Consider the following 72089-nt stretch of genomic DNA (forward strand, 5'->3'; position numbering starts at 1 on the left):
GGAAACAAATCGCATCAAATGTGTTTGTAGCATGTTTTTAATTGAACATCTGGGAAAAACTCTCAGGGGTTATAGACAAATGGCATCTGGAATGGCTATTTTTAATCATTACTTCAGACTTGGAACAGTCAGGAGATGACATGCATCTTCATCAGTTGCTGTCATGCTTTTCTGAAAGTGTGACTTTGTGCTTAGCTGATGTTTTAATCAGGCAGTCACAAGCCATCTGGCAAAGAATCAACATTTTCTTAGTTTTAATTATGCAGAGCCTTAGGCCTGATGCTAATTAGCAGTTGGAGCAGAGGCAGCAATGCCAGAGAAGGAGCGATCAAAGACCATGTTGCTACTGAACATTAAGGCTTACGTAGCAATCGCTGAAGCTTTTGGCACAGATATGAAAACAGCTGTGAAAATCAATTAGCACCCACTGGCATATCTCACAGTAAAGGCAGATCAAAATAATCGAGTAGTATATATAAATTCCATAATTCTGCATGAGAAGTGTCATTTCAGTGTTCCAGAGGCTCTCTGGAGTGATTTGCAATTGGGCTTTAAAATCATCAAACATCGTCTCCATGGTCCTAACATATTGTGTGGTGTGCACATCTGTCTGTCTATAGTTTTATAAAAAATACAGGGCATGCTCTCCCACAATCACTGCTTGTTTTGTGTGAGGGTGTGCACCCTTGGGATCTATGGATTCCTCAGCAGATTCCTCTTTCCTACTTCCCCGTTCTTGCCTGACCTTCAAGCCCATGCTAGGACGTGTATAAAGAGCCAGCATTTACTATTTATTATGTGCACACTTCCCATGTACTGATAATTTACTTTAGACAGGGATAACTTCCAGGCAGTAGCTTTTGAAGGAGAGAGGTGGGTGGAGCAGTATACAGAATGGAGACATGTACTAGCCTCCCGCTGGAAATAATATCCTAATGCATGGCTGCATATAGGCCAGTTGGAAGTGGGGGAAAGAACTTTATTGGGATGGATTGAGACCCATGATTTGTGAGAAGCTGCTGAAGATAGTTTATGATGCCCTCACTCTTGCTTTTTAAAAAGAAAGATCCTGTGTAATAAAACGTATTTGAAATTCATGGCATAGAAACTCATTTACGCATTGAACAAAGTGGTAGAAAATGGTAGGACAAATGCACAGGTAAAAGACAAGCAAGACAAAGCCCCTTTTTAATACTGTTACCTTTTTTTAAAAAAGAAGAGTTGCTGGGCTGAATTTTTTTTCATTTTTAAGGCCAATAAGTCACACTATCAGTTTCCAGAGCTGTTTTAAGAGTGTTCCCAACACTTAATGAGCTTTTTAAACGCAAGTTTAAAATCTTCATTGAAACTAGTGTACAGCAGAGGATTTATCAAAGAATTCACATAACCAAGCCATGTCAAGAAGTGAGCCAGTTCTGCAGATACAGTAAAAAATCCAACACCCACTATGAGCTCCTTAATGAAAAATGGCAACCAAGACAAAATGAATGCACTTAAAATTAGGCCAAGAATGCGTGCAGCCTTTCGTTCTCGTACACTGGAGATCTGTTGGCGATCCTCCGCCAAATCGAGGTCATTGTCTGAGGTGGGAGTCCTCACTGAAGTGTGCATTCGGTCAAATTCTGTGGTGGGATCAGAGGTGGAGAAGTCTGACACACAGAACGTCTGCGTGAGCTTGCAGCTGGCAAAAGAGTTTTGGCTGTCTGTGCTCCTGCTGCTGAGGTGCCGGCTTGATCCACGTTTTTGGTAAAGGCTCTTTGCAGCATGATAAATTCTGTAGTAGAGAATCAGTATGAGCGTCAAAGGGATGTAAAATGCTCCAAATGTAGAGTAAATGGTATAGATAACATGGCTGTGTTGGATCTGGCAATCAGTGGAATTGCTGTAAGTGTGCTGGTTTCTCCAAAACAAAGGAGGCATGGAAATGAAAACTGAGATAGTCCACACAATGATGATCATGACGACAGCTCTCTTTGCAGTTCTTTTCCGGGCATATTTAATAGCATCAGTGATTGCCCAGTATCTATCAAGCGCAATGACACAAAGGTGAAGTATTGAGCATGTGCAGCAGGTCATGTCGATACTCAGCCAAATTTCACAGAGGAAATGGCCCAAAGTCCACTTTTCCATTATGATGTATGTAATACTCAAGGGCATGACCAAAATGGCAACAAGTAAGTCTGTAACAGCCAGGGAGCATATTAAATAGTTTGCCGGCTGGTGGAGCTTTTTCGTTGTGCAAATTGCTGAAATGACCGAAGAATTCAGCAGCATTGTTAAGATGGTGATTATGGACAGAGTCAGGGTGATTAGTATGTTTTCAGTCACTGTTTTGGATGCAAAAGTCATATTGGCTTCCGAGGTGAAATTTGTGTGATTCATCTCGTCCAGTGTACCACAAAGAAGCTGTTGTCTTCCTGGAGTTCAGAGTATCAAATTTAAAATTCCTCCATTCAAGAAGATCATTAGGGTATTTCAAGCCCAGAAATAGTTGCAACCCATCTTTTCCAGATGTAGTTTCTTTTTCTCTCTTGTCTGACGTTTTCCTGGATGGTTTAAAAAGAGTCAGTTAATAAGGTACCTTACATTTTGGTTCTTTACAAAGATTTGCTCCAAAGCACATGCAGCTTGCATTATTTGCCTAACTGCCACTAGAATCTCTATGTGACTCACTACATTATGTCCCTGGTATCTATTCTACTGGGCAGGCTCTACAAGCTTGGCAATATTGTCACTGCAGTCAATAAGTGATGCCACTTCACAGCTATACCATACAATGGGAAGTCTGTTAACACTTGCATACAATTTTCAGCTTTTGACCATCATGAGCAGGCATGAATGTACTGCAATTCACAGTTGTTTAGCTCACCTTCCAATGACCTTGTTATGATGCAGATTGAATTAACCTATGGCACAATACAAGATGATTAGCATTGGAGAAATATTTGCAGCATGGCAAACCTGTGCATCTGTTCCAAGGGCAGCAATGGCTGGTTCTGTATTGGCCAAAGTGTAACATGCTCATACAAGATATGCCATGTGTTAGGACTCAATCCAGGTCTATTTCATGATACCTGTCGTGGTCAGTAACCTGACAGTATTTGCCTGATGTGTCTCAACTTCTTTGAACATGTCTACATGTTCTAACAATTTACACTGTTCTTTTCCTGATCAACAGTATAGTATTCAAAAAGCAATTAAAAAGAACTTCCTACATCTAACCCAGACATTCTCAAACTGTGTGCTGGGCTGCGCACACAATTGGACTGTGAGAAAATCAGTACTGTTTCACAAGATATTAAAACCTAATGTCAGCCTAATGCGTACACCAGACAGGATGCCACCTATTGTGACCCTGAATGATTTACAGCTCTGGCTTTATTAATATTATTATTATTATTTGCAGTGCAATGTTCTGAGGGCATAGGAGCTGTGTGGGGGTTCCAAGATGTGAAGATTAATAAGGAAAGAGACATCTGAGTTAATGAAATGTCAGCGTTCTTTCTCAGAAGTTCACAGACTATCCCCCAATGTTTTACTTAACCAGCTTGATAAATGGATACGTAGTATGGATAGTAGCCATGCACTTCTAAAAAACTGAAACTCTAGGTCCTCTTATGGTGGCAGCCATACCACAGTGGGATACAAGTACTGTTAGTGGTCAGACACTATGATGATCCTTAGAGGCAGTTATGAGGACGACACTCCTCCATGTACATTTAGAGTAAGATTTGGTTCAAAATAGCTCCAGTAAGGACAAAATGGACTCCAGGCAGAAGACAGCTTGCATCCAGGAGGGCTGACTTAAACACTAACCTTGTAGAGCAATAGGTCTTCTACCAGAAGTGACTAATCTCATCAGACTGATGATATCTTCCCACCCTGGAAATTACTCCCTGAATGCAGCTATTACATATGCATGCACCCAGACAACACCCATCTCTCTACAGAGAAGACCATCAATATGTTGCCTCACCTGAAAACCTTCTCCTAAGGAATTGGTTTCACACCCAATGGCCTAATGCTTCTTTTTGTTAAGACCGGAGCCCAACATTCAGAGGTCTCTGGGCACACCGAAAATCTCATCAAAACTATTTTCCTCATGAGGGCCGCTCATCGTTGATGTCTCAGAACACATCTCACCCTATACAGATAGGTAGCAACTGCCCTATGTATGTGATGGGTTCTATCTTCGCACCTGACGTCACACTCCTTCTTGAGCTAATATGCACTGACCAAGCATTGCGCTCTGCTCCTTGATGTTCTAGATAGGTAACATATCACCAAACCGATCCCCTCTCTGTAGCCCTCACTCCACTTTTATTTCCTTAGGCTCTTTGTTTGAAACACTTTTGTTGGTTGTGAATCTTTTAATTTTAATTTAAAAAATCCCTTTTCAATATTCATAGTTCTTCTTGATTTTGCTAATCTCTTAAGAAGGATCCCAGTATATAGTGGGTCTAATCTCTCAAGAAGGATCCCAGTATATAGTGGGTTTAATCTCTCAAGAAGGATCCCAGTATATAGTGGGTCTAATCTCTTAAGAAGGATCCCAGTATATAGTGGGTCTAATCTCTTAAGAAGGATCCCAGTATATAGTGGGTCTAATCTCTTAAGAAGGATCCCAGAATATAGTGGGTCTAATCTCTTAAGAAGGATCCCAGAATATAGTGGTGAAGAATCCCATTGTTGTCCACCTCTAAGCTTCCTTCTATTCTCTAATCCCACAAATTAATTGTTAGAAGGCAGCCCACCACTTCAGATAACAGTACTTTGGTATTTGAAATAATTTTTTTTGAGATAGTAGCATCATGTTAAACTCTTGCAGAATACTGCATTGTAGGGCTGTTACAGTACAATTGTATTCTGAATGACTCCAATCTAAGACCACTGAAATCAGTGGGTTTAAACTGGAGTAACTGCATAGGACTGCATTATTAACTGACTGGACTCCCCCCCCGCCCCCGCTCGCATGCTGGAAGACTGCTTTGTTAAGACCGTAAGGTAGCAGCTGGGTTGTTACGGATAGTAATGGGTTGCAAAATGAACAGGTACTTGTACACTTGCAGTTCCTTTTCATTTTCTTTATGGCTTGAGCTTTGGCAGCCTATTGAGCTGTACAAAAAATGAACTTGAGATGTAGAGAGTGTTATTTATGGTTTATACTCTCACAGAGTACGCAGTGAGGATTCAAAAACAAAGAAAAAGAAAGGAAAGGCAGGGAGAGTAAAAAGTCTTTTAATCAGAGGTCAATAAAGTAGGAAATGGAATTTCATAAGTTTGTTTTTATTAGCCTTTTATTTTCATTTATTAGCTTTTTTAACAGCTGTTAATTATTGGTTGTAAGCAAAACGCCTTTACATCCTTTCCTCCATTTCAGCTCTTGCTTCAGAGATGGGGTATTGAGGCTAGGACAGAACTACTGGTTCATGACAAGCTATTGGAAGCCAACTCACAGGGTCCTTTTTCTGTGGTAAAATACATTGAATCATTTGCCATCTGACATATCACTTTGGGCGCAGGATGGTTGCATATATCTGTAGTGTGGCTTTATTATAACAGCTGGACATCTCATATGAAACTGGGCTTGAACAAATGAATATTTCATGTATAAACATTTTAAAGTATTTAAAATGTTATTTTATTTCTAGAATCACTCTAGTACTTCATTACTGTGTTCCAAACAGGTTCTGATGTGCTGTCCATGGTCCTGAAGAGAGATTGTCATGACAGCTGTTCACAATTTGAAGTAAATCAGAGGCAATTGAATAAGAACTAATGAAGCTTATTTTTAATTGAGGATGCCAATAAAAGGGAAGAAACAACTTTAGCCTTGTTATTTAAGAAGCTGTTGAGACCAGTGGCTGATCTATAGTTGCAATCCTCTGCAGACCCTGACCTGGATAGCCCATGCTATCTGATCTCACCAGCTTTTAGAAGCTAAACAGGGTCAGACCTGAGAAGTAGTTGGATGGTAGACCATCAAGTAATTCCAGGATGGCTAGGCAGAGGGAGGCAATGACAAACCACCTCTGTTAGTCTGACTAGCCTCCTATCTTCAGCGCTATCTTGCTGTTTTCACGGAAGTTTTATATTGGGGAAATATTTCAAAATATTAAAGCCCTCCTGCAGTCTGAAATGTAATTGCAGCTGCTCATGTGGCCCAGTCTCTCAGTTAGAAGAGATGATGATAAAGACAATGATAACAATACTTAACTGACTGCATCTATGCAGCAAATGGGACCAAAAGACAACTACATGAATAGCAGAAATTGCTTCACAAAACTGGGAGCTGGAATTTATAAAACCTGCCAACAATTTGATTATTTTGTGTGGTTTAACTGAATGGCTTTATTCTTTAGTAACCTTTAATAGGCATAAATAGATCAAGATTTACACAGACACATTCTTCAGTCTCAAGTATAGTTCAGCAGCAAGGAAACAGACCACATAACCTGACGGTTGACCCCAAGGGGCTCAAATCACTTCAGATTCCTTTTTTTTAAAGAAACAGCCAGAGCAAACGACAACAAATACCCCTACACATCAATGCAAAAATACAATCCAATATAAAATTGCAATAAAAATAGATCTGTTTAATAACTGAATGGCTATTGGATAAGCTAACCATTGCAAGAACCTAGAATAACCTCTAGAGTATGTGCCTTTGAGTCTTCTCTTCTTCACAGATAGCAGTGATAAAACTCATTTGTATGTTTGAACTGAATCATTGGGGACACTATTGGTGAAACATTAGCCACTTAACATTTATTTAATACCTGCAGTGTAATAGGTACTATATACACAACAGAGATGAGATACTGTCCCTGACCAGAAAGCTTACACTGTAAGTATTTGCTTCTGATTGTACTATATTTGACTTACATAAACATAGTTATATTTAATGTAATCCAGACATTGAAAAAATGTGGTGTCCATCTGTTCTAAAGGTCACAGGTACTTTTTATCTGTTCAGACATATTTTTAAATATGGAGACCACTAGATCAGGTAGCAGTAAAATTCACAACCTGAAAAAACAGCAACATCTGAATGCTGAACTTCACCTCTTCAGCCATTCTCCAAAACTATGGGGGGTGGGGGTGGGGGGGAGTGGGGGCGGGGTGAAGAGATACAAACAAAAACAACTAAAGGCACAACACCCTCAGTAATTCTCCATAGAGACCATGACCATGAGTTTTTCTATTTCATTTCTTATGTTGCTGCTTAAAGGCACAACAAGTACAAATATTTACCTCAGAACCAGGAAACCTGCTTTGGGAGAAATAGTGCTAGCTGAATTAACATGGAGATAATCATACTGAAATGTCACCAAGTACACTCTGTTTTCAAAGTCAATATTTACATCTTAGTTATTACTCTTCTGTTAAAAGGGGCCCTTTTCTTTTGGCACCTGCTTTTGTTTCCTGAGCTACCTGTTTATGAGCTGAAGGTATACTGCATGTGAAATGACAAGAAAGAAAGTGTGGCTGTGAGCTATCCAGCGGTTTCCTCAAAGTTAACAGCAGTACAATTCTAAGCAAAGTAACACCCTTCTAAGTCTGTTGAAGCCAATGGGTTTAGATGGGTGTAACTCTGCTGAGGATTGGATTGTAGTCCTCCCAGACATAGTGTGCTTGATAAACATCTACAAAGACTGCAGCCACATATTCTTGTCCATTGAACTAATATTGCAACCTAGCAATCATCTGCAACTGCAATGTCTTGTCCATACAGGATAATCCAGTTGAAAGTTTTTGCTGTAGCTCAACAATAGTGCAACATGTGTAGATATTAATGTACAGCCAGCATTCCTGTTACATGCCTCCCATCTTTTGTCCTTTAGGCATTTAACTTTTTAGGAGGAAGCTCTTTCAAGGCCAGTGTCTGCATTTGTTACTGCAGGTTCACAGTGTGCATTTGGTCACAAAAAGCAGTGTGAATGCATAGGTTCCTAAACTGGTTCAATATGGAAATCTTAAAGTTATGCCAAAAGAAAAAGAATGTTCTGGGTAGCTAATTACCTGAGGAGAGAAGAGATGCCTTCAAGCTATTAAAACAAAAAGAAAAAACAATATTTGTCAGGAGCCACCAAGCTCCTTGGATAATTTATTGTCACAAAATAGCAAGAAGCAATCAAACGTGAACAGGCAAAATGTGCTGTGAGCCATTAATGTAGTAAGATGAAGGAAGGCACACTTCCACTAGCCTGTTTATAGTGTGTTTCTTCCATTATATAACCTAGCCTGTCTCTTAGCATTGAAACTATTAGACTTTTAAAGCAAATAATAAAAATAAACGGCTACGATAGCTAAGAAAACATTACTTTTTAAAACTTCTGAAAAGCCACACATTCTGGGCATATAGACCTTTGCAAACAAGAATTTAATATTTTTGCTCATGCAACTTGGTAGCTGCAACCTAGTAATTTTTTCAGCACTATGAAATAACAGACCAACCACAGCTTTTTTCTCATATATTGAACAGCCATACATTACCATTTTGTTTTGATACTCATGAAGCTAAGGTTAAGTGGGAGTTCTGCCATTTATTTCACTGAGAAGGCCACATGCAGAAAGTGCAGAAGCAGCCCAGATTCACTCTTTGGATATTAAAGCTATTCTCAGCCAGCTTTGTGATATGGAGGGTGGCAGGGACTTACCGCGGCCACCCATTTGCTGCCAGGGGAAGGGCGGCGTGCTGCTCCTTCCCTTCCTGCTTGGCAAGGGGCGGGCCCGTCCCTGGGGAATCGAGTCAGCATAGCCTGCGCTGCTGACTGGCTGGTGGCTGACGTCAGGACGCAGCGTCATGGTGCCTGCTGCCTGGGCCGCCCCCTCGCTATTTAAGGCGGGGCCGTGTGCGTGCGGGCCCTCTTTTGCCCTGCCGCCGAGATCGTCCCACCCACCACTCCCTTACTGTTCGTTGGGGTAAAGGGGCTCAAAAAATTTGTTTTACTCTTGTCATAGCAATACTGGCGATTTGCGCATGGGGTAAACTGGGGTAAGCTGCTTGCTAACCCCTTTTGGAAACCTCCTTATGAGGTAGGGGTGGGGCAAGACTGGGGTCTGGCAGCCCAGGTTTGGGCTGAGACCTCTTGTGCCCCCCGCAGCAAATGGGGGATTCTTCAGAATGCGGCCCACCGCCCGTCTGGAATTCCCCCTTTCATTGCTGCCCTTTATCTCAAGGGTGAGATTATTTTCCTCAAACAGCGGGTTTGGAGAAAGCGGTTTTGGGACAGCCTGCTTGGCTGCCCAGCTCTTAGATCAGACCCCCATGCTGCGCCATACGCTCATCTGTTCTTTATTGCCAATAAATGCATACGGCTATGGCCAATTTTATTCCACAAATAAAGTGTTGCGTATTATTTTCACTAGTTGTGTGTTTCTCACCATGTTAGCCAATCCCTCCCTCTGGTGGCAATTAAAAATAACTGGTTCTTGAGTGACTGCAGGGAAGTCTCTTCTGCTCCCACTTCTCATACGCCCCAACAGTTTTCCACAGTGAGACAATATGGCCCCAGTCCAGTGAAAGTTAGTTACGACTAAGACTGCAATCCTGGGCATAATTATTTTAGATTAAGCCTTGTTGAATTTGTTTACTTACAAGTAACACGTATAAGATCTCTGCACATTCACTGGATCTAGTTGAGGCTACCCACCTCACAGGGTGTTTGTTGTGAGGGGGGAAGGGCAAGGAGATTGTAAGCCCCTTTGAGTCTCCAACAGGAGAGAAAGGGGGGATATAAATCCAAATTCTTCTTCTTCTTCTTCTTCTTCTTCTTCTTCTTCTTCTTCTTCTTCTTCTTCTTCTTCTTCTTCTTCTTCTTCTTCTTCTTCTTCTTCTTCTTCTTCTTCTTCTTCTTCTTCTTCTTCTTCTTCTTCTTCTTCTTCTTCTTCTTCTTCTTCTTCTTCTTCTTCTTCTTCTTCTTCTTCTAGTACTCCTGCTGTTTTGACAAGGCTTGGTCACATCTAAGTTTAGTTGGACTGTTGAATATATGTTAGATCTAATTTGTTTTGAGTTAAGTAATGAGAAGAAACCCTCTGAACAGGGTCTTTGCCTCACCCTAGAAAGTCCACAGCCTAGTTTCACTCATTTGGATTTGGACTCAAGCAATTCTCTTAGAAATTAATGACCCAATTCAGAGCAAAATTGTGAAAGAATAGAAAAGGACAAGATCAATCATAAATTGCAATATTAAATTTTGTCTAGACAGTTCTTCCACTGTGTGAAGCAAGATTCAGAGAAGGAGCCAACTGATAAAGGAGCCATCTCCTTAGTAAGATGATACAGTCTGTACATACTCTTTCCCTGGAAAAGAGTCACTTTCAAAAAGCATATTTCAAGCAGCCCTTAGTCTTTACCACTTTGAGTAAATTAAACATCATGAATAATCTGTATATGTAATTGAGCAGTTTGTTCCTGATGATGAACCAGAACAAGCAAAGGACTCTGGGAGATGTAGTCCAGAGGGTGCCCTTTCCCAAGCAAAGATGGACCAACTGGAATACAATTCCCTCAATTCTTTTACTTTACCAACAGAGTTGTCACCTCCCAAAAGGCTGCAGGTGAAGGTTTGAAAAGCAACCAGAAGTCAAGGAGGGGCAGAAAGAGACAACTAGGGTAAGTTGGCAGAATCTGTGTATATAATTGAGCAGCGTGTTCCTGATGATGAACCAGAAAAAGTGAAGTACTTTGGGAGATGTAGTCCAGAGGGTGCCCTTCTCTGAGCAAAAAGGGGCCTATTGGACAACCCTCACAATCTTTTGCTTTACCAACAGTGTCCTCACATCTCAGAAGGCTGTGGACAAAGGTCTGAAGAGCAACTAGCAGCCAAGGAGGGGCAGGGGGAGAGAGAGAGAGAGAGGGGATATGATCACAGAAAGATTGATAAGAGAGAGTTGGAGTAGGGAGAAAGAGAGCTGGAATAAGTAAACAGAAAGAGAGAGCTGGGGTAGGGGGAAAAAGAGAGAGGAAGAGAGAGCTGGGGTAGAAAAGCCTATGGAGTGCCTATGGAGATGAGGAGAACTTTCCCCATGTTCACAAGCTTCCTGCTGGCTTTCCCCCTGCAAAGCTTTGCAAAACAACAGCTTTGCAAACAACAGTTTTCTAGAGCCTGTTGTATTTTCTCATGCAACGGACTTTATTGTTTGTTCTTTATAAGCATCAAGCAAGGAAACAAATGGCCTGTGAGATTTTTATGATGAAAGGTACTTGCTGCAACCAAAAAGGTTTTCTAAAGCACTTAATTTTTCCAGCTGATGTGCATTTTGGCCTACCCTGCCAACTTTTCCTTCCTCAAATATGAATAGTCATAGAGCTTTGAGGCTGAGCAAAAAAATCAAGTGTATGTATGTGTGAGGACACAAGAACAACCGTTTCCAAAATGGCTTAAAAACACTGAGGGTCCCATTCTGTGAGGGGAGATGCCAGGCAAGTAAAGATGATTAGTAGATGATGTACTACAAAGTATTTTTATTAAGTGTGACCCAGCCAGAGCTAAGGGTGTTTAAATCTCATGGAACTGGAGAGTTATACACATTTAATAAGGACCTCCACAAATATCCCATTCAGGTTCATATTCTTTTCCTCCCTGCTTAACTTCTCTGCCTGCCTCTTGAAAGAGATTGCCACAACTATTTCCTTGGATCCCCGTGTCTTCCTTATCATTATTATTAGGGTTGCATTAAATCACTCCAACATCTCTTTAGCCCATTAAAGAACACTTGGTAAAATCTCCTAGAATGGAGGAGCTGAGCAAGTGCTCTCTCCTCCGACCATAAATGATGAATTATCTCATTATCCAAAAGACAAACAGCAGTGGATTGTGACCGGGGGGCTAGCGATTCACTGCCCCAAGGAAAGGGAAGTTTTATCATTAGTGCTGGATACATGCAGCACTTTGGGCTTGTGGGAGTTAGTGAATCACATTTCTCTAGGAATTGTGAAATGTCACAGGAACATCTTGTTTTGGAATACAACCAGAAAATTGGCCTTTTAATAAGACTGTGTTCTTCTGTCTGACCAGCTTCTTCAGGTCTTTGCTTTTTCTGGGTTTGACTGGCAAACATTCTATGCTCAGAATTCTAGGCGGTCTTTCCGCATTTTATTGCTAGAGGCATTCTGCTTTCTCTCAGCTTGGAAACCTGAAGATTTATTCTTCGACCATGGCCAGAAGTTCCAAGATGAGTGTCATGTCTAATGAATAGACATGTACCAAATCTCATTGGTAACTCTAGGGCATAACATGTAGAGAGATGTTATGAATGTATGGCAGTCTACCCTTTATACATTTAGCCAGTTTGGAAGGGAGGGAATTCTCAGGGTGTTTGGGGAACAGTGAGCAGAATGATTTCCATTTCTCAATAGAGTATCTCTCATCTGCTTATGGAATAATACATGACAATTCTTCCATGCATGGAGGAAGATATTTTATGAACATGTTCAAGCAGAAGATGGAAAGAAGCCTCAAGATTAATCTAACCTCATTTGCTACAGTGGGGCAAGATTTGCTATACACATAAATTCAGCTGCTTTCATCAGGGATATTTCCTCATTTTGTCTTAGATTCAAAGAACAAAATAACTCATTTTTCATATGTGGATGAAACATGAATTTTGAACTCATATTTCTTAAGAACATCTCTTCTGTCCCTTCCTCATTCTCTGCTACATTGCACCCCATCTTGAACTTAAGCAGTCATGAGGACCGCCCATCAAAGTAATAAACTAACAAACAGATCCCACTAGGTCTGCCCAAACCCTTAAAGTTTTTGTTTGAGGAAAAAGCTCACAAACTCTGCAAAAGAGAAAATGTATGGTTTACATATTGACTCATTTTATTGCAAACTTTATACAGCAATGTAGAGAATAACGTATACATAATTTGTTAGCATGCTGAGTTTCTTGATATGGAATTTGGTTCCTTATGTACAGTTCATTCAAAATAGAGAGAATACACATATGACCAAATCACACACCCCCTTCCCCAATATTCACTTGTTTGCATATTAATACACCCGGAACATGGCACTGTCTGACTAAAAATGGATTCTTTAGCAAGTAACTGCACTAGTTTTATAAGTGCTTTCCTGAATTGCTCACTCTGTCTATAGGCCACTATTATTAAATTATACCTGACTAGCAGTAAAGCTCCTTGTGCAAACAAATACAATGGGCTCTAGAAAACTGTTGGTGAGTTAACAGCACTCACCAATGGGATCAACACCTCCTGCCTTTTTTCTTTCTTAGGCTGTGTCACCAGCTCCCTCCATGAGACCCAGTATGGTGTAGTGGTTACAGGAATGGACTAGAATCTGGCAGATGTGGGTTCAATTACCCTTGAAGCTCACTGGAGAACTATTGGAGACCAATCACTCCCTCTCAATATAACATATCTTAAAAGGTTGTTGCGAGCAGATTATAGAGACAACATGGCACGACTATTCTGGCTGAAAATGGGGTGATGCCTCATACAGCACCATGTCATGCTAATATTAAAGATCTCCTGCAGACTGAACAGAGAAAGGAACAGGCTGCAGCAGAGACTCATCAATCAGAGAGCACATAGAATTCACCATATATGATTTACCAGCTTCTATACTTGTTTAAGGAAACCATTCATTTGAACAGGATTGATGTATTTGTGGGGACAATATCTAACTAGAATTATGAGAACATTCAACAGAGGCAGATATCTGTCAACAGGCCCTTGAGATTCAAGGTACCATGGGCCTGCATGTGCCATCTGAGGAACTATATTCAGCATGTTCCAGAATAGAGATTTATTTATTCATGCAGCGTGTTTCTATTCTGATCATCCTTTAAGAATCTCAAAGTGGCATATATGATTTCCTCCTCCATTTTATCTTCAGAACAACTTTGATGAGTAGATTAGGACAAGAGAACACTGGCTGGCCCAAGGTCACCTAGTAAGTGTCATGGCAAGTGGACATTGGAACCCAGCTGTCCCTGGTCCTAGTCCAATACTCTTGTCTAAACAGTAGACTACGTTGGTACAAACAATACAACTTGTCCACCATTACTTGATCTATCTGTTTTTAATGGCTTTACAAAGAGCAGTTGACTGCACTGAAAAAACCATTCATTCTGTAGTGATATGAAAGATTCACATTTGATGGCTCATTTATGCATGGAAGTAATGGCCTCTTTTTGTTTCCACAGATGACGAGCATGCTTATGAGAACTACATTTTTAATGGAAAAAAGAATGTATCACATATTATTTGAAATATATTGATTTACTTAGTATGCGTGCATGTGATTACACTGATTAGGCAAGCTAATTCCTGACCTGTGCCCTCGAGGCAAGAAAAAATATGCACGCCACAGTTCAAACATGCTGGCGAATAAGTGTATTCCTACAGAGCAATTATTTGAAGATGAGGGAAAAGTTATGTGTAATGGGAGCTTGGGCAATTAAAAAAATTATAGTTCATTTAGCTTTTGGTGACTAGAAAAAATGTATGTGGGAGGGGAGAGAGCAGTCTAATGTGTAATTTAAAGTATTTTTTATTTCATGCAATTTCCAGAACGAGGCAGCTAAAACTCCAACATTTGCTAATTAAGGAACAGGTCCTTTTCAAAACGAGTACAGCACATATTAATTAGATTCTTGGAGCTGAGTCATTTAAGATTTTCTATGGAGTTTTTTTTTTACACATTGCTTCTGTTTGCATTAAATGAAAGTAACGTGTTGTCTTCCTGATTGAAATGTATTTCTCCATTAAACCGACAAACATCTTTCAGGGCAGTGTGGACACCAGTATGTCTTTTGGTTTGTTTATGCCAAAGTTCCAAAAGAAGAATGTTCTTTGTGTCCATGGGTTTGTTTTGCCGTTGCAGTCTTTTTAGAAGCTTTTCGGGTTCCTTCTTCCTCAGAATTGATTCTCAGTGTCCATTGCCTCCAACACTCTGGGCTATTTGGTCCGCTTTCTTTTAATTGTCAGTGTTGCTCTGTGATTTCTTTAAGTTCCATATCCTCAAATGCCATGCATTAAATATATGGGGAGCAGCAGTGAGATGGGGGCAGATGGGCAGGAAAAGCATTCACTCACTCTATTCGGATATCCCCATGCTGCCTATGGTTTCCCCCATCTCCCTGCCCCTTGTGGTACGTCGTTATGGTGCAGAAGCACTCAGGTGTGATAACCATAGGCTTCCCTAATCTGTGCAACTCCCCTTTCCCCTTTCATAGTGGAGTTGTGATAATCCAGGGCTTAAAAAGAAGGAATGTGGAACTTGATTCTTCCCCTCTCCCTAAACTGGTTGAGGGCTCAGCATCCACATGGACATTCTGCACATAGACACCCCACCTTTAATCCTTTTTAAGGCAGCCGGGCATTCTTTTATCCATCTCAAGAGGGGGCAGTACAGGAGCCACACACCTTGAGCTTGAGCACCACATTGTGCGGATGCATTCCTCCTCCCCTCACAAAGAAAAACACAGAGAGATCCAACTGATCACATCAGGCAAAATCTCAGTGTGGAAGCATCCCAGGATGGTATAATAATTATACTGTTACTGTGCGTGTTAAATGCCATTAAGTCACTTCTGATTTATGGTAACTCTATGCATTAATGATATCCAAACTGTCCTATCATTAACATTAAGACCAGGGAAATGCCGGGTTACATCCCCAAGCAGTCACCAAATGTCACTATGACCTTGGATAGTTGCTGTCTGTAACCTACCCTACCTTACAAGGTTTCGATTAGGACAAAACGGGAACATTCTAAGCTGACTGTAAGAGTGCTAGGATTTTTTAAAAATCCATAAGCAGTTAAAACTGACCTATCCACACATTCAAAACTCAGTGGCTTAGAGCTTCATGTATCAGTCTTTCCATTATGTTTGAAATTCTTTAGCTTGCTACAATGCAGTGCAAATCAGGGGTCTTATAGAGGCAGAGCATTTGTTCATGATTAAACACCTACACTATGCAAATGTATTTCACCTTAGAGTAGGAGATGTTGAAACGGGAAATATTTGTAATACAATATCTTCCACCAACTCTTCCCCAGGGATCTAAGTTTCTGTCCTGAGCGATGCTGCTCAGTCATGTGACTTGAAAAAAGACCCAGCCCCTATGCCTGTCTTCTGCCCCCGCTCTCTTATCTCCTTCTCTGCATCAAGCTTATGTACCATCTCTCTACCTGGGTTCCTGATAAAATCTTGTCAGGAAAGCTGGAGGCCAGTGTTCAGGTAGACATCTACTGACCCACGCTGTCATCAGCTTCACTGCTGCTCCCCATCTGAAGTGAGAGTGGATTGGGTCAGAAAGTAAAAGGTGAGAGCGTGGCACCTAACCTAGACTGTCTCACAACATTTGAGACATGTGTCTTTACTGCCTGCAGGCTAATAAGGGAAGATTTTATAATGAGCAACTTAAGAGGCTAATATGGGAAGCCTTGAAGGGCAACAAGGATTCCCTAAGCCATATGGAATTTGTCTCTGTTCAATCACTGTTGTGACTGTATCAAAAATACTCAAAGAAGCCATCCCCTTACCCTTGCCTGTTTTGCTGCAAAACAGGGGAAGCCAAACAGCACTTCTTGGAGGAAGGCTGGGTTCAGGTCATGAGAACTGGGGAAGCTAGATTGAACATCTTCCGCTGCACTGTCTGTGGACTAATGACATAATGGGCCATCTGCCTCAAATATTTCAGTTTTCACCACCTATCCCTTGTTCTACAGATTCTGCTGATTTGTATTCTTCATTTAAGAGATCCTCCATAGTGAAAGGGGAAATCTTCTTGATTTTTCAAGAGACAGAATGGTCATGTTTTTAACAGAATCTGCAATTGCCTTTAACTGAAAGGTTGCTTCAACAGTTGTATAATTGCAAAAGATCCAAGGCTTTATGTGTCTCAGTTGTATTACTCTCAGCTGGCACATTCAGGTCACCATTCAAAGAGTTCCCACCATTGCTTCTTTCTAACAGCAGCTTAACAGAAGAGAAGGGACAGGAGTGAGGGCAAAGTTTCAGGTCTGCAAGATGTAGATCTTACCACTGAACCACAGTTTTAAAATCTGCATGAAATTAAGAAGACAGAAGCAAGTAAAGAATATTTTCAGCCCTGATTGAATTTTTGTTCCTCTGGGAACATTTTTTCCCCATACCCTCCCAGGCCACCCAAAGATACTGGCAGTCACCAAAAGCTAAAATTTTACAACACATGCAGCACCATCCTAAACAGAGTTTCACCCTTCCAAATCAGTTGAAGTCAATAAGCTTATGAGGGTATAACTCTCCTTAGGGTGGTACTGTGAATGTGTGGCTGTTTCATCGATATGACTACTGCCACAGACAATGAAGGTTAAAACAGCCTCTGAAGGAAAAAGCAGAATGAACACTAGAGATTTTTCTGCTTTCCTCCCACTAATTCCAGATCTCCTCTTGAACACCACTATTAAATGTAGTGATGTCAGGGACGTAGGTATAGATTTTTTATGGGGGGGGGGTTCGGGGGGGGGCTACACCCCCACCCGCCCCTAGCGCATGGCCACGGCTCCCCAAGCCCCGCCCATGGCCTAGCGCTTATAAAAGCAGCTCTCCGAGGTCGGGGATGGCAGACTCCCCTCCCCTGCCCTCCCCTGCCCCTCCCCTCTGGGCAGAGGCATAGAGGGAAAATGGAGCCTGGTGCAAAATCTGAGTTTTGCGCCCCCCCCCCCGGGGCAGCTGCTGTGAGGCTGGAATCCACCCCCAAACAGCATCACTTTCAATGGCATTTGAACTAGAGAGCCCAAATTCTCCTTTTAAATCCACCTTAAAGGGAGAATCTGGGGCCCCTCGTTAAACAACATTGAAAGTGATGCTGTTTTGGGGTGGATTATCCCCCACCCTGAAACAGCATCACTTTCAATGTGGCGTAGTGGTTAAGAGCAGGTGCATTCTAATCTGGAGGAACCGGGTTTCCCTGCTCTGCCACTTGAACTGTGAAGACTTATCTGGGGAATTCAGATTAGCCTGTGCACTCCCATACATGCCAGCTGGGTGACCTTGGGTTAGTCACAGCTTTTCGGAGCTCTCTCAGCCCCACCCACCTCACAGGATGTTTGTTGTGAGGGAACAAGGGCAAGGAGATTGTAAGCCCCTTTGAGTCTCCTACAGGAGAGAAAGGGAGGATATAAATCCAAACTCTTCTTCTTCTTCTAAACTGAGGACCTCAGATTCTCCCTTTAAATCCATGCTGAAGGGGGTGGATTTAAAACGAGAACCTGGAAAAATTTGGGGGAGTGCCTGCTGTCAGGGGTGCAATTGTTAAGCTAGAAGCACCAAACTTTCAGGGTATCTTTAGGAGTCTCTCCTAATGATACCACCCAGGTTTGGTGAAGTTTGGTTCAGGGGGTCCAAAGTTATGGACCCTCAAAGGTGTAACCCCCATCTTCTATTAGCTCCCATTGAAAACAATGGAGGATGGGGCACTCCCTTTGGGAGTCCATAGCTTTGGACCCCCTGGACCAAACTTCACCAAACCTGGGTGGTATCAGTAAGAGACTCTCCTGATAATACATCCCAGGTTTGGTGAAGTTTGGTTCAGGGGGCCCAAAGTTATGGACCCTCAAAGGTGTAGCCCCCATCTTCTATTAGCTCCCATTGGAAACAATGGAGGATGGGGCACCCCCTTTGGGAGTCCATAACTTTTGACCCCCTGAACCAAACCTCACCAAACCCGGGTAGTATCATCAGAAGAGTCCCCCAAACAATCCCTGAAAGTTTGGTGCTGCTAGCCCAAACAATGCGCCCCCTGCAGGCCAGAAACCTAAAAAGCACTAAAATGTTTTTAAAACACACAAACAGGTGGGCGGAGCTTCGGACATGAATGGGGGGGGTTCAAACCCAAGAACCCCCCCCCCCTTACCTACGTGCATGAGTGATGTTCCTTTGGTAATACTACTGCCTTGAAAAGGTTACAATAATGCCATCACTTCCGCCACAGTATTCTGACAAGAAAAGAAACTGTCTTGTTTCCTTGAGGCTTTTGGCATTTTAGGCTGTCAGATCCTGGATGATGTTTCACACAGATTTCAGCCACTGGAAATTCCCATTAGCAAGCTCAAGTTGCTGAATGTCAGGGCCCCTCTCTTCCTTTGTGATTTAGTAGCAAGGAAAATGCTAAAAAGATTTCTATAGGTCAAAAGCATCACTGACAGCTGAAACTCAAAATAATTTGTTTATACAAGCATGGTCGATGTGCCCAGGTGGTCGTGCAGAGTCAGATTTGAGCAATAAGATGTAGCCCAAGGATAACAAATAGAGCCTACTTGCTGCTTGGTTTTGTTTCTGGTCAAAACTGATTGAAATTACTGAGCTGGATTAATCAAAGTGGTTTCCACATGGATGCTGGAAAAGTAGCATCATATAAGTTTTCTAGATAAACAAACAACAAACAAATATCTGTGCTATTGACAGAAAGGCAACGGGTCTGCACAGAAAATACAGCTCTTTCCCAAATCTAACTAGTCAATTGATACAAAGATAATTAGAACTGGCAAACCTCTGGTGGGAATGGAGGATCTTTCACCCCAGCTCCTGTTGCCCGTTGCCTCTTGGAGCATCAGTGGGACAAAATTTTACTTATTACGTATGTCTGCAAAGGTATCTATGTCCATACCTGTAATTTTACTTATTTATTATTTACACTCCACCTTTTTACCTTGTTCAAGGCAGCTGCATAAAAAATAAGAAAGCAGTGTAGCATGTGATGCTATGTCACTTCTGGTGAAACACTAGACATAACATAGGCTAGCTCTATGAATCACCAGAAACTCTATGTTTTTATAGTTTGAAACACATCAGTAATGATTCTTTTTTTAAGATCATAAGGGAAAGAATACATTTTCCATAAATATAAAATGGCTTAGATTGGAAACAGTGAATAATTTTAAGGAACTCGGAGATATGTTGCTATTGTCCATTAAAAAACAACAACAACACTAGTTATCTCTGGTAATACCAGATTTTGGAATGTAACTACTACTAAAAACTGGGAAACATACTTGGTCAGAGCTGACTATGGGACAAAAAAGTGTTCATGATCATTTGATTATACTATATATCTTCCTAGTAGTAAAAAAAAAGGAGATACTTCAGAACAGACATGTTTAAGCTTTCTCCCATAATGATTATGTTAAACTGAAACAATCATTCATTGCTGTAAGAGAAATGTGTTTTCAGTATTTTCTTCATCACTTTTTTGAATATGGATACTATCTAATATTGGGGTAGAAATTTTATGAATTGTAAGACTGCCAAAGAACAAGGATCACAATACCATTCAATCTCACCTCTTTCTTCTTATCCCAAGCTTAAATTCTTTTCTTTATTTGAGAGCTTCAGTTTCCATTTCTTTTAGTAATTGTGCAGGCATTCTCATTTTATAATGTATGTAGGGAATAGAGAAGCTAATACAAGAAAGAGGAAGCCAAGGGAATAAAGAATTGGTGATAAATGGGTGAGCTACTTCCTAAAGAAAAATATATGAAAGCATTTACAATGAAAGACGTAATAAGAAAATTATGATAAACAATGAAATATCTAAAAGGACTGAGCAGAATTAAAGAATGAAGAAGGGACAGGATGGAATAGAGGATTATGGGGCAAAGCAAAAACAGGAAAGGGAAATGAAAGAAATATAACAGAATATAGTAGTATGATAGGAAACAATACAAGAGAAAGGACTTATTGTACAAACAGAAAAAGAACATTGGAGGAAAATGGTAATAGGTTGAAATCAAAGAAACATAACTTAACGATGCTTTATTTCAGATGAAGCTACAAGTGTTTGTTCAGTGACTGCAGAATACCAAGCTGCACAATGCTACCGTAGCAATAGAAGGCTGTCATCCATTAGCAGCCATGGATCATGAGAACACGACAAAAGCATTCACAAATTGAGACTATAATTGACCTGCTTTCCACAGTTCCATTTTCTCTGAGGCCCCAATTCCATTGTAGGAGCTTGTTATTTTGGCAAACAGCTTGAATACATTTTTAATTCCCTTTGCATATCAATATCTGTCACTAGACAGCTGAGGCTTCCAGTGTCTTCATCTCTTACATCCTGCCAGCTAATTGTTACCCCCATTGTTTTAACTACAAGGAATTGCTCCACAAGAAATTCCATTTTCTGTCACTGGATCACTGAGGTGATAATTAATATTCTTCCAGCACTATTGCAGTAATTTGCATGAGAAGCAAAGACCTCAAATTAATGAGCTTCCACAGTAAACTTTTCCTGAGTGATGCCCGTTATGGGCTTTGTGGGAATTTGCTAGCTATCCATTGGTTGACATCATCAACAAAGTGTGGTGAAACTCCATACCAGTTTTTATGTTTTTCTTGTTACTTGCAGAATAGATCTAACAGGAAGTTCAGTTCATTCACTTCTTAAAGAATTCATAGATGGATCTACTTCTGGCTAGGAGTAGCCTACAGGAATATGCTCAGTGGACATTACTCTACATCATAGGTGTCAAACTCCCGGCCCTCCAGATGTTATGGACTACAGTTCCCATCATCCCCTGCCAGCATCATGCTGGCAGGGGATTATGCGAATTCTAGTCCATAACATCTGGAGGGCCGGGAGTTTGACACCTGTGCTCTACATGGATATTGTGCCTTTGCCTATGCTCTTTGCAGGGCAGTCTTCTTTTAGCAGGATTAAAATTTTAAATGGCCATGTTGGTTCATTAGAAAATTTGAAGACAACCTCAGTTAATACCAGGGCCAGCTACAACATTACAAAGTATAAGATCTTTTGATTTCATCAGAGCTCTTCTTTGGGCTGGTTATCAAGCAGAAACACAAAAGGGGTGGGGAGAGAGAGAAAAGAGTTACTAATAAAGAACTCAGAATTTGTTCATTGTTTGCAAGAGTTGCTAACTGCCTGGAAAAAAAATCCCAATCCCAGTTTTCAATGAGCCTTTATTGGCATACAGAACATACAATATAAATACAGTTAAAACTACAAGATAAAACTTCGCACTGGATCATAAGTTCAGTTTGCAAACTTCAGCCAGAAACTTTGCCACTGCGAGACAACAGTCAAGATCATTACAGTTTAAGAACATATTTACTTTATCAAGCTCTGTAAGGGTTTTCATAGAGTCAATGACCTGTAATAACAAGCTGGATCTTAGATTCTGGTAAAGTGGGCAGTGGAGGAGAATGTGCGGAATAGAATCCAGCTGCCCTGGACTGAAAAGGCAAAGCCTCTTATCGTTTGGTAGACCCTTGAGTCTTCCTCTATGGAGCAGGGATGGCATAATGTTAAATCTATTGTGTAGGCTCTCCTTTATATAGGGTTGGTAAGCGCTGCAATATAGTAGGCTGGGTTTCCCTGCACAAATGGAACTGCCACGTTAGTTGGCGAGCAGGATTTGTTGGCCAACCTCTGCAGTTGTTGGTAATCCATTGCTAGTAGCCGCTCTCTGATGAGGGCAAATGTCTCAGTAAGGGTTAGCATGTTCAGAAAGTCACTATCACAACCCAATTCCCCAATCTTTGTTATAACTGTTGTGCACCATTTAGAGTGATGGAGCTCTCTCAAGGTGAGTTGGGTCAGTAAAATCCCCATCCCTTAAACAGGGATGTTGTAGCAGCCTTAACAGCCCATACTAGCATGATCTTATTATAGTTCACAAGCTTTGCAGTGTTAGTAACTGGATGGGAGACCACCAAGGAAGACGGGGTGCTCTATGGAGGAAGACAATGGCAAACCACTCATCTCTTGCCTTAAAAACCACATGAAGTTCCACTTCATGTCATGAGTCGCTTGTGACATGACAGCACACTTTAGCTTTCATGGGATGTTATTTACCTCCATGCGATGAACAGCTTTACCTGCCCCTTTCCACACATTAAGCTTCTATTAAAGGGAATGGGAATTCTTTCTTGCATCTCAGATTTGGTTCTCTGCTCTTATCAGTGCTTGATCACTTTACTATGTTTCAAAACACTGGGTGATCAGATATTCTCATGGTTTTATAAGAGAAGTTGAAGTTTCCAAATGGACTCAATCACACACTTAGCGGTGGCAAGCAGTAAATTCACATTTATGTGATGCAGCAAGAGGGTTTAAAATGCATCATACTTAGTAGGACTGGACTAATTACATCATTGCATGTGTATGCATACACAGCTACGAGATAATATTGTGGGGAAACAGGTCCCAGAATAAGCAAATAAACATTGGGGAATCATTTACATCTGACTCCAGTTGCAATCACTAATGAGGGTTCCACAAACCTTAGTGAAAGGAGCTTACCCAGCAATATACCTCATTCCCTAGCTGGGGAGGATGCCGTATGATAAAGGGAGCCAGAGAGAGAGGGAGAGGGAGAGGGCACTATTGACACCAGCATTCCTCCGGAAACAGCAGGCTGGAGGGTTTACTCATCCTGCTGGGTAATTCTTTCAGTTGTAGCTTGAAACTCTCATCTGGGCCACTTATTTAGGAACAGCTACAAACAATAAAGCATTTGACACACACTGTGTCAGGTTCCTTTTTCATCATTATCCCTGTAGTGTGTTTAAATGCATGCTGACAAAGAGCAGCCCACAGACGCCAAATAACAAGTAATGAAAAGAAACACAGATTGTTTGGCTATGCTTTTAGAAAAAACAGTGGAGGTGAAGAAATCCAGACAGCTAGTGTCTTAGGCAGAACTACACCATTCAAAATCCATTACCTTCACTGGACTTGGGAGGGTGTACCTTTGCTCATGATTGCAATAGTAGCATCTGAATTTATATGATAACATTAGATCCAGACTCTCTGCACTCCAAAACTCCCAATATTCCCATCCTCAACAAGGTAAATATGGCACAGGAACAAAGAATGTGGCGCTGTAAAAATACAGAAGCAATCCCTTTGAAACGGTGGCATATTTAATTGTTTGTTTATGTCTAATGTTCACAAAACAACTTTCCACCCATTCATCTCACATATGAATTAAGATGATGATGCTCATTGTTCTGTTACAAAAATGTCAAGCACAAATTAAGCCCATGAGCTTGTCTACTGGCAGTTCTGGTGATATTATTTGTGTCAAATGACTGGCAGTTCAGTTGAAGAGGGGGTGGGGGGTAGTTACTTACACTCTGGCTGGGGATAGCACAGCTGCACTGCCTCCAAAGAGGCTTGATGCGCTGTGGACGGCAAGCTGAAAGCGACACAGCCCCTTCCCCTGGGAAAGTGACCCATGCAGCTCAATGAGCTGTGCCACTGATTTTGCTGGCATAAGTCTGCACTAGCAAATGGGGATGTTCCCAGGCTGAAAGGTAAGAGGAAGCCAACAAAAGCTAGCCCCATTCCCAAGAATGCCTCATCCAGTGATGGCATGGACTCCTGCACCAGATGAGTACTGGAGCTGTGTCACGACTGCAACTCCCAGCATGCACTGGTTCCCGCCTTTTTGGAAAAAGAGCGGGAAAGCAAACTGAGAAGCTACATCCCACCGGAGCTTCAAAACCAATGGGAGACCAGGAGCTGGGAGGAGGGGAAAAGCTGATTAATTGCAATCTGTTTTTTGTAAATAGTTTAAATACTGGAACTGAGGATAAGAATCCTCAGTTCCATCACCCTGTACCTAAGGCGACATAAATCAATAAAGTTCTTCTTTTTTAAGCTGCTTTGTTTGAGTGTGTTCAGCCTTACAAGCTGCAGCTGTGCTGGTGGCCAGGCATTGTGCTGCTGTGCAGCTCCTCAGCACTGGCATAAGTGCCTCCGCACTGGCACAAATGCCCCTTCCAGTGGTGTAAGTAGCATTTATGCCAGTTCTGGGATCACACCAACTCCTGAGCAGTTTCATCCCACCCACCCACCACCTAACCCCTGGGACTGCACTGTAATTTTTAGCTATAAAAACAAATTTGAAGTGAATTATACCGTCTGGGATTCTATTGGGATATAACTGTAGTTACATTGATTTATAATCTCTTGAAGTCCTAATCTTGGGGTTGTCCACATGATAGCATCACAGCTTTCTCCTGAAGTACAGTATTCTCTTGCTGATGGTATGAGTGGGGTTGCCATTTGTGCAGCAAGAGCTTAGAATTCCCCATGATTTTCAATGAATGGATAGTCAATGTTTTCTGCAAGGTTCAGTTAATCTATCAGTCAATTTTGGGGAGTCTTTCCTACAGAATATTACCAGGTTTGGTTCCTCCACCTGAGAGGCTGACTTATCTGGTGAACTTCATTTGTCTCCCCGCTCCTCTACAGGAAGCCTGTTGGGGGACCCTGGGCTAGTCACAATTCTCTCTCAGAACTTTCTCAGCCCCACCTATCTCACTATGTGTTTGTTGTAGGGGGTGGGGGGAAGGGAAAAGAGTTTGTAAGCCCCTTTGAGTTTCCTCGCAGGAGAGAAAGGGAGGATATAAATCCAAACTCTTCTTCATCTAAATGGACTGTGGTCATGAATAGAGAGAATTTTCAACAATCGTCACCAGGGATGAAAGTGGCACATTTCTTACCAAAATTGATATTGTCTCTCTGATTTCCACTACAACTAGAAGCACAGAGTACTCTGCTTTTCATTGCATAGTACAGCATGGAAGAAAAATCCAAAGTCATACATACTCTTGTTAGTGAAACTTGTAGCTGAAAAGGCATTCATAAGATGGGCCAGACTGCACATTATATCCATCACTACTACTTCTTTGCAGATAGGAGTACAAGAATTTGGATCTTCTAATACATTGGTTTGATAGCATGTACTGTTCTAAAGTATTAGAATGCTTGAAAATATTGGAATATATCCAATATTAAGAGGCAAAGCACTTCTGATTTTTTTGGGTGCTGCCAGCCACAGATGCAGGCGGAACTTCAGGAGAGAATGCTGCTAGAACACGGCCATACAGCCCGGAAACCACACAGCACCCAAGTGATTCCGGCCGTGAAAGCCTTCGACAATACACTTCTGATTTTGATTGGTGTTGATCATCTCAGCAATGAGTCTATTAATCGCCACAGTGTGATTTTGGATCATTTTCTAGAGAAAAAATAGCTTGCCATTCCTCAAGTACAGCATTACAAAGGAAAGTCTTTTGGCAGGAAAAATTTTAGGTACAAACCAGTTCTTGTCTGATAGGTGGGATTGTAGAATTAATATTCAGAAATTGCTGCATAAGCAGTTTTCTATTGGAGATTTTAAAAATGTTAGGATAATTTGTCCACTGTAGAGGAGTGCTATATACATACATATATACATTAGATAATGAGGGTATCATGCTTACCTAAAATGGATCAAATAATGAAACAGGCTCAGGAGGTGTGATTTACTTGATAAAAATAGTTCAGTTGTCAGGTAGGAAAAAAGTGACACATCTCAGGTTGTCTTTCAAGAGCAATGCTCAATTTTTTCCTGAGATTTTCAGTAAACGTAGAAGGAAGGTATCAAAGAGCCTGGCATAATGGCTCGCAAGGGACTCACCTCCATTATTTTAGAAACACTGCATGAAATGAGCATTTAATGTTTGTTCCTAATCCATAACCCTGAAGGTTGTGGCACTGCACCACATTCTGGCTAGTTCAGACACAGTAATGGTAAAGGTGCAGGCGCTGGTCATTACTGACCCATTGGGTGATATCACAACCCAATATTTACTAGACAGACTATGGCTTTTCCCACACAACCAAAATAAGACGTTCTGCAGATCTTTAAAAAAACCCCCATCTCCTCATTTTTGTTCAGACAGCACAGATAAAAATCAAGTGTTTGAAACAGCAGGTTTCTCCTGTGCCAACCATGTATTTTACTGTCCCCATCTGACATATGAAATTCAACTTTCATTTTCCCGCCATTTTCTGCCACTTGACTCCTCCGTACTGCCGACCATTTGCTAAGATCCCCTGGGAGGTTTGCTCTGCAGGCATTGCCATTGCCCATCTTTTCCTGCTGATTTCAGCAATGTATAGTTTTCCTGTTTTTAAAATGTTTTGATGAACTGTCTTCCAAGTTATGACAACTAAAAATGAGAATTCATTCAGATTCTCATTTCGAGTCTCATAGCTTCAAAACACGTCACCAACATTTTTTAAAAAGGGAAAAATATACATTGCTGAAATTAGCAGGAAAAGCTGAGTTCAATCATGTCCTTTATTGACTAAAAAGGCAGGTGGCCACAATGCCTGCAAAGCAAGTGTCCCAGGGGATCTTCAGCAAATGATGGGTGGCATGGGGGAGTCAAGTGGCAGAAAATGGTGGGTGGGGGGAAATGAAAGTAGAAAGCTTATAAGTCAGGTGGAGCAATAAAATGCTTCCTTCTTCTGCACAGGCAAGGGAAAACATCTTGACCCCGTCTTGGGGGGAAAAAGATTGCTGGTTTAGCAGTTTTAAAAAAATGGTTTGAGCAGAAATAAAACATTCTTAAGATTCTTTGGGGGGAAAGCCCCCCCCCCCCCACACACAAACATTCTTTGGGGGGAAAGCTGTGAGAACTTCCTCCCCAAAACACATCTTTTAATGTCTTTAGAATGTTTTATTTGTGCTGTGCAGAAAGGATCTATGTTTACAGGATTATTTTACTCCCAACAAAATGGTTTCTCATTTTACCAAATGAGGGTAAGGAAGGTTGCAAGGCAGAGTCAACCTTGAGCTAGCTATGTGAAACTGACTTCCATTGGGATCGAACTCAGGTCGTGAGCAGAGCTTTGACTGCAGTACTGTAGCTTACCATACAACATCATGAGAATCCTACAGACACTGTGGATAGCAAGAAATGAAAGAATGACTTTGCTGGCTTACCTCTATGTAAACTATTCTTCAGAATGCAGTCCAGGTTAGGTACACCAGTCTTTCCAAATTTTTAGAAACAATTAGGAGTGCTCTTTAAAAATACCTAAAGGTTTTTCCCCAAAACAATTCAAATATCATATGTACTCTATAGGGAATTTAAAGACTGGCTGCACCAGCTTGACAGGCTAATAGGAAGAAGAAAAATGCTTCTGTCAGAATTGTTGCTAAGGACACCAGCAGGTTTTTCTTCCCTAAGAGTTACTGGAAACCGAATTGTCATTGATGGCTATTTGAAAACTGAAGCAGCTTGATAACAGCAACATTCCAGAAGCAGTTGCCTCAGCTTTCCTCACATAATTTAAGTGCTGTTGCTGAGACTGCCCTATAAAAGCAACATACCAAACAATGCCATCTTAAGCCTATTGAAGTGAATGGGTTTAGAAAGGTGTGATTCTGCTAAGGGCTTTACAGTCAGAGAGTAGAACAAGTGTACATTTAATGACCGAGTTTTTCTACTGCAAAGTAACTTATCTTTTCACAGTACAGAGTTTATATAGGCATGTATTTTGCAATGTTTCCCCCAAAAAACACATAAGCATATTGTCTGACAGAGATCCACCTTTCTCATATTTTCCATTGTTTTGATCTACCAGTGTAATCCTAAACAGAGTTACACCCTTCTAAATTTCTATTAAAGTCCGTGGGCTGAGATGGGTTTAACTCCTGTTTAGGATTGCACTGAGAGAGTATCTTCTTGCCATCCTGCCATGCAATTCATACGAAAAATCTGTATAGTAAAAATGTGGAGGTGGCCTTAGACAGTTGCTTTTCATGGGAAGATAAAGGCTGAGACAAGGTGTATGTTATAAACATAGAGAGGTTCTTGGTGGCTGGGATTAAGCAGGTATTGTGCTGGAATGGGAAAGGGCAGGATAGCTGGAGATTCTCATCCTCTTGAAAATTATTTAATGATGTTTTAAAAAACATATTTTTATGAAGGGTTTTTTTAAAAAAAACATATCTTTCTTTTAAATACTGTAATGCATCCTGTACAGAGAAGAGTCAGAAGTTCCCAATTGTCCAAGCAATTCAGTCGTTCCAAAACATTTTACACTCTTAAAATTATTCTCAAACTATTAGCATAACACAAGTATTTGTGTTTCTTACCAAATATAACCTCATGAAACTCTAACAGCAGCTTGGATCTTGCTGAAAATCTCTCCTAACTAAAGGATTTCTTTCCATAGGGCATGACTATTCTGCATCCCTTCTCCAGTGGTGGGATCCAAAAATTTTAGTAACATGTTCCCATGGTGGTGGGATTCAAACTGTGGCATAGCGCCAATGGGGCTGGGTGGGGCACAACGGGGGTGTGGCCGAGCATTCCGGGGGTGGGGCATTCCTGGGCAGGGCTGTGGCAAGGACGCAGCTGCTGCGCCAGTCCTTGGGCGGGAAACGAATGCACGCAGGCGCAGGCTGCCATGCACGCCAGTGCACCTCCTGCTAGACTGCTTCAAGTTCTGCGCACTACTGCTGAGAGGAGGGGCGTAACTAAGGCAAAAATCACGTGGCAAAATCACCAATTAGTAACCCCCTCTCGGCACACACAAATAATTAGTAACCTACTCTCGGGAACCTGTGAGAACCTGCTGGATCCCACCTCTGCCCTCCTCCTGCTTTAGTTCAAAATGTCCCACAAAATGCTGTTCCTGAGTGACAAGGTATTCCCTGTGGGGAGCATAAGGAAGGGTTGGAGGTCTACTACTGGGCGGGGCGGGGGCGGGAGAGAGACTGGTGAAAATTAAATCCATTAATGGAAGTGACTGGTTTGATAGAACCCAATTTTTCCAAAATGGCTGCATATCTGTCTGTCTGCCTGCCTGCAGGATTATATAAAAAAGAATGTGTTAGTGTTGGCCTTGCCTCACTCACAGGCTGTTCAAGCTTAAGCAGCAGCATGTAAGGCATGTGTATTGAGAACTGGCACAGAGTTCTGGTCAAGTGGCACTGAATGAATGTGGAAACTGATGGCCAGATCTTCTGTTCTGAACTGTTTTCTGTACATAAAGATGGAGACAGGCAACAAAAAAAGACATGGCTGATGTCTTTCACCAACAGTCATTTCACTTACAGTCCAGTAAACAAAAAAGACTTAAATTGCAAAAGTAATGGGAAAATGATCATGCAAAAGGAGCAGCAGTGGTATAGTGGTTAAGAGCAGGCATACTCTAATCTGGAAGAACTATGTTTGATTCCCCGCTCTGCCACCTGAGCTGTGGAAGTTTATCTGGGGAATTCAGATTAGCCTGTACACTCCAACACACACCAGCTGGGTGACCTTGGGCTAGTCATAGTTCTTCTGAGTTTTCTCAGCCCCACCTGCTTCACAGGGTGTTTGTTGTGAGGGGGAAAGGGAAAGGAGTTTGTAAGCCCCTTTGAGTCTCCTGGCAGGAGAGAAAGGAGGGATATGGATCTAACTCCTCCTCCTCTTCTTCTTCTACTTCTTCAAAATGATGAGGTTAAAAGGTTCTGAAAGGCAAAACTTGCTAGGAAAATTTGAGAGACATTAAGTGAGGAAGTTAAGAACCTTACTAATTTATCTTGTTGACAGCAAAAACAAACATATTCAAAGAAGCAAGACAGAGACAAAATTAGAACGAACAATTTGAGTATAGGTGCTAGTCCTGCAGGTCGGAGGAACAAGATCATCAGTGAGTCTTCTGTATCAAATGTTTTGGGGAACTGGTGGGGTACTGGACAATGAGAAAAGGGACCCTGCCACTACTGAAGGGAGTCTCTTGATAGTAATGATAGAGTGTGGTGGAGTTGCCTGACAATATGCCTTTGAAGACCATGCTTTACGTTACCTCATTATGTGAGGTTAGACACAAGAAAGGGCTTTCTTGGTTAGGGCACAGAAACTTTGGAACTGTATCTCCCAGAAAATTCATCTGTCTCCTTCTATCATTGTTTTCTGCCTTCAACTTATGTTTGTTTGGCATTCCCTCACTAACTTTTTTCAGGCCTCCTCTCTGTATATTTTTACGTCTTTATATTATATTTTATTTAATTTTACATTCTATGTAATGCTTTTAAAGTTTGAAATGTTTTAATGTTTTGTTTAATGTTCACTGCCTTGAGGACCCTGAATTGGATGGAAAGGTAGCTTAGAAATCATTTAAATAAGTACATAAATAAAACTTGGCAAGGTTGGAAGTCATTAATGTAACTGGGCACTGTTGAGGCATTATCTATACATCCTTCAGTGTCTGGGCCTACACCAGACAGTTCTGGCTCACGGTCGGCCTCTGTCAAGCAGCGAACTCCAGTAACAGCAGACACTTCTCCTTACAGTGGCAACAACCAAGAAATGTATTCAGCTTCTCAGAACCTCCACTGCTTTTTTTTTTTTAGTAAAAATCACAGAATGTTCAGTTATGAAGAAGATTTAAAAGCAGACAATTCCAAAATTCTGTTCCAAGAGTCAACAAAAAAAGGCCCAGGAGAAGATGCATTTCTCATCCCTATCAAAAGACAAATTAGCTGGTTCAATGAGATCATCAGTAACTCAAGAGTACATATTTACATTCTACATAGGGACTCAACGTTGAGAAACCTCTGACAGTACACCTCCTCACTGCCAATATGCCCGTTCAAAAAAAGCATTATGCCCTTAACTTCTTACTGCAATAGCCACTGAAAGTGTCTTCAACTGAAGACTTAATGTGAATTATTTTAAATGTGAATTCTTTTAATTCTTTTAAAGACTTAATGGAAATTCTTTAAATTTTAAAGGTCCACTCAAAGGGTCCAATCCCAGTCACACTCACCCAGCAGTAAATCCCGTTGAACAAACTGGGCGACACGTCTATGTAAGCATGTTTAGATATACACAGCAACTCTGGAGGATCAGTCTTAAAGCAGCAGTACAGACACTTCCAACAATCTGGACAAAATAGAAGGTTAGAATGTATTTGTCACTCGCTGCCTTTTCAGGGCCTCTTTCTCTCTGCAGTAAAAATTTAACTGCTGGAAATGGGTACAGATTCCTTGTGGTGCTGGTGGGGAGTTTTGTCAGGCACATATGCACTACAGAGCTTCCCAGCCCTCATGAGAATCTTTCCTTTGGAGGGAACCCAAATGGTGGCCAAATGCTTGTCAAAAAAAGAAGAGTTTGGATTTATATCCCACCTTTCTCTCCCGTTAGGAGACTCAAGATGGCTGACAAGCTCCTTTCCCTTCCTCTCCCCACAACAGGGACCTTGTGAGGTAGGTGGGGCTGAGAGTTTCAATGACTAGCCCAAGGTCACCCAGCAGGAATGTAGGAGTGCAGAAACATATCTGGTTCACACCAGATAAGCCTCTACCACTCAGGTGGAGAAGTGGGGAATCAAACCTGGTTCTCCAGGTTAGAATCCACCTATTCGTAACCACTGCACCATGCTGGCTCCTAGGAGGATTCCAGGAAGGAATCTCACAAGAGGACACATGTGGCTTACTGCGCTGCATTTCAAGAAGGTTAAGGGAGTGAGAAGGCAAGATGGATCCTCTGCTCTGGATACCACATGCTGATGGGCAAGGACACACACATACTGTGAGAGGGACAGAGAAAAGAGGCATCTGTGAAAAAGATGACTGGATAGGGCAGAGGCAGGTAGATACTAATGATCATTCCCAAACTACAGCCTGAGGAGACCACCTCCAGTTAAACACACTGCAGAGTCATCCAGCTGAAGAAGAACACCAACTGCTAGACATCCCCTCATAGCATCTATCACCATAATTCAGCCACATGCAATGTCACTTAATGGATACCAAAACACTGTCCACATCATATTTTAAAAACACTCCAGCATGATTTTCGCAAGACTCTTCAAGAGAATCTGACTGCTTGCAATGGGGCTCAGTGCCTCAGGCCAGTCCAGTCTGGGAATTAAACTATTTACATCCACTAAACAGATGGTTAATTATAGCATTATTATCACATACTGTGTGCACAGAGTGAGGATTTCTAGGTAGCGACGGGCACGGTAAATTTAATAACCAGGCAGCATTTATACTGTGATTTAACAGCCCTTTTAAGCACACTACAGTTCACAAGGTTAGAAATCAACTAGTGTCAGGCATGTGTTTTGCTTTAGTAATCTGGAAGAAACCAGAAAGCTGTCTAGTTCCACTCTGTCACAGAGCCAGGAATATCTTTGCCCTGATCCAGCTTTTATTACATGCAACAATTAGTAACTCTATAAAAGAGAGCATGTTGTTATTTGCACTGAAAGATCCATCTGGACTCTGAACGTACATGGATGTATACCAAAATGTGCATTTGTACAGATGACAAGATAGACAAGGGGAAATATATCTTCCACTGATTCGTGCCTGTCTTAAAATTCTGCTAATATTTCACAGTATCATCATAGGTTTTACAATGCACAGATTACAATCTTTGTACACCTACACCTAATATACCACTTTCCCAGTCATGCAAATGTACTTCAGTATAAAACAAGATAAGGCAACAAAATAAACCAAAAAAGGCTAAATAAATAAGGCTATTTACTGTCTGTTAACAAATTCTTTTTATTGCTCTGGTTTTGAGGATCTGAAGGTGTCACATCCCTGACTAGTGATACTATTTAATGAGGACCCATTGCCCCTAAAGCAACGAATCATACAAAAATGCTTGCATTCTCTGATTTTGGAAAGGGTCCCCCTCTGCAGAGCAAAATGGCGAGCTGCTTGTTGGGGGCAAAACATACTCATAGGGTCCCAGACCCGTAACGTCTTCATGCACAGGTGTCAAACTCGGGGCCCTTCAGATGTTATGGACTACAGTTCCCATCATCCCCTGCCGGCAGGGGATAATGGGAACTGTAGTCCATAACATCTGGAGGGCCGCGAGTTTGACACCTTTGTTTAATGGAAGAAAGTCTCAACAGGTGAAATGTGCTTAGGACCGACTTCCAATGCATTGCAGCAGCCTTTTCCTGGCGCAAAACCCTCCCTTTCGAAACTGGGAAAACGGGCGGGCATTTATTAATGTGTGCCCCCCCGCATTTATTAATGTGTGCCCCGCCGCCTTCGGCCCCATGGTGTGGCCAGCCTTCTCCGAGAGGCAAATTCACCTGTGGCGTTTCCTTCGACCGCGAGGAATTTCCCACCTACCCATAAAAGTGCGCTGAGCCAGAGCCCTGCAGTGGGCCACTACCCACTTACCTCACTAAACTGCAACGCCGCTGCGACCCCGCAATGAAAAGCCTCCGTGGCTTCTGACCACGGAGACATTTGTTCCCCACACGTTTGCAATTCTTGAAATAACGCGGGCAGCAAAGAGCGGGAGTTCCGTTGCAATGAGGGGAATGGAGCGCTCCGATTGGCCGTTGAACGTGTGCGTCATGAGTTACGTGAAAGTGGCGGCCAGCCGAGGGCGGGTCTCCAGTGTGATTGGCTGGGAAGAGGTTGTTTATGATAGGTTCGCACGAGCGTGAGTGCGAACGTCATCAAAGAGGCGCTAACAGCCCTCTATTAAGATGTCGGCACATGCTGACGTCAGCAGTAAATCGTTGGCTGCGCTTTCTGTGGAGACACGTCATCAGCAGTGTTTGGAAGTGAAAGCAGAAGCCAGCTCGCACGCACGCCTCTTGTACTTCCTCATTCGCTCGGCGCCGACATTTTCCATTTGCTTGGCATGGGCTTTGAACAAGTTGAGACGTGAAGACGTGACTTCGACTGGGTGTCGACACGTGTCTACGTCATCACTACGCGCACTTTTAGACGGGGACACCCCCACTTAACAAGATGGCGCTCCCTGTTCCCTGATTGGCCGTGAGCTGCGCGTCACAGCGAATCAGCCGCGCGCAAACAGCCGAGGTTCCCCACAACCCCGCGGCACCCGCGGGGTTTTTAAAAAAGTTGCTCTTTTTAGCGGAGCTAATTTGCCGCGCAGCCAGGAGGCGGGAGAGAGGTAAATCCCTGGCAGCCGCGCAGTGAGCGCTGGAGATGTGGGGAGCGTCCAGGACCCCCGTGGCTTTTAAAGAGGTGACCCCGCGGCTTATGGTGAGTGGATAGTGACCCAGTGGTGCAAGAAGCGCGGCAGCAAATCTGCTCCCGCCCGTTTTCCAGGCAGGCCAGCTCGTGCTCGGGACAGAGCAGCAGGCAGGGAGGCTCGGCTACACTCGTCGTGGCTTCCGACCCGATCTGAAGAGACGCGGCGTCGACAGTCTGGTTTCAGCCGACCGGGCAGAACCATTTCTCTTCTCTTTTCGTGGACGGGGCTTCGATGAAAATGGACACCCCCCCCTCCCCCTCGACTCAACCACGCCGCGTGCAAAACCGCCTTCAGGCGAGGAGCGGCGACGGTGCTTGAGCTGCCCAGGCGACCCTTCCTTAACCCGCCCTCGTGTCTGCGCCTGCTGGTGCCGCTGACCCGAAGCCCAGCTGCCTGCCCCCCCCCCCTCCCCGCCCAGCCAGCGACTTCGCCCCGCCGCCACCTCCGCTTGCCGATCACAGCGGCTCCCCTGCACTTTCCGCCTGTGCGTACTTTGGACGGGTCTGGACCAGACAGTCCAGCCTTAGCCGAATGTGGCTTCCCCGGGCCAGCTGTTAGCAGCATCTCTCCCCCCCGCAGATGAGAGATGGTTTCCCACCTCGCCACGGATTCTTTCCCCCTTGCGCTGGCTTTGGAAAGTCATTTCTTTGACCCCTCCCCCCGTGGTTGCCTAAAGCTCTAAACTTGACAGCAGGCAAACAAACCAACAAACAAACACCTGGCTTGCTTTTTCCTCTGCACGCTCACCAGGTGGGCGGAGGAAGAAAAAGAAAGGCTCGGGTGTTTGGCAAGTCGGTCCCAGGAAAGACATTCGTGCCACCCCCCCCCAAAAAAAACCCTAAAACCCCCCACCAACCCCCAAAACCAGCTCGCAGCGTCCCACCCATACGGCCAGGGCAAGCAAGGTTAGCATTAGTCGGTCCCCCCCCCGCCCCCCACCAGTGGCGTGATAGGGGACTAAGGCAGCAGCCCGGTCCCAAGGTCTCCACGGGACTGACGCTCAGGCGAGCGCACCACCGAGGGCAGCCCGCGCCGCTTCTCCGACGGAGCGCTCTCCCCTTTCCACTTCCGAAGAGGTTTCCTGGCACACTTGGCGGCCCCTTACCTTGGCACGTCCGCCTCCCTTTCTCATGACAGGCTCCCGGCGCTTCTCAGGGGTCGCAGCGTTTCCAAAACCAGCCTCCAGCGGCCACAGGCGACCCTCAGGCGACAGCCCCTCAGCAGGAGACCGTCAGCGGCTCAGCCGCCAGCCCCGCGGAAGGCAGCAGCGCTTCCCTCTGCAGCACCTGAGCCTTTTAAATCCACCCCGCGGAGGTGCCAGAGGCTCTCGAGGCACCGCGCAAGCTGACACCGGTCCTGCTTTAGGCAGATGGGGCGCCACCAACCAGAGAAGAGGAGGAGCCAAGCTCGGAGAGAAGCCGAGGGAGGCCAGGGGCAGGTATGGGAACGCCGGAGAGAGGAAAGCAGACGGAGTCGCTTCTTTTCCGCAAGCCGGATACCGCGATCTCTGCGCCTACATCTGGCAGGGACAGCTCTCCTTCTGAAAGTCCCGTGAGGGCAGCAGCCGGGCACTAGGGGGCGCTACTTCCCACTGAAAGCTACGGCAGAAAGGGAGACCAGAAGGACCCTGGATGAGGGTAGTTGAGCACCAGAGTATTCAGATGAAGAGGGTCTCTCACCTTTTCCTGAAATCTGAGACAACAATTGTTGATCAGCATCACCCCTCATTGGAGCCAACCTCCGAATGCAAGCCAAGTGGAGACGAGATTCCTAGCGCACCTTTCTCAGTGTCCTCCCAGGCTCTCCCTTATTTCACTTCAAAAGTCTTCTATTGCTTGAATATCCCTGTGCAATCAACAGATCGCAATCTGCAATTTTCCTGTGCAATCAAACAGACTGATTCTGACCCTGTCTCTTATTATGAAAAAGAAAGCAGAGGCTAGACACCCTATTATGAAAAATAATACTATTTTGTGCATTGTTGAAGGCTTTCACAGCCAAAACCACTGGGCTGTATGGCTGTGTTCCAATAGCATTTTCTCCTGACGTTTTGCCTGCCAGGAGAAAATGCTACTGGAACATGGCCATATAGCCCTGAAAACCGACAACACCACAGTGATACTATTTTGTTTGTATTCCTTATATCTGTGAGCTAAATGGAAAAGCAACATCGCCTATCAAATGCACTAGATTAAAAAAGGTCTATTTTCCTAAGAGCATTCCTAGGTAATGGAGTCCTGGTTAAACACTGACTATAGTGGTGTTCAGCAGCCCAAAGAGACCAGCTTAGCCTGAGGTTGTCAGAGCTGGGAAGCTAAGCAGGGCATGCCATGGACAGTACTTGAATGAAGGAAGACTGGGGTTGCTGTTCAGGGGGAGGCAATGGCAAACCACCTCTGAATGTCTCTCACCTGGCACAGCCTTCAGATGGGGTTGCTATGAGTTGGTTTCAACTTGATGGCGTATTATTAATTCACAGTAGGGGTACAAGTAAGAATGTAGGAGCTGGTACTGAATACTGGCCAGAGTGGTATCACTCCATCGAATGCTTGAGAGGTACCCCCTTATCTTCTGCTTCGAGGCTCCCCCCTGACAGAAAATGCCTTTAAAAAAACCCAAACCCAAAAGTGATTCTGTTTTAGATCTTAGATTTCTATAGTGATTTCTTTTTAAATTCTGGTAGCTGTGAGAAAGGTGAATTGTTTCTATTAATACTTTAAATACATGGTTTCAGGAAGGCAGGCGATTAAAGGAGCAACAGCATGATGAAGGAAGCATTCATTCTAGCATATTCTTCAGGGCATTTTGCTAATGATATTACTTTGCTTTGTTCTTCTACTCCACTACTATCCAGGATTTCCACCCTGTAGGATTCAACAAAATAAGAAAAGGGTTTTTAAAAAATAATTGCAACCCCCTAACCCCCACTCCCTGAACCAGATAGAAACCACAATAGTGGGGGAGTTTTTCTCCACACCCTTTTACTTCACATCATTTTCCTGATCACCATAAACCCTGTCCTGCAACTGCTATTTCTCCCACAGAGAAAGCATAAATCTATTGATCAAATAAATTCTCTTCATGCCCTCCTCCAGATAGTTGAAGGCTGTGGGCACAGTTTTCTCTTTCATCCACACAACAAGCATGTAAGACTGAAAAAGTGACTGGCCCAAGATCATCCAGAGAGCTTTGTGGCTGACGATCTGAACCTGGACCTCCCAAGTCCTTGCCCAACAGTGCAATCACTATACAACGCTCTCTAGATAAGATATAGGTGAACCATGATTGGATCTCATTAAAGTTTTCCAGATAGTTGGGTTTGCAGCTAACCCTTTCCCACATGGCCTTTCCCCAATGAAAATTAGTTCCCTGCCTGTGCTGTTTTCCCAATAGTACCTTCAAGGTGGATTTAGATCAAGGGAAGAGAGTGGAGGTGGGGGTGTTTAACCTCCTCCCTCACCCATTACCACAATCCCGATTCAGATGTGTACAGCTATTTAGATAAATGTAGTGAATCAAAAACCCTTAATTTTACAAAAATTAATAAAAACAACAAAAAAGGTCTAGTTAGACCTAATTAGACCTTTTTGTCTAAAAACAAAATCAGGATATAAAAGTAGACAAATGATAGGTACTCCAAATATTACATTGGCCAATTACACAGGGAACTCTTACCTCAGGACTCTCTGTGCAGTGAGCCTCCTCATGTTTCTCTGTTTACCCGTAAGGAAGTAGCCCAGTGCCTGCCATGCAGTTGCTTGCTGAAGTCTCAACTGAGCCAGCGTGGTGTAGTGAATAAGAGCAGGTGCACTCTAATCTGGAGAACCGGGTTTGATTCCCTGCTCTGCCACTTGAGCTGTGTAGGCTTATCTGGTGAACCAGATTAGCTCGTGCAGTCGAACACATGTCAGCTGGGTGACCTTGGGCTAGTCACAGTTCTTTGGTGCTCTCTCAGCCCCACACACCTCACAGGGTGTTTGTTGTGGGGGGGGGGATGAAGGGAAAGGAGATTCTTCTTCTTCAACTGGCATCTCCTTTTGTTGCTTCTCTTAACTGCCCATCAACAACCTTAAAGGCACAGATCTCACTGATATTCTCTTCCTCTCCCTTCTTTTACACACACTCCCACTTTCCCTCTCTGCTGCTGCAAGAGGCAGACTGGTTTTTAAAATAGAAGTTTTTCTGAAAGAAAATTTTAAAAAATTACATCCCAATCATTGGGGAGGGCAGTAGCAGAGTGGGGGAGGTGGGGGTGGAGCCAGAAAGAGACCCTGATTGTGCTGTTCCTTTGAAAAAGCCAGATCTCTGTTAGTATTATATCAAAGCATCAATAAAAGCATTTAGAGAAGTGGGAAGGAGTTGGCAATAGTGAGGGGGGTAAGGGGGAAGCATGCAAAGCAACATAAGAGTGTGTGTGTGTGTGTGGGGGGGGTGAGATTAGGAAGGCTAGCTGTGGGTGGAGTGAATAGGTTCAAGGAAAAGCTGTGCTCATTGGCAAATCTGCCCGCTCTGGCTGCAAAGCAAAATTTAAATCCATGCTAAAAGTGGTCTGGGTTGCCACGGGGTGAATAGAAAGTGAAAGCATGGCTTGAGGAAATATATATGTCATACAAGAAATCTTGAAACACATTTGCCTCCATCATGCAGCAGATTCCTTGTGCGTAATCGATCATTGTCTGTAAGGCATCATTTTACTGATCCTTATTTAAATCCATGATATTTTATGTGGGATCTTTCCATCAGAACTGTGGCCAAACAAAGTGCCACCGAGGCCATTGTCTCCTCATTCTTGTCTGCCAAAAAAGTTTGGATGAGAAATGTAGTGATTGAGCAGATATGATCAGGGATCTCCAATATCTTATCTAGTCTTATTGACTGTCAGACTCAGCCCTTAGTGTCCCTCTGTCTATATTCCTAACCTTGGTACCTGAGATCCTTTTGATTGGATAAGTCAGAAACTGAATCTGTTATTTTCTGGTACAAAGCATGTGTCTCTGAACTATCAACCTTCCTCTAGGACTGCCAGCTACTTCTGTTCCTCCAGTCTCTCTGTTCCTTTTCTGTTACTCTTTCTGTATGTATGTGTGAGGGAGACCACACTTCTGAAGTTGACCATGTTGATCACCTGTTCTATGGAGAAGATTTTTGCATACCAGTTACTGCAGAACACAAATATTTCTGAACTAGAGCCAATTGAAGGTCACATTTATGTAGCCGCTGACAATATGGCCTGAAGTTTCTGAATCATGTATCATGATATGTACGGTAAGTAAATACTCTTGGTATTCTGCTGTGGAGTCAGGCAAAGGAATGAAAACTGGATAAAGAATCAGAGTACTTTTGTCCTTTATCTACAGAATTGTTTTAAAATCTCATCCCTAGTTCAAACAGAAGATAACAAAGCTATATTATTTCATCCACTCTGAAATCTCTTGGAAGATTTTTAAAAAAAATCATACACACACTTGCACAAATCGTGGTCAAATATGGTCAAACAACTTAGAAAGGGGAGGAGGCCATAAAACTCACAATTCAGCACAGAGTTGAAAGCACTGTGTCCTTGATGTGAACTTTGTAATGCAGCAACTTCAGAACTGTCAAACATGTGATCGTGCAAACCCTTAAAAAATCCTCTCAGTTGTAATCCACTCAACACCCTTTTCCATGTATCTATGGAATATGGAATATCGATCGATCGCTTCTCTTACAGCTTGAAAATCTTAGCAGTTTGAAAAAAGGTAACTTAAAAAACTTTTATTTCCTGTGTTATTAAGGATGAGGAGCACAGTCTTTGCAGTTTCTTTCTACAAATGGGAAAATATTTGATATCAGAAGTGACTCTAAACCAGCTGGCAACAGGTTGTTCAGTATTTTCTCCTTCTAGCTTCAATCTGTACTAGAAGTCAAATCCGTTGAATTTGGCTGGACTTATTTCTAAGTCTGTTTAGAGTTGAGTTGATCCAGTTGATATATGTATAGCTTTAATGCTGCATGTTCATAAGAACAGCATAATAGATAACTATCAGATTGCTTGCATTAACACAAAAGGCATTGTTTCAGAGATTATGCATTAGGGGAGAAGACCTTCAGCAAGGTCTAAAGGTTTTCTCTTGCATATATTCAGTATTGAATTGCATATTAGATAGCAGCATTTACTGCAATAGTTTTATTTCTCATTTCTCAGTGTGACCAACACAAGTAGCAATACTTTTTAAAAAAGCAATGAGATTTGTTCTTTTGGCTTGTGACCTTAATAAACATGATCTAACATAGATGTAGCAAACTGGTCAGAAATATACAGGGCTTCCTGATTCACAAGCAGATGCGATCTGAAATTTGGCTATGGGGCATTTTTAAGCAGTGCCATAGGAAGGGAAAATGACACCCAGGGTGAAATGGTGGCCACGCCCGCCTGTGCCCCACCCCCAAATACCTCTCACCTACCTTTTTAAAGCGAAAAAAGCAGCCTGCTGCGGTTTGTGGGGGTTGCTGCAAGCTGTGAAGGCTGCTGCAGGCCATGAAGGCAGCCTGGGGTGGCCTGAAGGGTGGGGTGGGGTGGGGTGGGGTGGGGGGAGCGATTCTCTGCCCCTTTGCACCTACGTCTGGGGTGTTTGTCCCCACCAGTCCCATTGTAGCTCTGCCACTGTTTTGAAGGAGTGCTATTTTTAAGGAACAGTATTCAAGTGGAAATGGGCTATTTTCCTTAACTATGCATTGTATTAAGTACATTAACAAGGGTTTTTTAAAAAATGTGTTTGAAAGATGCACTGGAGCTAAAAGATGCTTTAAGCATCACTTGTGAAGGTGACCTTAACTATCAATACCATTCAGTTAATTTTTTAAAAGTAGCATTTCCTTATCCAACTTCCTTCTGCAAAAAGCAACTTCCCTTGTCAGGTGCACTCACTCCTGACTGTAGCCACATTGTATCTTTGCCTTAACTATCCTCTTTTGGGATAAAATTGACAAAACTGATACCATTGATATCGCTTGTGTCTTTGCCCTTACTTTATATTGCTAATGTGTTGAGAAATTTTCTTTTAAAAAATCATTTCAAAAACGGAGCATGAAGGAAAGAGAAAATGGCTGAGGGGAGGATTATTCTTCTGTTTCATGGATGACATCCCACCACCATTAGATAAAATATGTTTTCAGCGGTAGAATGTGGAAAGCAACAGTGGGAATGGAGGTGTGCAAAAGATTTCACAGAGTATGTTTCTAAGATACAAGGTTTGACCACTGGGAAAATCTGTGGTAAGCTGGGCATGTGAAAAAGGCCATTATGAGAGCTGTGTTAAATCCTTTCCCTTCTCCCATTTATTTGTGTGAGGATTTCAAAGCAGCATATCCACTCACAGGTCTGATTGCTTGTGATACGACTGGATTTTTATCTATTACATTTCTACCCTATAAGACAGAGCTAATGCTAACCACCATTTCATTTTTGGGAAGTAAGTTAGATTGAGGGAAGATGATTTGAATTGAGGTCGCTACAGCCCTGGTCCAACAATCTAACTGCGACTCCTAAGTGGCTCCCAGGAAAATCTTGTTCTTTTGAGGAAAAGTACATCTGGATGTGTGGAAACTCTTGGGCATTCTAACATTAGCTTTCTGGATTGTGATACTTCTTTGTTAATTGCTTTTTCTGTAAGAACTAAACCAGGCTATTTCGTGGTCCAAGAGCTAAAGTGGTTAATATCTAACTCATACTAGCATTCACCCAAAGAGTAATCAGTTGTGATTTAATAGTGTCCAAAGGGAGAATATTACTGCAGTATTTCATTAGCTGTTCAAAAGGATACTGTTCAAAAGAATATATATATATTCCCCATTTTTGCACTCAACACATGCAAAGTACACTTGCAAACTGCACCTTTAACACTTTTAACAATTGCAAATGATTCTTTCTCCATCCTGGGTTTTTCGCAGGTATATATACTCCACTTGCTTTACGTCCACCAGATCCTCTGAAGATGCCAGCCACAGATGAAGGTGAAACGTCAGGAGAAAATATTACTGGAACACAGCCATACAACCCAGAAAACCCACAACATCCTTATAATTTCAGAACGGATCAAAGAACTGAACAAAGAGATGGCTATACGCAAGCATTTGCAGCTATGCAAATTACATTTGTTGCAGACATTTTCTTTTTTGCCACCAAGTCACAGCTCGATTATGATGACCTCATGGGTTTTCAAGGCAAGAGACTTCAGGGGCGGTTTGCCACTTCCTGCCTTCACAGGTGACACTGGTATTCCTTGGAGGTCTTACATCCAAATACTTTTCAGGGTCATGAGAGCATGTGACTGACCTAAGGTCTCCCAGCAAGCTCCCATGGCATGAGTGGGGGTTTTAACCTGTGTTTCCCAGTCTAGTGGGGGTTTTAACCTGTGTTTCCCAGTCTAGTGGGGGTTTTAACCTGTGTTTAACCAAGTCTAGTCCAGTGCTTTAATGGCTATGCCACACTGTGCTTTAATGCTTTAATGGCTATGCCACACTGACTCTCTTAGTCCAGTGCTTTAATGGCTATGCCACACTGACTCTCTTGTAGACACAGACACCTTTTATTTTTCCACCTTCCCTTCCAATACCTTGAAAACTAAGTCCTTAGTTCCATATTGCATTTGGGACCAAGAGGCAAAGAAACATTGCAATCCTACAAAGACTGGGATTAAGCCAAGTAAGCCGAAGTAAGAGTCTGAGTAGACTCCAGGCGGATTGTTCTCATTTTTAGCTCAGTCCACAAAAACTGAATCACAATGAAATTCACAATGTACCTGCCAAGCAAAGCTTCTTATTTAACAGTGTTTTAAAAATAATTAGAAACTCCTAACAAAATAAGTTTGTCAAGCTCAGAATCTAACAACGCTTATTCTATGAGATTTTAAAAATCTGTTCCCCATTACAGACTGATGAAATTTTGCCTTCTGGGGGTATTCTTAAATGTACACGAACTCTTTCAGGATCTAACCCAGGGGTCCCCAAATTTTTTAAACAGGGGGCCAGTTCACTGTCCCTCAGACAGTTGGAGGGCCGGACTAAAAAAAACTATGAACAAATTCCTATGCACAAATGATTGTAAAATGTTTGATTTCACCTTTCAGCCTTTCTGTCATGGTCTATTTTTAGAACAGTGGCCAAAGTATGTCAAGTACAGGGTGGGCTCCAAATATTGTTGGGGAGGCTGTGGAATACCTTCCCCTGTAAAAAAAAGCAGAACTTTCCCAATGAAGCATTCCTTCTAACCCAGGATCAGGTATCTTCCTGGGTTCTTTCCTCCCTAGCAGCCAGCGAGCGATTCGGCAGCCTGGCTGATGCCAATGGGAGTAAAGCGCATGGAACCAAGAAAGCCTGAGAGCAAGCACAGGAGTAGCTGAGGAGGGAAGGGCGGAGTGCAGGGCGTTGCCACATGTAAGGTTTCCAACTCTGGGTCAGAAAATTCATGGAGATTTGGGGGTGCCATCATGTAATTGCAATCAACAGCCGTTGGGGCCGGTTCCTCCTCTCCCTCGAGCCCCCACTGCACATGAATGGAGCCATCGCCGCCATGCCTGGCGGGCCGGATAAATGCCTTCAGGGGGCCACATTTGGCCCCCGGGCCATAGTTTGGGGACCCCTGATCTAACCCAACAACCTTAGTGATACGTGGGATTAAGACTAAAAACCCAGTTTATTCTCAGTTTCATATAAAGACTTCATCTTGCCGGTTCTACTCCTGTGAAGTTTAAGGGGAGGTGAATTGTATGCCTCAGGATCAAGCAAGTTCCATAGTATGAGGTGGGAATTAGAAACATAGATGTGTTTGACAGGTGACACCTTTTGTTCTATGTGTCATTTTCTCTGCTCCAAAAATGAGCATTGGGACAAGAGGTGCAGGAAACATGGCCAGTCACAGGTGATGTCATGATGCTCCTCTCCTTTTTTCTCACACACATACAGGTCCTGGAGCAATTCTGTGCTATACAGGTGATTAGAAAAGTTCAATCCTGACTTGCCATTATAATGATTTATTTTTATCATCTATATCAGGGGATCTCCAACCTATGGCCCTCCAGATGTTCATGGGCTATGATTTCTAACAACTCTGCCAATTGGCCATGCTGGCAGGAGTTGATGGGAATTGTAGTCCATAAACATCTGGAGGGCCATAGATTGGAGACCCCTGATCTATATGCACAGCCCAGGCTAACCTGATCTAATCAGACCTCAGAAGCTAAACAGGGTTGACCCTGGCAAATAGGGAGACATCCAAGGAATAACAGGGTTGTGACATGGAGGCAGGCAATGGCACACTTCTGAAGGTCTCTGCCTTGAAAACCCCACTGGAGTTACCATAAGTCAAATGCAACCTAATGGCAAACAAAAGGTTATTATTGAAATATAATTTTCTCTTTCTCAATTGTGGTTTCTCAGGCTGTAATGTAAACTGTTGGTATTTGTCAAAGGCGTAGCAAGGGAGGGGAAGTGCCTGGTACACCGGGGTGTCCTCCACCCCCTTCTTGCCTGGAACGCCCCCGTCCTGCCCAGGAACCCCCGCCACGCCCTCACCACATACCCACAGGGCTGCGTGCCTGGTGCATCCCCACCTTGGTGCTACGCCTCTGGTATTTTTTTTAACTTTGCTAGAAATGGCAACCTGGATTACTATGAATGTACAACAGAAGACATAGACCAAAACAAGCCAATGAAATGAAGATTTTATATCATATTTTAAAGAAATTCCCCTGTAGTCAAGATGTCACATATGCTTCATTGTCTTTGACCCAGTTAGGGTGAAAACATGAGGAGAGTGGGATGGATATTGCAGGAATGGAACAGAACTGTGTTAGAAAGCACAAACAGCATTTCTCTGTTTTGGAAAAAAATTAACTCCCTCCTGCAAAGTTCATTTTTTTTTAAAGTTTGCAGATTTTTCTGCAAGTCTGTGGGATTCCCTAAATTGTAGAAAAATCTCCCTTCTCTCTACATGGCTCCAGTCCTTATATTTAAGTATCCACAGATGGACCATACTGAAAATCCAATATGTTGATATATGCAGGAGAACAAAGTTATAAAAGAGGGTGAATGGGCTGTACCATTTAAGACTACAGCTGAGCAGAGTCAGATGTTCAATTCTCTTCCATGTAAAATCTCTGTGAAAAATTTAAGAAAACATATTAGGGAGAAGAGTTTTAGACTAGTCCTTGTGTGCTTTGCTTATTTTCTGCACATAAAGGAACTTTGCAAAATTAATTTCTCCTTGGCAGCCTGAAGTGGCACAATCCATTCTGTCTCCTCAGCACTCTCAGGCTGCATTATCAACGCACTGGGCTGGGTGCACAGACCAGACTTTAGCATGTACTTTGGAGTTATTTGGGGTTGTGTGTCACAATAACCTCAAAAACTAGCTGGTTTAGTCCAGGAGCAGAAGAGTCAGTGAACTGAGGTTAGCAGCAGAGGGAGTCTGTGTGCTGAGGAGCTGGGTTAGATTTTCCTGGCTTTTATCACCTTGGAGAAGGTAAATGAAAACTTTGTATGTGAAAAACCATTGATAAAGGGGAGGGGTTAAATTTAATATGATGGGTATTATTGGAATCCTATTGTTATTAATGGGCTATATTTCTCAAATTGAAGACTGTAGCATGGTTTCTGTGATGTCCAGTTTGTTCATTTTTACCAGAGGAATGTATTGGAAGAGTCTGTCAGTAAATGGCCTGGCATTGTACTTGGTTGACAACAAAGTTGTTGCAAGCAAGAACTAATTGCTTAATTTAATTCATAGGCAAGTTTCTGTACTCTGTTACACTTACGAGTTTTGCTGTATCCATCTTGCATTGTTCTGTCTGTTGGATGGTTTTAACTTAAAGGAATTAATTTAACTTGCACTGTCCTGTAAGTTTGCTTCCAAGCTCCATGATAATTGAGTTCCCCTTTTTTATAACCTTTGCTTTGCAAGTTCTGATCTTAAGTTAACTCACAACAACAGAGCTAATATCAACAAAGACAAAAAAGAATGCTTATAAAAGGAAAGGATTAGCACTTCTTGCTCACCTGTCCACTGTGATTAATGATTTGCAGAAATTACCCTGGACTACTGCAATTTCTTTAATCAGGTTATGCTGAAGCAATCAGGTGGAAGTAATATCCAGGATGAACGCAGCAGGTATTTCTGGACTATACTGAAATTGATTAAGCAGGACTTACTGAACACATTGTCCATTGTCTGATCATTCTAAAATATAACTAGTTTTATGTAAAAATATAGGAAACCATCAAAAACCCTTTAAAACCCTTTAAAATAGATTATCAATAACAGCCCAATCTAGAGGGCTCCTGCAGTGCGGGGAGGCAACAAAGACCAGGAAACCCTTGCATGCCTGAAAGCCCTCTAGAAAAAATGAACTTATGCTGGGTATTCCCAGCTAGAAAACCCAGTAGAAGCCAACTGAAGTCAGCGCCACCCAAGGGAATGCCCCTACCCCCCCAGCTGTGCCAGTGACCAGGGGCAGCTCTGCAGGGTACAGGCTCTTGTGGATTGGGCAAGCAGAGCTCTGTCCTGCCTGCCTGCCTGCCTCCCTGTTTGCCCTCCCCACTGGCATAGGCGCCATTTATGCTCGCAGGGTGGACAAACCTGCCTACTCACCAGTAGTCCCCATCAGGACTGAACTGTAAGGCATCTAAAACAGTATAACAAAAAACTTCTGACTTATAATGCATTTTAAAATGTTATATTCCAGTGCATTTGCTTAACAATATACCTTTTTGTTTTTATAGGAATTTTCCACAGGAACATTTTGCAAAGTGTTTTAATGTATTAAAGTTCCTTTGGGAACTTTAATGTTGGTAATGGAAAGATAGAGGATTTGAAATTTCTGTATGCCAGAAACTATTCTCAAGTCATCCTCCTTTTCCCCCCAAATACCAAGAAAATCTACACTTGACATAGCCATTCCTTCCAATGCCCTGTCCTGTTTCAACATTGAGAAAAGAATGAGGGAAAAGGATATGAAAACTGTATTGTCATTGTCGGAGGCTTTCACGGCCGGATTCAACTGGTTGTGGTGGGTTTTCCGGGCTGTGTGGCAGTGATCTGGTGGATCTTGTTCCTAATGTTTCGTCTGCATCTGTGGCTGGCATCTTCAGAGGTGTATCACAGAGGGAAGTCTGTTACACACTGTGTCCAGTGAGAAGGGAATGTTTATTGGGGTATATATTGTCCATGTCCCAGGGTGGGGAACCAGTCAGTAAGTGTTTGGGTGGAACTTGTTATGCAAAGATGTGGTTGATATTGTGGGTGGGGTTTTTCAGTCCAGGGATTGATTCACATTTACATGCCCTGCAACAGCAGCAGTATTGGTGAATGAAAAACATGTGTTTGGGTGGAGTCCATTGTTCGAGTTTTGCTTTTGGTGTTTTAAAATACTGGTAGCCAAGCTTTGTTAATTTTCAGAGTCTCTTCTTTCCTGTTGTAGTTGTCTTGGTATTTGTGAATTTCAATGGCCTCCCTGTGCAATCTGACATAGTAACCTTCTGAATATGTACCTCACTAAATATTCCCTTCTCACTGGACACAGTGTGTAAAGACTTCCTTCTGTGATACACCTCTGAAGATGCCAGCCACAGATTCAGGCAAAACATTAGGAACAAGATTCACCAGACCACGGCCACACAGTCCGGAAAACCCACCACAACCAGATATGAAAACTGATTGCTACATTTTAATTGGGGTGAAAGTGTACTGCTTGAAGATTTTGCCGTCTGGACAGGAGGGTCGGACTGATACATGCCGAAGGAGTCATGCAGCCACTTAATTCCATGTTAGACCTGCATGGGTATATTCAGCTGGGATAGTTGTTCTTCTCTATCATGTTGGGTGAAAAGAAAGGATTGGATATTATCCCCTGCTCAGTGGTAATCCTTTCACCTGCCCCATAAACAGCTGCTTCCTAACTCCAGGTGTAATTATGTCATAAGGTTAGGGAAATAAATCAGCAAAAAAAGTAGGGTTAAAGGTACCAACCACTTTCTGAGTCTGTATAACCCCATTCTCCAAATTTCATTTATTTCCACATTTCCTCATAGGCAGGATAGTAGGAGATGTTGGGATTTGTCCCCACATAGCCCACTCTCCTTTGTCACATCCTGATTAATAACAACTAGATACCAAACTATTTAAGGATCTAAACTAGGCAAGAAATGCTGGAGATAGGTGAATGTCTGAAAATTTCTGTTCATGGAATTCAGCATTGGATGGGAATTTAACTTGTCCACGTTAGGAACAAGATCTACCAGACCACGGCCACACAGCCCGGAAAACCCACCACAACCAGTTGTCCACTAAAGCTTCTGTTTGACAAAGCAGCAGGGCAAATAATTGTGTGTGTTTTATTTACATTTGGGAAAACAGCAGAAAGGGAAGGGTTACATCATACTGAGCACTTTGCTCCTGGATCTACTTTGATCTCTTCAAAGATGCCATGAACTGAAAATTTAAAAAGCACAAGACGTCTAACATCCCATCTAGTTTGCTTCTAAAAGTGATTACTTTGGCTTAGGTTACGTATTGGATGGTGGGAGAGTCCACTAAATATTAACGAAACCATGCCTCATTATATAGCCAATCTATTGGCAGTTCTGCGGCATCATATGCTCTGTGGCAGCTGATGAACTGACATAAAACAAATGTAGTATTGATAGCTTCCAGATACATTTTTAAAGGTTTAATTTTAATGAATAGTTTTGAGAGCATCTCAGCTATAACATTAATGGCCTGTGGTGGCATTTTCTTTCGCTATTAACTGGGTGTCAGATTCTAAAATGATTCTTTAATAGAGAGGAAAGATGATATTAAAATGATATATTATGAACACTTCTAGCATCTTTCCATTTGCATGTAATTATTCTATTTATGTCCCGCAGGAAGAGTTTAATGGCTTCTTCCCTCCTTTACCAAGATCTTTTAAAAGTAACAAGAGATTATTTCATTAAGGTGCTTAGTAAAGAAGGAAGGTTATTTAAAGACCCCAACAGGTAATTCATTACTGTGTTTTCCTCCAATCCAAAAGGATGCATACTTCAAAGTGAATAACTGAGGTTGCATAAAGTACAAGTAACGAAAAATCAATAATTAAGAACCAAATTACCTGGGCAGAGAGGCAGGCAGAAGCAGGTCCATAGTTAGTGTAGAACCAGAAGGTGCACCTCTCCACCTGGAAGTCTGTTACACCTAAGTTTTTTTTTTAAAAAACCCTGATAAACACATTACACCTTGGTTCTAGTGGGTTTTCTGGGATGTGACCATGGTCTGGTGGATCTGTGTAACACACTGTGTAACAGACTTCCCTCTGTGATATACCTCTGAAGATGCCAGCCACAGATGCAGGTAAAACGTTAGGAACAAGATCCACCAGACCATGGTCACACAGCCTAGAAAACCCACCAGAACCAGTTGAATCTGGCCGTGAAAGCCTTCGAGATTACACCTTCTTAACCCATGTATAATGGGTTGCAGTTGGGATAAAGGAAGCCCTTTTCCTGTTTTTGCGTTCACATGCATCTGTGCAGGCAGCGATTGAATCCCACAGAAACAATCCAGGTTGCTGTTGCGCCTTTAAACAAAGGCGCATCTATTTTAAAAAATTATTTCCCACTCATGTAGCTATGCAGGCATGCACAAATGAACCCTCACAGCCATGCCAATGTCCCATAATATGACCATCTGTACCTGTGTATCTACGCAGATGCAAGCCACAAAAATTTTTTAAAAGGAAGAGAGAAGCAAATAACAAACCTCTTGTCCGGCCGTTTGCTCACAAGTAGCTGCAACCTGGGATTTTGAAAAGATTTGCTAGTTTAGTGATTTTCAAAAAACCTGGGTTGGGGAAAATAAAGTGGGGAAGAATCATTTTGGGATCTGTGTGAAGTCCACCCCACCCCCCTTGGGTTTTTTTAGCATCCTTTACCTGTGTGTATTGGCCTATGCAGAAGGGGCCATAGAGGGACTATTTACAATTTGAGAAGCTACAAGAGAATTTGGAAAGTAAACGAATGAAATAGCATAATTAATAAACTTTGTAAATAAGTGATTGATCAAAAAATTTCAAGGTAAATGAAAATATGTTATTCAAAAATGGTGGAAAATGAAGAATATTGTTGAAATTGTGTGTATAAATTTTCATTAGCCTGGATGATATATATCAGATTGAAAAGGAGTTAAAACATAAATAGACAAATGATCAATGATCAGTTATGAAAAATGAGAATAGTATCAGTATAATCTTTATTTGATGAGAAAACATTAGTAAGTTATAAGAGAATTTATTAATAAGCTTTTAAATATGTCTTGGACTATTAGAGTTCATATTAAGTATAGTCATTATTATTCATTGTGTTTTGATTGTTATAATATAATAAGTAAAATGTGATTTTGTCTTTTAGTCTCTAGATCTAATAGTAACTATGATTTGATTTTGGTTTCTTTTTTCTGTATTGTTCATTTTCACTAATAAAACTTTTAAATTAAAAAATACTCTGAGATGCATTCAATTTCCCTAGACCCTTTCCTGGATAGATCTTTGCATCACAACTAAAAGTACAGGGGTTGAAGGGGAAGATTAGAGTGTAATTTTTCTTCTTTTAAAGCAGCCTCTTGAATAAGTTATACTATGTTCCAGTGCAATTCAGGCAGAAATCTTCCAAGTCTCAGAGAGACATCTTTCTCACTCTTGATACCCATGACCATGCCATTTCTGTTTCAGTCACTGGCTGAATAGCTAAATTTCAGGAATTATGCATATTACAAAAAGGTTGTGTATATTGAAAGAGAGAATTTTGAATGAAATCCAATTCTTTAGTTTTAGGGTGATAATTTATTTAGGAAATGTATGTGCTGCATCTCCACTCCCACTCAAGGTCACTTGACAAGTAAAAATGATATCATAAGAACAATCGCTTGGATCCCATTGAAGATTTCTGTTTGTGTCCTAAGGCCTTGCCACCTTGGCACAAGTGGATGTGCAATTCCCCTGCCCTTCATACTATTCCCTTAAACTTAGCATATCCTGAACTATCTTCCCACTTACACCAGACATTCTGCGACCAGTTTCTGGGAACTATGTGACGCAGGTGTTATGCAGACCTTGTACAAGCAGAAAGCGCTAAGTCAATTGACTTGTTTCTTTGTGCATTGCTGGATCTATGCTAAACTTTATTGATTTAGAAAAGTTACAGGCTGTCTATTGCTCAGAGGGTAGTTTTGACTTCTGATCTTGGTAGATATTGAACATGGAGCCCCTCGGGGATGGGGCGGTATAAAAATTGAATAATAAATAAAAATAAATAAATAAATGGATTGACATAGGCAATACAAAGCTTTAAAGTTTTATCTTTGGTGACACAATTCAAATAAAGCCACATTTTATACACACAAGAAACAGTTTAGCAAGACATCTCATCACATTTTATTTCTTAGCGATGCTGCAAATGGAGTTGCATACAGTGGTGAAACCAATTATCTCCTTTCTGTTTCAGTAGGGTTTTGATTTGTGGTCTTTTAAAATCTTTTTTCAATTGTGCCTCTGAAAACCCAAGGTGTGGTTGTTTGATTTCTAGGAAAGGTGATGTCAAGCTCAAAACAGCTTGTGGTTCTGCTTTGTATGATCAAATGCCAATACGTTTGCTTATTAAAACAGACATAAGAACTTAAAGTTACTGAGACCGACCATCAGTTTAGATAATGTATTATCCTGCCAGCCAGTAAGGGTTCATGTACTTTTCTGTTTCGTTCTTGTATGTTTTCATTTCACACATTGTCACTGCTGGCATTCCTGAGTTGTTTGTGTCTTTTAGGCCACGTTAACACAATTTTATATTACTTTTATGACATTTATACTTCAATATGTCATTTAAACCCCATTGCTTCTAGATACAATTTATCTGCCAAAGTAATGTGTAACACAAAGTTAAAATGAACTAATGTGACGGAAATGTGATGGAAAATTTTGATGGGAAGAAAGAGAAAGCATAAACATAAAAATGGACCAAAATAACTCACAGGTTTGAGGTAGAATCAAAATCACAGAGGGTTTCTGGATTGAGAAAGAGGTGCAGCAAAATTTGGGTCATCTCTACTGCCTATTGGGAGTATTGAATGCTTATGAAGAAAGGTGCAGAGTCTGAATATAGTGACCCAATCATATTCATCATTTTCCAAGTAAAGTGCAACAACCTAATTCCTACTTATAGGATCCAAGGTCTTGAATTCTCAGCAGAGCTCAAGAAAGAGAAGTTAAACCTTGACTTACTACTTGGGACTCTGCAAGTTAATTCTAATGCTAGGGTAGTGTCTGGTATCCATGAAATTGTTGCATTTTTCTATTGAGAAGGGTCTGAGGTTAAATATTTTGCATTATATAAAGATGACAGCCCGTCCAGAGGGGTGGGACTAATCAGCAGCTGTCCTTCCCTAGCAGTGGGATGAATCTGCCGCTGTCCTTCCCTAGCTGTCCCTCCCTCCCTTCCCTAGCATGCCACCCTCCCTCCCCTTCCCTTGCATGTCACCTCTCTCCCTCCCCTTCCTCTCCCTCTGCTAGGTTGGGTGGGCCATGTCCAGATGCTGAGCCCCCTCCCTCCCCTCCCTTGCATGCCACCCCTCCCTCCCTCCCCCTCCCTCTGCTAGGGTGGGTGGGTCATGTACAGATGCCAGGCCCCCTCCCCCTCCCTCCCCTCCCTTGCATGCCACCCCTCCCGCCCTCCCCACACTGTGCCAGCATCCTTGCATCCTCACTGTTGGTGCAGCAGAAGCAGTCCGGGGGCATGCCTGGGGGCCATTCTGGCCATTGGTTCCATTATGCTGGTTGACGGGGCTGCAGACTTAACACCACCAAAATTGTAAAAAAATCTATTCAGGCCAATGGGAGCTTCCTGGAGGAGGGGGGGCTTTTCAGCATTTGAAGCCTCCCCATGCCACTGGAAAGCCTGGGCTGGGCTGCATCAGGCCTCAGTGGCTGTGGTGCCATGACTGGGTGCCTGGCCCCTTGGATGGGGCAGCCCAATAGCACCCCTAGAAATACCAGGTTAGTTTCAATCCAAGGGAAAAGAGTGCAACTGATTAGAAGAAGAAGAGAAGAAGAGTTTGGATTTATATCCCCCCCTTTCTCTCCTGCAGGAGACTCAAAGGGGCTTACAATCTCCTTGCCCTTCCCCCCTCACAACAAACACCCTGTGAGGTAGGTGGGGCTGAGAGAGCTTCGAAAAGCTGTGACTAGCCCAAGGTCACCCAGCTGGCGTGTGTGGGAGTGTACAGGCTAATCTGAATTCCCCAGATAAGCCTCCACAGCTCAGGTGGCAGAGCTGGGAATCAAACCCAGTTCCTCCAGATTAGATACACGAGCTCTTAACCTCCTACGCCACTGCTGCTCCTTTTTACTGCTTATTAATGTATTATTACTGCTTATTAATGTATTATTATTATCTAATCAATATAATAATAAAAAGCTCAAAACATGTTTGGGGTGTTTGTATTAAAATATCACTAAATAAAATGTTGGAAGAGAAGGAAACATATGTGAAGTTATGAAGGTATGATAAGGTCAAAAGGCTGAAACTCATAGAAGGTACCAAATGATGTGATGGTAAATGGTCTGAAATCCATAGAAGATGCTTAGTGGAGTGAGAATAAAGAGCAAGAGGGACAAACAAAGCACAGATATACTAAAAAATAATTTGCCAATTAATAAGGCAAAAGATGGTGGCTAAAAGCAGAAATGTTAGAAATGAAGACCAAGCAAGCCAGAAGGTTAAAAGCAGGAGCAGAGGTAAAAGGGCCAGAGGCCAACATGAGCTAATGAACAAAGTTAAGCAGGTTGAACTCAGTTGCAAAGGGTAAATTCTCTAACGGGGGAAAGGGCTTAGGATGCAGTGTGACCCTGATGTTAATGCCACTTAATGTGGCATAAGTGGCATCTACGCTGGTGCTGGGGCACTTACACCAGCGCAAGGGAGCCACATGACTACATGACAGCAAAGTGCTTCCAGTGCAACAGCCTACACTGGCACCAATGGGGGTATTTCCAGGGGCAAAGCCAACTTTAGTTGATGTCATGAGTCATTTCAGCCTGGGAAAGCCCCCTTTTGCTAGTATGGAGCTACATCATCAAAAAGGGTAGCACAGGGGCTTATAAGGTCTCCTGGGAAGCATAGTTCCCATCAGGCCGTTTTTTAAGCCTGAACTGTGAATAGGCCTTTTTTTCAGCCTGAAAAAGTTCTAGGAAAAGGAAAGGAACTAAGGTAAGTGTGGGAAGGGGGCAAAGGGAGGTGGGGTGGGGTAGGACATCATGGGGGCGGAAAATATAGACTGCGCACCTGGCGCAGTTTGGCCCAGCTACGCCTCTGCTCAGTGGTTATTTCTATTGGACTTTCTCTTTGCCATCATAAATCATAAGATTTTTTCCAAATTTCTTCAAATTACAAGACTTTCTTTGGACCAGTTTTTCCCCCCAGAGAAACTCACAAGGAAGTCTGGTCAGCTCCACCGTGAATAGGTGAGTATGATAGCTTGAGTGCATGGTGGTCCTTCTGTTCTTTTCATATATTGTTTATTATTCCATAATCAACATTATATGCATGGTGAAGTAAACTAAAAATTGTGTGATCCTCTCACTATTTTTTTTACCTAAAAGATCCCTAAATTTATGGCAGGGGCATTAAATATGAACCATGGGCTAAAACATAAAGCATATAATAAGCAAGGGGAAATTGCTCTACATTCCAAGCCATCTACTTGCAGGAGAAACAGTGTCAAAATGCAATGAACATCGAATGGACTTCAGGGTCTCAGAATGGTATAACTCTGTCTAGGACTGCCTTGCAAGGTTCAGAGATTTAGTAGAGAAATAACAAAGCAGCCTGCTTAAACAACATGAGTATACCATACACGAAGTATTACAAGTGTACGTTTTTACTAATAATGTATTATTGCACTAATTAATTTGTCTTTTATATATATGAGTTTGTATTATTCTGATTTTATGCCAATAAAGGTGTGATTGATTGATTGAATAATGTATCATCCTTTGCAAATGCAACAATTTCCCCTCCATTCAGGTTCGGCATATTTTGAAATGGAACTTATCCAGAATTTTAGATCCATATATTGGTCTTGTACTCTTTCCTTTTTAAAAACTTGATGGGTCCTGGAGCAAATATATATATTTGTATGTCCCAGAATCCTTAAAGTTGAAGAACCATTCCATATCTCCTTGCCATATTACATGTCAGGTTGATTGGCACTGAGTTTTTCAGATATTACATATTAATGTTTTCATTATAATGTACACTTGAACATTCAAGTCAAGCTAAGACTTAATTATCTAATTGGAGCTGTACAGGAATATATCACATTGATTTATTAAAGTTTTTAATTCTTTGATTTTTACAACTCACTTCCTTAAAAAAATCTGATAGACTTCCTGATAAAAAATGACTCATCATGCATTACCAGACAAAATGAAAATAAGCAACTTATAACCATAGCAACATATACATAACCAATTAAACCTTTAACCTAACATTTAAAAAATAAGTTCTTTATTTTATCTGTTTACAAATGAGAAATGAATTGTCACAGTGCAAGTTAGCTGGGTGGAGACTAGAGAATAGTAATTCAGCAATAAATCTCCAGATAGCTTGCGGGCAACTGCAAAGACTGAAAAGAGGTGACGAAGTGACCTCAGCATCCTGCAAAACGCTTTTACTGACTGGAAAAATTGTCCAGTTCCCATTTTTCAAGTTGGACATTATTATAATGAGGACTGTATGAACAGTACACACCTTGCAGTATACCTTGACTTGCTATTTTGGGGGGTTGTCATCACCACTGTCACTTAATTAGGATGCTATCATTTTAAGTCCTGATTCTCTGGGATATAGCATACCTTGTTACAGATTTATGCAGTTCTAGCCTGAGTTTCTTGATAGTGTGTTGGTGTATTTATTCACTTTAGCCTTGTCTGTGCTTGGTGCACTACATTAAAATTCATTGCATTTCCTTTGGGTTCCTGGTTTGATGTTCTTGTATGGCTATACAATTGAGATACTGCCATACATTTTGACCCTTAAACTATAGGAAGGATCTTTCAACACGCGTTCACACACTGGGAGAAACTATACAAGGCATTAGGGTTGCTCAAACTCTCACCGATTTGGCTCATGTTTTGTTTGTTGGCAGCGAACAGGGACCTATTTTTTTGATGGTTGATTCAGTAGTTCACTGATCCGTTCATTGGCTTTTGACAAACTGTGTCATCACAGTACTTCATTTTAGTCGTTGGTTACTTGTGCTGGACAATTGGCACTGGTGTATGCGCCTGATCACACAGCCTGATCAAGTTCTGCAACTTCCCCATCTTTGCCTCTCTCCCAGCAAGCGATTATTTAAATAGATAATTACATAACTCACAAATCATATAAATCAGTCATAAATAAATAAATAAAATTCTTCGTCACAGTGGTTCTTAGTGACACCAGTGGCTGCAGATCAGATTGGACCAGCAGCACTTTTGTATATGGATAGTTTGGGAAACCCCCAGGGCAAACTGTTTCAGCAGGCATTTGCAGATGTTTGGCATGTGGCCGATCAACCCACATCTGACCAACACCTTCAAACATAGTAAATTTGACCTTTGAGTGCATTTGTGGTGAGGTTTGCAGATCCCTATATTACAGTTTTTCTCCTTTTTGCTAATCATGGAGCATATTTACAGAGATGAGTCATAGTCATGTTCCAGTCCTTCTTGGATAGTATATCTGATTTGTTCTTTACATAACATCTGGTGAAATTAAGCTTCTCCAGATTGGCACCAGCACATAAATTCAGAGCGGCCCCTAAATGACCTGCTTACGTTCACGTCTCATTTTCCCTTCTACATTTGCTGTATGAATGTACCATTCAGTCTTCCAGACTTAATCAAAGTTCTGATGGCACTAACAATAAACACAAATTAGATTTTTAAAATGCCAGATTATTATTTTAACGTAATGATTCCCCTAATGATAAAGCTAGCTTCATGAATCTAATTCATTTCAGGCTCAAAGGCTCCTTGACCTCATTTATCTCCTCAAATAAAACAGTAAACACTGTCCATTCTGTACAGGACAGCACAGCACAAAAAAAGCATCTATGGGATGTCTGAAAAAGAGGTAACTGCTTCCTTTCACTCCACACACCCAAAATAAGATGTCCAGGGGACATCTTTAAAAGAGGTAGCGGCTGGTTTGGTTCTGGACAGCAAGGGTATCAGAGGGGAAAAGAGGCTTTTTCCTGCCCAACCATTTCACTCTCTGGTCAGTTTCACCATCTGCTTTGATTTTTTGTGTGCTGGTGAGGGAATTCTCCCTGCCTCCATTTGCTGAACAAAAAAACCCTAAATCTGTCTGTAGAAGGCAGGTCTACTCAGTGCTTCTCAATGGGAGGCAAAGCAGTCCTTCAAGTGGCTAAGATTCTCTTATGCATGTCTTAGGTTTGAAAATGGCTCCTTGAAAATAAAGAAAGAAAACTATAGATTGCAGGAATCAGCAGGATGAGCTGAGTACAACTATGTACTTTTTGGGCTGGAAAGGCACCCAGGGTCGGAGCCTGCAGAGCAAACGTCCTGGGACAAGCTGTAGCAAATGGAGGCAGGGAGAATCCCTTCAGCAGCACACACATGATCGGGCACACGAGGAGGGTGAAACTGGCCAGAGGGTGAAATGGTTGGGTGGGAAACATAAGATGCCTCCTGAGCTCTGCATTCTGCACAGCCACTTAGGGGATATCTTGCAGGAGACTTAGGGGGGAAAAGGTGCACTTTAAAATGTTCTCTAAAAAAAGATGCCTTGAGCAGAAATAAGGAATCCTGGGGACATCTTGGGGAAAAAGCTGTGCGGAATGCCTTCCCAAGATGATTTGTTTAGGTCCACAGGACATCCTATTTGTGATGCGCAGAACGGCCCAATGTATTGCTCTGCACTAACAATGACAACAAGCAGTTAATCATAGGGTTTCATTAAATTATCTGTACTATCTTGACATCTTGATGATCTCAGTTGTAACAGCATCTTCCATCCTTCATCATTTATCAGGCACATTCAAACTAGTGATAAATTTTATGGGGAAAGATGAAAGCGGTTGGACTGGCATTAAATAACGCCCCCAACCTGGCTGCAGTCTGACAGAAGGTTGAAACCCCTTTGCCTCAATCCAAAGAAGCATGCAAGGAGAGAGCATGATTTCAAACTCCAGTGACCATTCACTGATTTGTAGCATTTCAGCATTTGAAGCGGACTTGCTGCCATATGGGAGAGTGGAGCTGTTTACACACTGTCCATATGTGTAGAAGTTTCTCATTTAACACCATTAGCAGGAATGTTGTAATTAATTTAAATGCAGATCTACTGCTGTGTTTAATTTTCTCTTATTTTTTTACTCTCCCAGGTGAAAAAATTCTATATTGGGAAATCTTACGTCTCAGGAATCAGGAGTCGGAGGAACAAAATACAACACTTTATTTCATGGCTGCTATTCACACATAGCCTAAAATCACTCTGCAGCTGTGCTCAATATAACACAAATACTCATTACCAATTACCAGTGCAACAGCTGCAGACTCTTAAACCAATACAGTACCTCACATCAATACAATACATTACACCCCTTCCCCCTAACTCCTGTAATAATCTGGTGGGATTCTCTTTCGCTGAGATGGTCTCAGCTCCCGCTCTGGCTCCTGAGTCTGTGTTTGTTCCTGATCCTGCAAAATAATTGGACCATTTACTGCTTCCTCATCCTGCATTTCCATCTGCACCCTTAACGCCCTAGATTCCTCGAGGACCTGGGGTTCCTGATCTCCATCCTGCCCCCCCTTTTTTCCCTCCGTCATTTGTTGTTCAACTCCCTGATCTACTGTTGGACCTGGCACTCTCTTCCTTACTTGGTCGACATGTCTGCGGATCACCCGCCCCTCTTCAGTTTCCACCCTATAAGATAAGGGTCCTGTCGGCTGCCTCACCACTGCTGGGACCCAACACGGGCCTGCTCCATAATTTCCGACATACACCGTATCATCCCTATCAAATATCCGAGGTGCTTTCAACACTTGATCTTCTTTTCGTGGATGATCATCGACTGAATCGGGATGCATTCGGTCCAGCAACGTTGTTAGTTTCCGATTCATCAGCAAATCTGCAGGACTCCTCCCGGTGGCTGTGCACGGTGTTATGTGCTGTGTTAACAAAAAATTCGCCAACCGACGGTGCCAATCCCCCTCTACTATTCGCTGCAATGCATCCTTCGTCGTACGCACCATCCTCTCTGCCTGCCCATTTGTAGCCGGATGAAAAGGAGCTGAGGTAACCTGGCGAATAACACCATTTGCCAGGAATGCTCTAAACTCCTCAGATACAAACGCTGTCCCCTTATCCGATACCACCATGTCCAGGAGGCCATAGGTTGCAAATAACTTATGTAGTGCCCTAATTACTGTCCGTGATGTCATAGGATATTTCCCTTTGTCAACCTGTTATATTTGTACTGTGTGGAACCAACCCTAGTTGAGTTAAAAATGTTAGTTGTAAGGTTGTCAGCTTCAGGTTAGGAAATTCCTAGAGATTTGATGAGTTGAGCCTGAGGATGGTGGCATTTGAGGATGGGAGTGACCTCAGAGAAATATAATATCATAGACTCCACCCTCCAAAGCAGCTATTTCTTTCACTGGAACTAGGGTTTCCAGATCACACAGAATTACACTTGCTGTCTAGATGACAGAGATCACTTCTGCCAGAGAAAATGGCTACTTTGGAGAATAGACTCTACTGCATTATATCCTGCTCAGGTTGCTTCCTTCTTCAAACTTTGCCCTCCCAAGGCCCCACCTCCATAGCTCTAGGAATTTCCAGCCTGGATCTCTCTCTCTCTCTCTCTCTCTCTCTCTCTCTCTCTCCTCCTGCCCTGTTAACTTTATTTCTCCCAACTCACCCAAGGAATTTTACCTTGTTGGTTCTTAGTGTGGTTATCTGGATAAGGAATTTGAATATGGACTTTTCACACACACACATGTACACGCATGTCAAGGCCTGTGTGACATTATTGTCAGCAGGTTGAGCAAGGCGTGCAAGCAGGGCTAGTCCTTTGTTTGGCAGGCATAGAGTAGGTTGTTCATGATAGGTTGGGAGGAGCAGTAAAATGGAGGATGTGTCCTGAACATGTTTTATGGTGGGATGGGGCTTGGGAAGTAGAACCTTTGTTGCTGAGCAACCTCTTTCCAAATCTGGTAGGAAGTTTACAAAGCATCACCATGGGGGGATGGGATTGGCACTTCTCAGCACATTAAGTGCCAGTGAGGATAAGCAAGGCTGGTGACAGCCACCAGCTGAGTTTGGAGCAGTATGGATTTGACAGAAAAAGGTAGTCATGGCCAGGCTGCCTCACTCAGCCCATACTTCATTGTCAATTAGCATAGTTAATTGATAATGTAGATCAGTTAATTTTAATAAACTGTTTAACTCCTGTTATGATCTCAAGTTTTCAGTTGGGGTACTGTTTTAACTAGAAACTGCAAAATTATAACATTAAGATGAAAATAACCTGGGTATTTTGTAAGAATTTATGCAAGCTCCTTTGCAGCTGTGATCTCAATCTGTTTCCCTCAAGGGACTGGAGGAGAGAACTTCCCCATACAGAACAGCCATCTTCATGTTTATTTAAGCCAATGTATTTCAAACATTTCTATTAAAATGTCAGAGACACCTGGGAGGCTTATGCTCAATGAACATAATGAGGTGCACTCAAAATGTATGAATGATGAAGTGGTTTGAATTTACATGCATGTCATTCATCATAATTAACTTGTATGAGAATTTTTCTTACAGCATTTCCCTTCTCTCCTACATAAATAGGAAATGATAGGGAGAATTTTTTTCTCTGTGGTAGGTGTAAGTGAAAGGCAATGGATTCATTGTGAAGTTGCTAGGCGTTACTACACCTTCTCAATCTAGCAAGGAATCTAGAACAAAGGCAGAATGATAAGGGGACCATTTAGCAAGTGTTAATAGGGAGGATTTCAGCAGAAGGCACGTGTGGGCGACAGAGCCTAGAGCGAAGAGTAAGAAAGAAGAATAGAGGCAGTACTGAAAATTCTGATTAAGAAAGGACAGAGAACAGGTTGCTCTTTTACTGCATTTCTTCCAGAATCTAGTCCTACTGCTTGTGGTTGCATGCAGCTGAATAGCAGAATTCAAAAATAGAAGCCCCAGTTGAACTTTTTTTATTCAGCAGGACTTTAGCCAGCTTGGAGAGGCAAGTTTGTTTTTCATAATGGTGCCCCAGGGTGGGAATATTTAACCACTGAAAAGCCATGAGTGGGAAAACTGAATTCTTTCTCAAAAGCATTACCAGGAAGAAGGCTTTATTTAAAATTAGGAAGAAACCAAAATTGTGGAACGACAACAGCAGCCAGAGTTACAGTTACCCCATATTTCAGTTAGAGACTGTTAACCAAGAGCGCAGTCTGGAAAAATGTAAAACTAAAGACAAGCAATGCCTTTAGATGTTAGTGCTGTCAAGTCACAATTGAGTGATGGTGAGCCCAACAAAGGGCAAATGAGAAGCAGAAGTGGTTCACCACTGATTTTTTTCTGGAGTGGCTCCCTCAATGGTCTTCCATTCAAGTACTGGCCCTGCTTACTTTCCGAGATCAGGCAACATCAGGCTATACTATACTGCCGTCCCTCATGTCAATTAATTACAAGATCTCTAATGGAACCACTGTTGCTTTTTGTCATCTAGCACAACTGTCTTTGGTCAATATCCTGCAACATTTTGACAAAACTGACTTTGCTCAGAGACCGGCAAAATTTGTTTGAGGAGTGACAACAGTGAGACAAAATAAATGTGAATGTGAACACCATAGGTCCAACAGCTCTTTAATACTAAAATCCTACTAAAATCCATGGGACTTTAAAATTGGAGAAAAAAGCAACAATGTTCAAAAATGCCCTTCAAAGTTGTGAGTGTTTGTACCAAATATCTTTCCAGTGTACAGCAAATTACTGATACTAACCAATCACATTTCAGACTACATAGCATCCAATATTTGATTTCAGCATTTGATGTTGCTATTTGACATTATTTTGTAGCTGACCTACAAAGGTACTCTAACACAATCAACATCTGAGAGTATTTGTCAGTAGAGAGGTGCTTGCTGTCAACGGCTGCCTAGTGATTGAAAAACCTCAGGTAGATGCAGAATGATGAACTGTTTGGAATGAATAAAATTGCCTGATGTTTCGGGTGGTGAATTTTTTGACCATCCATGCAGGAAGGAAAGAATCTGGTGTGTTCATTTCAATTATGTTCATGTTACAATCTCCCCATTTCATCCACTGCCCCTCAACTGTTTGTATAGGAATTATTTTTTTCTCCTCCAAGCATGGAACTACGTGTTCAGAAATCTGTGACAAATTAATATGTCAAGATTACTTCTACATTTATAAGGTAAAAATAGGCAAACAGTGGCAGGTAAGAGGCGTTGACATTTAACTGCTTAGTGTTCTCTGTGTGTGGATTAGTGAGTAAAAATGAGCTGTGGATACTTAGCAGACAGGAAAATCTTTATCAAGTCAGTGAGAGAAACTGGAGAAATAATGTTTGTGGGGAAGCGAATATGTAATAAGACTAGGAGGCAGGCTGAAGTAAGCACTGGGTAAAGAAGATCAAGGAGTAGAGCATGTACAGTGGCTGGTTGCACGTATTTATGGATTGCTTGGAGGTGCTCTTCATAAATGACAAAGGGTTGAATACACCAATAGAACAGTGTTATATCTTAAGATTTTTCAGTGTTAAAGGTTATTGTGCTACATTCCAGAACCAAAGGATTACATGAGAGCTAGTGGGTTTAGTGGATAAGAGCGGGTGCACTCTAATCTGGAGAACTGGGTTTGATTCCCCAATCTGCCATTTGAGCTGTTGAGGCTTATTTGGTGCGCGCCAACATATGTCAGCTGGGTGACCTTGAGCTAGTCACAGTTCTTCGGAGTTCTCTCAGCCCCACCCACCTCATAGGGTGTTTGTTGTGGGAACGGGGAAGGGAAAGGAGATTGTAAACCCCTTTGAGACTCCTTACAGGAGAGAAAGGGGGGGGGGATATAAATCCAAACTCCTCCTCCTCCTCCTCCTTCTTGTAGAGCCAAAGTTTTAAATATCACACATATTTCATGCTATTTGAATACAAACTCTTCGCTGAGTTAATAATCATATTTACCACTTTCTTGTTTGCTTATATGCCATCACAAGTTTGTGACAGACTTGTTGGTCTTAATGCAATGAGGTCTCTTGATTTCATTGTACTCATATGGAGATGTTATTTATCAATATGGTTCTAAATCTGAAAAAAGGTGTTACCTGGTTGGAGACAGACAATAGTTATAGGACAATGATGGCGAACCTTTTCGAGACCGAGTGCCCAAACTGCAACCCAAAACTCACATATTTATGGCAAAGTGCCAACATGGCAATTTAACATGAATACTGAGGTTTTAGTTTAGAAAAACCGGTTGGCTCCATGGTGCGCGTTACTCAGGAGAAATCCTTGGTGGTAGTTGGTGGCTTTGCTTTGAAGCAACTGTGCAATGCTTTGAATGGATGAATCATGACCCTAGGAGGGTTTACTAGAAGTAAACCCCATTGCCAGCAACTGAGCTTACTCCCAGGTAAAAGATCGTGCTTTAGTTCTTCCCATGAAAATCAGTGGGGTTTAACAGCGCTTAGCAGGATTACCTACACTGCTTCCCCAAAACTAGGTCTGAGGTTTAATGCTAATAACCTCCCTGAAATAATTACACTATTATCACACTGGGGGCCTGGCAGGGGAAGGGTGTGGGGAAGAGGGAAGTAAAACTTTCGCTTTTTGAAATCCAATAACTCCACCCCCACAAAATAGAAGTAAAAAGGCAATCAAGGAAGGCAATCCTAAGCAAGAATGCTGTGCGAGGGGTGGGATAACTTCAGGAAAGGTAAATTTGTAGAGCAGCCATCTGAACTGCGTTTTTTCCTTCACATGTCATCACAGCACTTGACTTCCTACAAAAATGCAACAGGAACAGAAAAATGGACCTCTCTGTTCCACATTTGCCTCTGTCAGAATGGCCTTAATTCTGACAAGGGGTGGGCAAGGGATGCTCAGGGTGATAAGGGATGCTCCTCTCCCTTTCCTGCCAATTGGTCGGGGCCTGGTTTAGCTCACTTCTTTATCAGTGTGAAATGCCTTTTGTCTTTTGTACTTTTGCTTTGATCCTGTGGGAACTAGATTGGCGTTGCTAGCCTAGGGACCTTGCAAGATCTCTCCTCCCCACCCTGGGCTCCCAGGTACTAAAAGCCCCATCACTCTTTCTCCCAGGGGAGGGGGCCCTTAACAAACAGTTCAATCCAATCAGGGTGAGTGCCTGAATCCCACCACTGTGCCTGCCCTGCTCTTGGCAGACGCACTCCTCCCAATAGAAGCCCCTCACCCGGACTGCTGCTTTTTAATCCTACCCTTAAAGTTTTAGTTTGGTCCCAAAAGTTACACACCAAGAAAAGCGTGCCAGCCTCCAGTCTCCCACGCTTTGTAGGGGAGAGGGGTACTTGTAGGGCGGTAGATGGTACTTACAGCAAATCAGGTCGACTCAAAAGGACCTCCCTGAAGCTCAGCCTCAGCCCCAATGTGTTTGCTGGCAGCCACCTCTGGCTGGGCGAGGGGGAAAGGGGGAGAGGGAGATGATGGCATGCATGCCCACAGAGAGGGCTCTGAGTGCCACCTTGGGCACCCGTGCCATAGGTTCACCGTCACGGTTATAGGATGTTATAGCAGTTCTGAAACAATCTGAGCAGACCATGTAGTGCTTTTTCACTTGGCTTTCTTCCCGTTACTGGGGCTTCCAGGGCCTTTGCTATGGAGAAGGCAATAATAATAGAGTTCACATCCTGAACTACCAGCACCAGTAATCTTAAAGCAATTCTTGCTCACCCCTGTCACAGCAGCGGTAGCAGCAAGAATAATGGGAATGGGCAGCCTCAGCATCTACATAGCCAGCTGCTCTGGGCTATTTTGAAAATTCCTTCATAGTTGTGTGCACATGGACACGCCCCTGAAGTTACTTATGGGATCAGATTAAAAAAGGGATGGGGACAAGGAATTTGGTAGGGTTGGACTCAGGGCTGGAGCGAGGGAGAATGGTGCCTAGGGTACAAGTGCGCCCTGCGCCCCTACCATGCCCGCACTCTGGAACACCCATGCCACACCCATGCATCGGTACATGCCTGGTGAGTCATGTACCCCCCCTGTCCCCTTGGTCCTACGCCACTGGTCGGGCTGGATCTTTTCTAAAGCTGTGTCATGGTTGTTCATGATTATAGAGAACAATGAAATATCTCGATATTCATCATACTGCATCCTCTGTCACAAAGACTAACATTGTTTATGTGCTTGATAAATTGTGAGCTGAATTATAATAAAATTTGAGTTACTTTAGCATAGGTGTCTCTAATTTCCTTGTAAATCTGCAGACTACCTTCCTCTCTCTCTCTCTCTCTTTTTTACATTGGAGAATTTTAAATTACTTATTGTACCTGCCTGGAGGATATAAAACTTATATCTGATTGCTCTCCAAAAGAATCATTGCCTGACAGAAATAAAATTAGATATACATTTTTAACAATAAACATTTCAGGCATTTTGTATGACTTACCCAGAATGAATGACATAGATGGCTTTAAGAGAATGTCTGAATATGACTTGGCCCTTTAACCCACTAGCATTGTGCAGTGGTTAAGAGTGGCAGACTCCAGGTTTGTTTCCCCACTCTTCCACATGAAATTTGCTGGGTGACCTTAGGCCCAAGGATGTAAGTAAGGGGGAGGGGGTTCTCAGGTTCAAACCCCTGCATTACATGGTCGAAGCTGTGCCCCCGTTTGTGTTTTTTTGTGTATTTTTAGTGTTGTTTGGTTTTTGGTCTGCAGGGGGTGCAGTTTTTAGGCTAGCAGCACCAAACTTTCAGGGATTTGTTGGGAGACTCTCCTGATGCTATAACCCAGGTTTGGTGAGGTTTGGTTCAGGGGGTCCAAAGTTATGGACTCCCAAAGGGGGTGCCCAATCCCCCATTGTTTCCAATGGGAGCTAATAGAGGATGAGGGCTACACCTTTGAGGGTCCATAACTTTGGACCCCCTGAACCAAACTTCACCAAACCTGGGTGTATCATCAGGAGAGTCTCCTACAGATACCCTAAAAGTTTGGTGCTGCTAGCTTAACAATTGCACCCCTGACAGCAGACACCCCCCAAATTTCCCCAGATCCTCCTTTTGAATCCACCCCCTTTAGCATGGATATAAAGGGAGCATCTGAGGTCCCCAGTTTAAACATTGAAAGTGATGCTGTTTCAGGGTGGGGGATAATCCACCTCAAAACAGCATCACTTTCAATGTTGTTTTAACTGGGGACCCGATATTCTCCCTTTAAGGTGGACTTAAAAGGAGAATTTGGGCTCTCTAGTTTAAACACCATTGAAAGTGATGCTGTTTGGGGGTGGATTCCAGCATCACAGCAGGCGCCCATGGGGGAGGGCACAAAACTCAGATTTTGCACTGAGCTCCATTTTCCCTAGCTACGCCTCTGCCTGGAGGGGAGGGTAGAAGGACTGCCGGCTGCTGGCTGGGAGCCCAGCTGGAGTGGGGGCAGGGCAGGAGAGTCTGCCTTCTCTGGCCTCAGAGAGCTGCTTTTATAAGCACTGAGGCTGGGGCGGGGCTTGGGAAGGCAGGGCCATGCCCCAGGGGCGGGTGCTTAGGCCAGTTACAGTTCTCTCAGAACGCTCTCAGTCCCACCTACCTCACAGGGTGTTTGTTGTGAGGGGGGAGGGAAAGGAGTTGTAAGCCCCTTTGAGTCTCCTTACACGAGAGAAAGTGGGGATATAAATCCAAACTCCTCCTCCTCTTCCTCCTCTTCCTCCTCCTCCTCCTCCTCCTCTATTTCAGCATGGTTGTGCTTTACTGTCTACATAAAATATAGTACTGTCTTGTTAGCCCCATGCTAGATGCAAGTGTTGTTACTGCAAAGCTAGTCAATCTGAGCACTTCCACATATCTGTAGGAATGGCAGTGCCTAACACAAAGAGCACCTTGATGTCACACAAATCTACAAAAAAAATCATTGAATGACAACTGTCTGACTCGTGGGTGGAGGGGGCCTGTTAAAATCTGCAGAAGCTGGGAAGTCATTTTATTTCAAAATATTATTTCTACGCTTCAATTTATTATTTCTAGACTTTTTTTAAATTAAAAAAATGAAATCAGGTTTAGAATCAATATCAGACTTCTTCTGAAGATATTAAAAATAGAATCCTTTATGTTGGTGATGCATGAATTCTGCTACATCATGTTCCCTGTTCTAAAAGACAGGGAACACACTGCTTTTTTTGTGGCATGTGCCACGTGAGGGGCAGCACAGGATCTATGTAATTCTATTAAGATCTTCCATGCAATTCTATTAAGATCTTCCAAATTGTGCCAACTTGGCTGTCTTGAAGCTAAAATTCAATCCATATAAGTATCTGACATTTTCATGGGACGAGCAGCAGATTCAATTTGAACCAATTTATAGCTTCAAAAGGAAACTCAGGCCGATTATACGCTGGTGCTCTGCCCACACTGAAGGGAGATTCTTTGGAGCAGAGCTTCTGTTACAGACAACTTTCCCCGCTCCCACAGTCACTGCTCAGCAAATCTCATAACCCCCGCTGTTTGTGAGAGCAGGCAAAGAGAAAGTTTTCCCTGCCTCCCAGGGGAGATGAAACAAATGGCACTGCATTATTCTTTGCTTTGGGCTTTTTGGTTCCACCCCACCTCCCCCACTCTATTTCCACCTTCCACAATGTTTTTTCATAAGATAACTGGACTCTTGAATTGGGTGCCCTATGCAGCCCTTTGCCTGGAGTTAGGTCAGAACTGCTTGGAATCAGCCGCTTGGCTGAGGGCTTTTAGATTCTGGCTGCAAATTCATTTTCTTTCAGACTGTCATTCCCTGGTCCACCGCCTGCTCTCTGACACCCATTCAAACCCCTGGTTTTCCATAATCAAAGGAAAAAAATGGCTTCTATTGGACTGTCACTGGATTCACTCTGCCTTTTGTCCTATTCAGAAGAGTATACAAAATTAAAAGGTCAACTATTGGATAGAGAGTTCTCTACCCTAATAACTGCAGCCAAGAAAAGTTGCTCCCTCCTGTGTTTTTCTACATTTGAACAGGGCCACTTGGCACACCACCTGTACTGCTTAATAAACCCCATTCAAAGGAGAGCCATAATACTCATGAGGTTTAATGTTATGCCTTCTGCCTTGTTACATGGCAGGTTTAACAAGCAAGAAAAGTCTAAAAGATTGTGCCCATGTAATGCTGGCTCAGTTGAAACTCTGGCCCACTAATTATTACACTGTTCCAAATTTAAGGAAATCAGATCCAAGTATGTGAATCCTACTTCTTTACGCTTACCTGATCTCCCCGATTTATTTAGATTACACACCTTGCTGGACAACCCTGATCCTTCTCTCTGTATGATAGTGGTAGACTTTCTCCTGGAAATTATTAAATGCCAGTAGATTTCCTTTCACTTAACATCTATTTCCAGTATTGTGTATTTATGTTGTTCTTTTAAAAATCAGTCCTTTACTATTGTTGTATTGTTGACTATGCCAATTAAGGTTTGCTGCTGCAACTTACAAGAATTTGGAACTATGAAGATGACAAACTGCAAAAACACAAAAAACTATTGTATTATTTGTTAACAGCAGCGAGCGTTGTTATTGCCAGACACTGGAGAAGTCAAGGCCTCCCATCTACTGAGGAATGGTTCCAGAAAATACAAGAGTATAGATCTGCGGACAGATTAACAACTCCAAAACAATATGGACTCTTATATGAAAACATGGGACCCAAAAATACAGTATCTAAACAAAGATGATCCAACTAATAAGAAAATATTAATAACAATATGAGATTTGTATATATTACATGAATATTATTATGGTATTCCTCTTTCTCCTGTTCTAATGACTTAATAATTAACTAAACTTCCCTTCTACTGTAGTCAATGAATCACATTCGCTTTGCCTAAAATTACATAACCAGAAATATTTGTAACAAAGGAGAAATCTCCTTTACTTCTGTTTTACTTCTTTATATGCTGCTGTGAAGAAATGGCTCCTTCTCCCCACCCCCTTCCCTTCTCCAAGAAGGTATCATAGATTTGGAGGACTTAAAAATGCTAGAGGGACATCAGGAAGAGCTACCTAACCTAGGGGGGAAAGATACCTTATCCCAGAGTGATCCTGAAACACGGGTGGACCAGGGAACTGATAAAACTCCTGGGAGCAGGGAGGGAAGGTCTCTTTTTGCTGGGTTACTGAAGGAAGCAGAGCTCTTGCCTAGGCTCTGGAGAAAGCAGCCATTTTGGGACCATGTGCTCACTCAGGGAGCTGACCCAGTCTTCCAGATAACGGTAACTCTGTAGGAATTGTAACCTGAAGAGCCCACCCTATTGTAACAACTGTTAGGGTGTGTTTAGAGAAAGTAATAGAGGAATTGTGTTTATATCTCAGTTGTTTTGCAAACCTTTGCTTGATCTGGTGCAGTGCTAAAACATACTTGTAACCATTCTATTTTTAGTAAATACTTTTGAACCTTAGATGTGAGGAACAGTTCTCTGTACCACCTAGGCCTCCACCATTGTGGATGGGCTATCGGAATAGGAGGGCACCAGGAGGAAGGCTGGCAGTTAGCAAGCAGCTGTTCCTCCAGGACCTCCAATCTGCCCTGTAGAATCCAGGAGAGGGGAAACGGGAAACTGAGGTGAGGCCTCAGAGTTTGAAAGGAGGTTGGGGGAGCCCTGACCCTCCCCAGCGGGAAGTTCCTCAAATGGTCAGATGGTGGCAGACAGAGAGAGAGAGAGAGAAAGAGAGAGAGAGAGAGAGAGAGAGAGAGAGCTCTTTCCAGGAAAAGGTGGCAACTCCTGGTAGAGGCTTGGGGTGGAATAGGGCCTGCCAGGCACAGTGGGCTTGTTCTGCCACAGCTACTATAATATATGTTTTTGTATTTTCTTTATGTTAACCTTGCAACAAAGATAATATTTTTTTAAAAAAAAGTTGTCAAGAATCTCTGTTTCTTCAAGATCCAATGTCCAGCTTGGGTTACAGCATGTTCAACTACTGTTGATTTCTCAAGTTGGTTTAGTCTGCACTGCAGTTCTGTTCCTTTAGTGTTGTCAGAATACTGCCTTTTGTAGAGCCCAGGTATACTTGTTCACAGCTGTATGGTATGCCATAGACTCCTTCATAGGTAAGGGGGTCTCTCTTTTATTTTGTTGACTGTAACATTTGTTGTATTTTTCCAGTGGGACTGAAGACTGTTTGGAGGCTAGGTTTTTCCATCAGTGTTCCCATTTGATCAGTGATTCCCTTGATGTACAGTAGAAATACCTTCCCTTTAGGAGGCTGTTTTTCCTCAGTTAAGTTTTATAGCTCTTCTGATTTCCATTGTGGAATGGCCATTTGTTTGCTGAGGCCATTCTAGGGCCGTTTCTGCATGGGCCATTTAGATCGATATGGAGCTGGTAAAATGCCATTGTGGAGCGGGGGAAGCTACCAGCAGCAGTGGCACCCCCCCCCCCCACAACAGCATTTTGAGCGAGTCTTTTGGAAAGTGCCAGCTTCCATTTGGTGCCGAGTGAATGGCATCGGGTGGAAGCCGGTGCAGATTTGCTGTCACTCTGGAGAGGCCAGGGGACACGCCTCCATGGCCACTGGGGGGTGTCCTCTGGCCTCTCCAGTGCGATGATGGCCAGGAGACAAGGTAAGAGGGATCTGTGCTGGCATGCCCGTGCGAACATGGCCCAGTGGGCCGCTGGGGCACCCGGACCATTCGCAGGGCACAGTGTGAACGGTGCACCTCCGCTCATGAGGCCATGCAGAAACAGCCTAGGTAATAAGTTCATCAGTGAGAAGGTGAGGTTCACAGATTTGTTTTATATGGTCGACCAAAGTTTTCATTATGCTCTTTTGTTCATGTGGGGTGATTAGAGTTTTCATGCAGATATCAATCTGACTAGGTTGGTTTTCTATAGACTCTCTGTCACAATTCTTGGTCTGTTTTGCAGATGACCATGACATCCAGAAATGGTAATTTTCCCATGGTCATCCACCTGTTCACAGAAGTCTTTGTCCCATTGGAAGTAATTGATTGAAACATG

The 72089-nt window shown here is 42.5% G+C and overlaps 1 protein-coding gene across 2 annotated transcripts; it reads right to left on the reverse strand.

Moving 5' to 3' along the window:
- Positions 1 to 1245: 1245 nt before the first annotated feature.
- On the reverse strand, positions 1246 to 36124 carry HTR1E (5-hydroxytryptamine receptor 1E). Of its 2 annotated transcripts, none has more exons than XM_048508400.1 (2): positions 35912 to 36124; positions 1246 to 2546 (listed from the first exon to the last, which is right to left on the reverse strand). In XM_048508400.1, the coding sequence occupies exon 2, from the start codon at positions 2380 to 2382 to the stop codon at positions 1288 to 1290; it is 1095 nt and encodes a 364-aa protein (XP_048364357.1). In that variant the 5' UTR covers positions 2383 to 2546; positions 35912 to 36124; the 3' UTR covers positions 1246 to 1287. The 2 variants fall into 2 exon arrangements, with proteins under 2 accessions (XP_048364357.1, XP_048364367.1); XM_048508410.1 differs by lacking the exon at positions 35912 to 36124 and adding an exon at positions 33924 to 33958.
- Positions 36125 to 72089: the final 35965 nt, after the last annotated feature.

This window comes from Sphaerodactylus townsendi, linkage group LG01 (genome assembly GCF_021028975.2).
Source record: "Sphaerodactylus townsendi isolate TG3544 linkage group LG01, MPM_Stown_v2.3, whole genome shotgun sequence".
Taxonomy (NCBI): Eukaryota; Metazoa; Chordata; class Lepidosauria; order Squamata; family Sphaerodactylidae; genus Sphaerodactylus; species Sphaerodactylus townsendi.

Coding starts and splice junctions, on each gene's coding strand:
- HTR1E (XM_048508400.1), bottom strand. CDS start 2,382: ATGAATCACACAAATTTCACCTCGGAAGCCAATATGACTTTTGCATCC.